Genomic DNA, 72,089 nt, shown 5'->3' with positions numbered 1-72,089 from the left:
ATACTATTTCTAAAATAAAAGGCTATCCAAATCATTTCAAACAGTCAGTGACTTCCCTTTCCCTACAGGACAAGGAAAGTCATCCCCATTAGACTGTAAGCTCAGCAACGAAACTGTCTTCACCTTCTTATAACCCCAATTGTCAGCAAAGAGACTGACACCCAAATATTTGATAAAAAATGCATTGGTTGGATCTGAGTATTGGTTAAAGTAAATGGATGGATCCTGAGATCTGACTATATATATTTTATTCAAAAACATTTTAATTTTTCTAGGATTGGAGCAATTAGGACATGACATATTTTGTCTAACTTATTTATTTATATGTCCCAAATATCCTGGGCACATTATTCTCACTTATTCTAGAGGAAAGGAAACATGACTACTTACAGAGTATAGAATCTAAGACAATAACATGTTTAAACATACAGCAACTGTTTACCATGGTATTACACTTGGGTTGATGGCCTAGTCTTTGAAAAATAAACAATGGCAAAAAAGCAGAATTTCTAATGTAATACCTTCTCAGTTTATAGTCCCTAAAATTCTGATAAATATTTCAGAAATAACTAAGGACATACATTTGTCTCTAAAGAGCTTAAAAGTAACTGTCATTCTTTTTTATCAAAGGAAAGTACTGAAACAGAGTGAGCGAGTGATATAAGCAAGGTCACAAACATAATCCTGAGGTGCAGATGATGGTGACATAAACAGAATCAGATAACGACTCACAGAACACAGTGAGGAAGGCCAGGAATACTAAGCAGGGAATATTGATGGGGGTATTAGACAGATAATTCTACAAACTAACATGCCTGTCCTAAACAATAAAATCCCTGACCACAGAAGGCAGAGACCAAATCAGGAATAAGAAAAGCAAAATCTGAAACCACATGTAAAGTAACTCTCCTCTTATTGAAGAATCCTATAGATGAAATCCTAAGATCATTCTCCCAACAGAATCTTTTCCAACAAACAATGCTCATCAGGAATGGGCACCTCTATTTTCTCAATCAATCAACATCACATAGGTCTAAAGTAGTTCATTTAGCACTCTCTGGCACTTGAACTCTTCCTCATTTTTGCTTCTGGATGCTGACCTACTTTTTCTGTTGAAGCTATGGCCTGGTAGTCAATATACATGTCCATTAACAGAAAGTTGCAAACTTAAAATGTTTTCTAAAGGGCGTGATCTCACACTACTTTTTCAGGTATTTGCACTTCTTTCTTTCCCTGTTCTGCCACTGTCAAGCTCATAAGGTACACTTCTTTCCCTACAATGGATTTAGGTTTCCAAAGTCTCCTTAGCCTCTGCTCCTTGAGGACCTAATCAGCTGCATCATCCTGGTATGGTTGAACTTACAGTCTTGACAGCCTTGGCCTGGGCAGAAGCTGCTCCTTCTCAGTCATCTCTGAAACTTCAAGGAAATCTACCTTTTTAAGGGCCTTAGGCTGAATTTATGAGAAAGGCAGAGCAGCATTAAAGATCACTGAGTTTTCAAAAGGAGTTCTCTCTAGCCTGGCCACTAAGAAAATTATCCTTTAAGTTATTTGTTGTAGAACTATACAGAACTAATAGAAAGAAGCAAGCTCTACAGATTGCAGCCAAAAAAAAAAAAAAAAAAAGATGGGGGGGGAGGGCAGAGATGTTTCGGTTTCAGCTCTACTAATTCTTCTTTTTGAAGGATGATGTGTGGGAAGAAACTGATGGATCCTTTCTTTTCTTCTAGCCTCTACCTGTTAGCAATGTCAATGGAAATATGTGTATCTATGGATGGAACTTGAGTGTTGAGTTGTCAGGAACAGAGAATATCATGTATTTCGTATCGTGACTAACAGCGAAATATTAGCAATAACATCCATGGTACTGTAACCTATCCCATGATGTGTAAATTCCATGATTGGAGCTAAGGGAATCTTATTCTTAAGGACTCTTAATTTTAGCACCTCTTATCTTCAGAAAGCAATCTCTGCCTATCTACTTTTGAACGTATTTCTGCACTCATTAACTGTTTGGTTCTTTCTGTTTTCCTAGATAGACATTGATCAACCAGCACAGCATTTGGTTTTAATTGTTGAGTCACCTGTGCATTCTAACAATCTATAAAATTCGCTGGTGTACCTCGAAGTTGGGGTCCATAACCTTTTAAAACTGTCAGATCAGCCCATCTTCAGACCCTCTTGTTCTGGCTTTGGAGCAAGAAGTATTCAGGAATTCAACAGGACCCAGATAAGGAGGCAGCCATCCATTTCACAGAACAGGCTGTGGCTAATACACTTCGGTTAGAGGAGGCTTACCATAAAGTTCTCTCCTACCCTACCTGAAATCCTCTTCAGATTGTCACACAGCTTCATAGTCTGCAAACTAGATTTATTTGGGTAACATTTGATTTTAAGATGCCAACGCTCCCACAAAGCATATTTGATCACTTTATTGCTAAACTCACAATGAGAACAGCCTTCACAAACTAAAAATGAATTTTGACCCGGGAAGAAGAGAGTAGACCTTGCAACAAGTAAGACCTCACTGTAGAGTGCTCATGAGATAGATATGGGCTTTAGACAGCCAGGAGTCAGCAACAGGATAATGAAAACAGGAGCTGAGGGGATACAAGAAAGACTGAACGCATTATGTGCCAGTATTAGCTCATTTAATCTCAAGTCAACACTATAAGGTGTTTTTTTATTATGTACCTTTTTTTCAAAAATGAAAAAAATGGGGCTCAGGAAGGCTGTCACTTTTCCAAACTTTCCTAGCGATAATGGTCCAGCTGGGATTTGGATTCAAGTGTGTCTGTCTGGCTCCAGAATCTGTCCCTTACCTGAAAGTTTGTACCACCTGGAAGAGGCCAGAATAGGATCAGGGGCCACTGAGCCTGAGCTCTCCCTCAAATTTTCCGCTATTGCCATGAGTAGCTAGACCCTAACTTCAGCTATATTCTCTTCAACTGCTTTCTGGAACTCCAGAGGACAGTGAACTTGGGAAAATGCCACTTATTCTTTCTACAATCTTACTCTGATAGAGCATAATTAGTTTAGCATAAGTAAAGTAACAAAATTTGGGGGATTATAGGATCTACTTTCTTTTGGTCCCTCATTAAGAGCATGGACCAGGGAATCAGACTGCTAAGTTGAAATCCCTGTTTTATCATTTACCAGTTGTGTGACTTTGGCTAAGCTCTTCAGGCTCTCTAGGCCTCAGTTTCCTCATCTGAAATATGCAGATGATAAAAATTTCTACCTCTTAGGGTAGAGGTGATGATTCAATGAGATAACATATGTAAGGCACATAGAGCAAGCAGTTAGTAAAGGTCAAGTATAGATTGCTTTGCTTAAAAACTGTTTTTTGTTCTTGGAGAATTTTCAGGCTCTAATAATTTAGAATTGTTCATCTTCATATATAAATATAGAACATATTTTTGTCAATTTCACAAAAGTATTTTGCCGGTTTATTTGATGTAATAATAAATAAACCAGAAGTCTAGACACAAAGGGAAATTATATCTTTTAGGAAAGATTTTTTTTTCTCAACAGTTGAGAATTAAATAGTATAAGCTGCAATATATTAATGTAGGTAATTCTTAAAATTTACAAATATTCTTAGGCTTATAGAGGCCTATGTTCTAAGAGACTAAGTATTTCAATTTGGCTCAGATTGTGCAAGTTCAGTGAATCTAGATGTTAAAGCGTGTTATATATATTAATCTTGATTGATCTACAAAGGTATTTCTGCAACTTACATCATTGTAAAATCAGTTCCATTCTTTAATATCATCATTCCATTATGCTTTAGTATGTAGTTTAATGCTTTTCTTCCAAGTGTAAAATATAAGCTAAGCAATAACATGCTTAAAGCAGCATTTTTTAAGTCTCCAATTTTGCAGTCAAGAATGTGTTCAACAATCCAGAGATGTACAATTCCCTAAGCAGGTGAAAAAATGTGATTGTGCAAGCTGAAATGACAGTTTTCCTACTATTTTCCATGCATGCTGTATGCATCTGTTCTATATCTGGAAATACGTTTTTACATCTTTTTTTGAAGAAAATTAAATAAGCATTTCTATGTTTTGTTTCCCAGTTATAAAATATGTACAAGAAAATACGGAAATGAAGGGCTAAAGAGATACATATTAGAGTAGAAAGCACTAAGATTTCAAGGCTGGGTATGACCCTAGACAATCTTTGTCATCTGTACAAGTGACTCTTCAGAAAGTGATAAAAATTACTGCCCATAACAGGCAAGGAGCAGAATCTCGCATGGTGTTTAAAGTGAATTAGTTCATTCATTTGTAGCTGGAAGATAAATTTTTGCAAGACTCTGAAGACTCCTTTCATATAAAGGCAGCAAGAAATTAAAAGACCGTTTAGTTGGCACTGTAAGTTTTGCCTAGAATTTACCTGGACTCTAATCGTCTTAAAGATGATACCCATTACAGGGCCTCTCACTTTTAAACTCTTTAGCAACACTGTTTTATACATATAGAAACAGAGCTGTAGAATGATGTTTGACAGTTGGGTTGACTATCTGTGTTTATTATAATAGTAGCTCATTTGTGATCTTTTGGAATTATAAGTTGTAAACACAACCGATTAAGAATGCCCCTGCTAAAACTACTCTAGTAAACACCTGAGAAAGGCAAACAGGCCGTATTCTTAGTGATATTCATTCAGAAGTATTCACTGTTTTCTTCTTGGCTTCCTCTTCTCCTTCCCTCCCCTCCATCCCTTCCTGCGCCATCCTGAGCAATTCAGTCCTAAAGGCACTTGATGAGGCAGAGCAAAGTAGGCATCTGTGCAGGGGAAAGGGTGGGCTGCTTGAAGTGACAGAGCCCAAGCCAAGTGATGAAGATGTTCACTAAGGGGTAGGATGGGGAGTCAGAAGCCAAAAGGGCTGAGGAGGGCATCCACGCTCTAGGGTGGCTTGGTGTAGGGTATCAGAGTGCAAACTGGGAGAGGAGAGGAAGAGAAGAGGGTGACCATTTGTTCTCAGGGGAATCAGGCACTGAGCAGAGGGTGCAGGGCATCTGCCAGGGGCCTGCCCAGCACAGGTGACAGAGCCTAGGTGATGGAAGGAAGGCAGCTGCACGAGGTGGGGGGTGGCCAGGCACGGGGAATCAGAGCCCAAGCAGGGTGGGGGGACAACCTGCCACAACAAGTCAGAGCCCAAGTGGAATGAGAAGGGTGTGTAAGCAGGAGAGAGGGATGGTGTAGCCATTAGAATTGTGTTATATACAGGGAAGTGATCACACAAATACGCTGGAAATAATGGCAGCCAAGTTTTTTCAGTGTAAGAGAAGAGTCACAAATACAAAATATGAGAGAATGAGAACCAGCCTGCAGAATTGAATTAAAATCGGTAGTATCAACGTGAGCTCACGGTTTTCAGTAGCTGTTAATTAGCTAGCTCGAGAGGTGAACAGAGACAGGGTAAAAATATAAATGCAAGTGTGTGTGCACTCGTGTATATCCAGGAGAGGGCCTGGGAACGGGGATACCCCAACGGCAGTGAGCACACCTAATGCGCTTCTAAATACTATTCTCCACTAGAAGGGAAGAAAAATCCATGGAGGAATAACTGATAACTGGGTTGGGACAGGGAAAGTAAAAATAAGTCTGGTAGGGCCAAGCCCGTGGCGTACTTGGTAGAGTGCTGCGCTGGCAGCGCGGCGACGCTCCCGCCGCGGGTTCGGATCCTATATAGGACTGACCAGTGCACTCACTGGCTGAGTGCCGGTCACGAAAAAACGACAAAAAAAATAAAAAATAAAAAAAAATAAGTCTGGAGCATCTCATCCAGAAAACAAGGAAGTGCTTAAAGAATAATAGTGACATGTTAAAAAGACACAGAAGCCACCGGAAAATATCGGGCTATTTTAGCATCAAAATAAATAATAATAGTAATGGATTATAAATGATTAAATAAAATAGACAACCATGAATACATAGAGACATAAATAAATAAATGGAAAAAATGGAAGTTTAATAATAAATGGGATATTTACATAGTTTCAAAGTACTTCTTTATGAAATACTTATTAATTACAAAGATGGGGTAAAGTAACTTCTGAAGGGAGAGGCCTGGCAGGCACCGCCTCAATCAGGTGAGCAAAGTGAGCAAAACTGTACTGCCCCACAGGTGTGCAGAGCACAGGGCCACTTGTATGACATTGCTGCCCAAGGTGCAAAACCAGAATCTGATTACCGTGAACCATCTAAGAATCCCAAGATGAGTGACATTCTGCAAAATAACTGGGCTGTAACCCTAAAAGCATCAAGCTCAGAAAAGGAAAAGAAAGGGAAAATAGAGAAACTATTCCAGACTGAGACTAAAGACGCATAACTAAAGAGACTAAAGAGAAATGCAGTATGGTTCTCAGCTGTGTCCTTGATCTCTAAAGGACATTATTGGCACAATTGGCAAAACTTGAACAGGGTCTGAGCATTAGATAGTTACGTATCTGTCTTCACTTCTTGATTTTGATAATTATATAGTGAGTATGCAGAATAATATTTTTGTTTGTAGGAAATACATACCAAAGTATTTGGGGGTGCATTGATCTATGGTGGTAATGAGGAGGACATAGTTTAATTCTCTCCATTATTAAGTCTTAAATTCCACTTTCCACTACATTACTCTTGCATATTGAATTTTCTTTATGTCCAGGGAAGTCCTTTTGCAGATTCATCCTAGAAAAAAATTATTTATAGACGAAATATTTTTCAGCATTTGTTTCTCATCAAGTTAATAGTATTCTTCCCCCATGGTTTCTTTCTTGAGGAAAGTCTGTTTCTTATGGGAAAAAAATAAAAATAATATAAAATAAATGTTAACTCCTTTTAAATTTAGACAAATGCTCTCTCTTTTGCCTTATTTCCTATGGCCATGATCAGACTTCTTTAAAATTACTGTCACGCTGACCACACAGAACAGCTCTATCAGTAGGGTTCTCTTAAGCCAAGAATTACCCCACAGCATCACTGCTGTACATTCAGTTGAATGTGACTGTGGAGGCTCTAGCTGAAAGCACCTGAGCTTGTGAAGTGGGCATGGTAGATTTGGAATCTGGCTCTGCTGTGTGTCATTGGGTAAAATGCCTAATAACCGTCAATTCCTATTTCCTCCTTTGGAAAAATGACCAAAGTGACATCCAGCCCAAAGGGTTGTAATGAGAATTAAATAAAAACCACAGGTACATAGAAAGTTCCCACTTAAAATAATTGTAATTACTATTATTATTTTCTCCCGACACCAAAAAAAAAAAGTTCTTATTTAAATATCCCTGCACTGGCCGGCCAGCTGCCAAATAAATAAACAAATAAATAGTTGCATTACTATTATTATTCTCTTCCCACTTTTTTCTAATAGACCTGCCTGATCCAAATAATCTTTGGCTCTCCTCCAACCACATATTTACGCATAGTCTATTACTGAAAAGTCTTATTTCTCAGGTTTCCTTATTTCTTTATACCCATAATGAAAAGCAATTTGGCGCATTATAATGACCCATCTGTGACAGGGGGATTCCTGCTCTTCTAGAAAAGCTGAGATGGGGAAAATGAGGGGCTTTGCTGGAGGCAGCTGGGAGAAGAGGCATGGCTGTATTTTGGCTTCTGGAAGATGACCTCAAGGAGCTGAAACGTGGACTGCTGGCTCTCACTTCCATGAAAATTTAACGCTGTGTTCACGTTATGTCATTGGAATAGATTCTCTTCAGCAATGGACTTATTTGTATACATTGAAAGTCAGTGACTTTAACAAGGTCTTGAGAAAGCATGAGGAGCAAATTCTAATGTGAACACTTCAAAAGAATTCAAGACAGATGGAATTCAGATTCCCTTTAACTTTTATGACCAGTACTCCTTGTCACTGCAGGCATACTAACACACTAGCCTTGCCTGTGTCCCAGCGGGTTTGGGCAAATCTCCCAATACAGAAAACAAGCAATTTTGCCATCAAGGAAGCAAATTTAGCCTATTGGTTAAAAGTGTGGGTATTGTTTTGACACAGGCCTAGATTCAAATCTCTTTTCTATCTCTTACTATCTGTATGATCAAGGAAGTTACCTGAGTCCTGACTTCTTCTTTACTAAAATAGGGATAATGATAACCAGTTCAGGTGGTTGATGTGAGGGTTAAAAGACAGTGTATTACTGTGCACACACTATCTGACGCATACTCATCACCGAATATATTGTAGTAGTTATTCCAGTTGCTCTTATAATTGTTGACAGGAGATAGTGTGATGAGTAGTGAATCAGCCACACCTAGCCAACTCTGAAACCCAGAATACCACTTTATGGTAATTTTCTACCAGATGGTATTGAAATATCAGGTAGATCAAAAGGTGTAATGAAATTTAATTCAGTGGAATTAACATATCCATAAATGTGCACATAGACTAGCACCTAAGTTCCTACATTACATATAACTATCGTTCTCAGCATTCAATATCACAAAGAAAAGAGCAGCTATTGTCTTTGCTTCTAAATTAGCAATGTAAAGAATGGCAATGACCAGAACCTTTTTTTTTTTTTTTTTTTGGAGATAGACTGGACATACTCTCAGGTTTTTAAATGCACAGACCTGATACAATTTCTTATGTACTGAGGCACTAATTGAGTCTGCAGACATCTTGTCTGGAAACTTTAATAGTTGATTGGCTTGGTGACCAGAAAACTGCAATTATTTTGCAAATCCTTAATCAGGCTTTCAGACAGTGTCCATCTACAACAGCAAATGGTTATCACACCAATCCCTAAAACCTGAATACAAGCCATAAACTGAAATGTGAGTCAATAACCTAAGACTAGCAGTGATGTGATCAACAGCCCTGATCCTGGGTAGATTTCTAGCCTAGATAGTCTGAGTCTGTTGCAAAAAAAAAAAAAAAAAAAAAAACCAGCAAGAAATCTGTCATTGGGGCATTCTAGGTCAAGTTCTGCTGAAAGGGTGATGATTAATGTGCATGTATCAGTCAAAGGAGGCAAGTGCTTTATTCTGGCATTGCTTCTGAAATACATGATGAAACTCAACAGAAAAATGGGAAAAATAGATGCAATCTAAAACAACTTTGAATTTCTTCCTGAAAGCAGGGACCAAATGATATTGATCGTCACATTTTAAGACAGAGAAAAATTTTTTTCGTGTTCTTTTCTTTTTTTTTCATTGTATCTGTCATGCATATATTGCATAATGATCTAATCAGAATAGTTAGCGTATCTATCACATAAACATTTATAATTTGTCTGTGGTTGTAACATTCAAGATCCTCTTTTCTGGCTATCTTGAGGTATACAACACAATATTATAAGCTATTGTCACCCTAGGGCACCAGAACTTACTCTCCTTATTTAACTGTAACTTTGGAACTTTGTACCAGTCTACCGATCTTGCCCTGGCCCTCTCCATCCCTTTCCCTGCCTGTGGTAACCACTATTCTACTCTCTATTTCTCTCTTTTTATTTTTCTTAATTGGCACATGATAATTATATATATTTATTTAGTACAATATGATGTTTAGATATATTCATACTATGTGCACTGATCATACCAGGGTGTGTTAGGAACATTCAACATCATCTTTACTAGCTATTCAAAGACACACAGTACTTTGTTGTTAATGTGGAAGCTAAAAAAGTAGATCTCATACAAGTAGAGAGTAGAATAATGGTGACTAGAGACTGATGAGGGGAAGGGGAAGGGAGACGGTGGGGACAGGGTGGTCAGTGGGTACAAATCACTAGAGAGCTAGGAAGATTGAGATCTAGTGTTCCATAGTAATACAGGGAGACTACAGTTAGAGAAATTTTTAACAGGATAAAGAGCAGTTACCATCTGGTTACTCTGGGCCATATCCAACCAAACCACCAGGCAATCCAGTAACCTTGCTAAAACCTATGTAGCTAAGTACAGGTGTCCTCTTTAGCACCATAGAAGTCAAAAACCTGGGGCTTGGAAATCATTAAAACTAGTGTCTTCTGAGTCGTCTGTAAAAGGTGGTACCAATATGGAACTTCAGTATTACCCAGCTATGGCAAGAGGGGGCAGAAACAACACTGACTTCTCTAGAAAAATCGACCTGATTTTGGAAATAACTCAACATACATCAAGATTAAACGGTGATGGACAGTCTAACTTACCGTGACGTATTTTATTCTATTTTTTACTAATCAATTTTTATATTATATTTTTAAATCATTTTTTACTATTCTATTTAATAAACGCTTATGTAGCATTTACTTTGCAAGGCATACTTTTAAGCACCTTACAAGTATTAGCTCACTTCTTCCTCAAAATAACCTCTTGAAATTGGTACTATTTTTAACCCCATTTTACAGATGAGGATATCGGCAGTGGTACGCCTACAGTTTCTAAAAGAGTTTCTAAAATCAGTAAAATAAAGATACTCAAGCAGACTCTCGATTTCTCTAAAAAGTACATTTTAAAACGTAAACAGGCAAACAGTATTCTTATCAGCATGAAACAGGCCCCATAATATGCAGATAAGAATATAGAATTCTTCCCTCCTCCAAAAAAAAAAAGCCCTTATAAAGCCATATCTTCATTATTTTAATGGCATGTATTTCAACTTAAATATAGGCAAGGTAGATTTAAATGCCAACTGGCTTTAATACTCATCACCCAGTTCTAGTGTTCTTGCTCTCTCACTCTCTCCCTGTCTGTTTTCTTCTTCCTATGCCTCACTTCTCTCTGACTCCCTCAAAGAAATAATTATCGGAGCAGTCCACTCTCACTGCTACACTGCAGGGGCTAATAAAGAGTTGGCGAAGAACAGTGCCCAATATGAAAGGATTTACTTCAAAGGCACAGCACATCAAAGTGACTTGCCAGGAAGCACTGAGATCTTGCTGAGCTGGGCTGGCCTGGCCCCCTTCTCTCTTCACTTCCTGGCTCAAACCACCACTCGGGGACTCGTCAGCCACTGAAGGTATTTCAGAGCTTGGGCGTCTGCCTCCATCTGCACCAGCTGGGGAGAGTGAAGTGATACATACATACCAGGTGTTACATCTTTTGTTTTGATTAGATAAATGCTCTCAATAGATATTATCACCTAATTCTCCTGGGGTTTCTTTCTCCTTGAAGTGTTTTACAGTGGTTTTCAAATTAGGTTGCATATCTGCAATGAGGATTTGTTCCAGTGTAGCCTTGTGTGTTGAGTGATGTAAGACTTAGGGATGACATCTGTGATGTCATCAAAGTGTATTATTGGAGCTGCAAGAGTACATGTTATAGGAAAGAAAACGAATGAACTGAAAACAACCTATCATGCCACAAAACCAAATAAAGACTTTATCTTCAAAATTGGGCAGTGTTGACAACACAACAAATATCCAGTTAGAAAATGAAAGATTCTGTCACACTGATTTTTTTAAATGTGTGGTTTTGTGTTGTCATATAAAAGAAGCATTTGAATGCTTTTCTTTGTCACTTTATATCCACGTCTTAGCTGCATTGTAACTACAACCTTAGAGTTACTTGAGTCTCTCTTCCTCCTTAATATCGGGGACTGTTATGCATTTCCCTTTGCACTTTCTCCACTTCCCAGCCCAAAGCCTTCCCAAAAAAGGGCCTGTGAATATTGCCTAGACAAATGATGGTGAATAGTATAGAGGAAGTATAAATGAAGCCCTTTGTGTGTAACTTTTCAAGGCTTAAAGTTGATCTGGAAGACACTGCTTTGGTATGCATTGTCTAATTCCAGCAGAAACTAACCCCAAAAGTCTATTATGTCAGGATTCAGAGAATTTTTGCTCTTTACTTTGTCTCTTATCTTCCTAAGAATTTGAACTTGAGTTATAGATGGTTAATAACAACAAAAGTCTATATTTCTTTCTATTCAGTCTACCAACTATGTGATTCCATAGTACAAGCAGGGTAATAGAAAAAAACCTGGGGACAAAATATCTTTTCCATCTCTTTAAAGATTGAAACATATGATTGATCCATGGCCAATGTCATGTTTAAGAAACATAGAAAAATTCAACAATAGAAGTACAGTGCTGTTATCATTTTACCTGCTGCTAAAACCTATACTTTTCTAAACCTCCTAGAGTTTTGGACTTACAGAGCTATCTGCAAAGAGATTTACCTTCTATGCCATTCAGAAACCATAATAAACCACTGCTATTGTCACCTGCAAAGGCCAGCAGCTAGTGCAGGCTGTTTCTTCTCCTTCTTGTCCTGTAGGAGATGCCTATGCTCCAGGGATGGTGTGGGACACAGGATGGTTAGAACTTGTGTGTTCTATAGGGTCAGCCACTTCAATCAACGGCAGGTTGTAGATGGCATTTCCCATCTGAGTGGAAGGAGAATGTTACTGTCAGTGAAACTACTCACCTGGTTGGACCCAATCAATTTTCTCTGAACACCAGGTTTGAACCCTAAAGAAAATCATGCTGTGTTTTGAGTAGAAAAATAGGTTTTTATGGATCATTCACCTCAAAAGTATAGCAGAAAATTATGGACCCCCTTATTCTCACCTTTTACTTGCAATATTTGAAAGCCCATTGTGTGCCTCTGTGTGTTTGTTGTTGTGATGTTGCTGTGTCTGACCCCCACCCCTCTGTGATTTTCTCACTGCTAGTCTACAAAAGGAAAAGTTCCCAGATAGTGAAAGTTTTAGAGAATAGAACATTAAAACAGTTTTCTTTCTATTGTATTCAAAGATGCTCAAGACTAGGTGAATAGATGTATTTACAAAATGTCTGCTGTACTCTTGGATATGTGTTAATAGTCACTTGACTCTGATAGCTGAAAGCACAGGTTCACAACATTTCTTACATGTTAGAAACACCTGGGGAGCTTTAAAAAAATATGAGGATACTTCAAAAAGCTAGCAGAAAATGGAATTAAAAGATAATATGTATCTTTCTGTGAACTTTTTGAAGACCCTTCATATTGATGATTGGTTCTCAACTCCAGCGTTTCTGATTTAATTAGTCTAGGGTACCACTAGCTTGGAGTTTAGCTGGAAGCTTATAAATCCAAGGCTGTTGGGTCTTTAGCCCAGAACTCCCTGTTTCACCTCCCCTGCTCTTAGAAACAACACAGAGACAGAGAACCATGTGGGCCAGGCACGTAGCGTCTGCTCCTAATGAATCAAGTGCATGGATTAGAATAATACACTGTTTCCTGTACTATGCCTGACAAAGAGAGGTCAATGAGATACTCTCTCAGAAGAAGCTGAAAGAGTTTAACATTTGGTTTCTAGGGTTAAATAGCCATCTCTTAGCTTATTGGATATTTCCTATGCAGATCCTCTTAGTCACAAACTGAGGGGTTCCTTCAACTTTAAACCAGACCCAACTTTTCTAAGCAGGCCTGAAGTTTGCATAGATGAAATAGGCTTTCATCTACATAGAACAATTTAAGGGAGACCCACCAAAATCAGTCTCTTCTGTAAATTGCTTCTTTACCTGAATTTAAAAATAAATGACATATATGTTGTGTAAGTATTTTTAGAATTGAAGAATGTACCAATTAAAATGAAAGCATTCCTGGTGGAGGAGAGAATAAGGAAAATGATCTTAAATCAGTTTTGGTAAGTAATTTTCAGCTCACATGATAATTCTAACTGATTAGTAGCAACTATTCAGAGTATTGCATTGAGAAGGTAACATATCATGACACAGTTAGACTAATTCTAAGAAGAAAAAATTGGTTTACATTAGCAAATCTATAAATATAATGTATCAGATCAAAGAATAAGCAAGTTATTATCATCTCACAATGTATAGAAACTATTTGATAAATTTAACACCCATTTAAGATTTTTTTAAAAATTCATAGAATAAAATGACTTTTATAAAAGCTTTCATAACGTGACAAAATATGTCTACCAAAAATTTACAGTAAATATAAATTTTAATGGTGAAATATTAGAGCATTCTGTTAAAATCACATCCTCCTAAAATCAGGAACCAGACAAGAATATCTATTGTTATTGCTTCTGTTTTCATTATATGGGAGATTCTAGACAATTAAAAAATACAAGAGGGCATAAAATGCAAAGGATTGGCAAAGAAGCAACAAAACTGTCTTTATTCATATATGATATGATTTTCACATAGAAGACCCAAAATAATCTGCCAAGAATTATTAGAACTAGTAAAAGTGTTTAGCAAAGTGCTTGGATGTGAGATTAACACATAAAAATTAATTACAGTTCTATATATCAGCAACAAAAAATATAATATGCAATAAGATACTATTTACAAAAGCTGTTTAAAGAAAACTTTAAGAAACCAAGGAATAAGTCAAATAAACAAAAAAAAGCACAAGACACTTTTTAACTTTATGAGAGATTTGCAAGAATATCTAAATATGTAGAATTACCATTTTCATGGAAGGTAGCAGAACTCAATATAAAAAAGGTGTCAATTCTTCACAAATTGGTTTACAGATTTAATTCAAAATTTGAAAAGCTTTTCAAGAAACCTGATAGCTGATTCTAAAATTTATATGGCAAAATTAATATCCAAGAATAGACAAGAAACTTCTAATAAAGAATACAATGTACAGGGGCAGCCCCCACCACCTGGAAGAAGGCAGGAGCATGCATGGGGTCCTGGCAAGAGCCATGGGCAGCATTCTCTGCCCAGCAGAAGGCAGGAGCATGTTGAAAACGCCAGCTCCACATGGGTAGTCCACCAGAGCCACTGCTGGTGCAGGGGTGGCTCGCTGCCACAGTACCAGCCAAGCCTCTGTGCAGGTGGCCCATCACTCAACTGCATTGACACAAGGAGAGTCACCAGTGGAGATGGAAAAAAAGAAGAGGAAGTCTTTCTCCTCAAAGCCCACATCAGAGTAATAGAAGAAGCAACTTCTCTACTGGATGACCAGACATCAATGTAGAGATACTAGAAAAATGAAAACCAGAGAGAATACGACACTAACAAAAGAATACAGTAATTCTCAAATACAGACCCTATAAATCAGGAAACCCTTTAATGATTGAAAAAGAATTCTAAGCAACGATCTTAGGGAAACTTACTGAGATACAAGAAAACTCAAGTCAGACAACATAATGAAATGAGAAAAAAATCCAGGCTATGAAGGAGGAAATTTACAAAGAGATTAATACCTTATAAAAGAATGTAGCAGAATTCATGGAATTGAAAGATTCATTCCACAAAATAAAAAACGCAACCGAGAGCCTAAGCAGCAGGCTACAGCAAACAGAAGAAAGAATTTCTGATCTCAAAGATAGTTTTTTCAAAATAACCCAGGTTGATAAAAAAATGAAAAAAAGAATTTTTAAAAAATGAAGAAAATCACTTTTTCTGCTATACCATTTTCTGCCATGTGAAACCCCTGCATTGCTGTAAAGCCACCACCAAAAAAGACTCACTGGATGTTTTCCCTGGACTTTGGGCATCCTAGCCTCTGAAACTGTAAGCAATAAATTTTATTTTCTTATAAATCATGCAGTTCCAGGTATTTTGTTATAAGCTACAGGAATAGACTAATACACCTCCTAATAAATTCTATTTGTGAAGCTAATTTATTAGATCAAAGAGAGGAGCTTGGTGTTGCCTGCTCTTGGAAAACTGACTGAATAGTGGGACTAAAAGTGAGGCAGAAGATTATTTGTGGATATTACAGCTGATGCCAGTAAGACCCACGTCTCCAATATCACAACCCTGACCGACAACCCTTGAAGAGAGAAACTAGAAAGATACCATTATCTTTAGTGAGTAGTTTCCCTCAATTTAGTCAGGAGCTCTCATTAGAGCCAAGCCCACTCAGTTCCTTGAAATTTCAAGATTCTGAAGGAGCTGAGGTCTGCAGTCCCCTCCACCCAGAAGCAGGCAAGAGAGCATGCCCAAGGTCCTAGGCAGGAGCCAAGCTCAGTACCCCCTGCCAAAAGCGAGCAAGAGAGCATACTGGAAACACCACTTTTGCAAATTGGCCCACTACTGCCACTGCCAAGCCATGGCTGCTGAAAAAGTGGCTCAATGCCATAGTACTAGTCATAGCCACTGTGCAGGTGGCCCATCAGACACTCAACTGAATTGACACAAGGAAAGTCACCAGCAGAGACCAGAAGAAGAGGATGTCTCTCTCCTAACAGCCCACTCCAGAGTAATAGAAGAAGCAACTGTTCCACCAGATGAACAGACATCAATGTAGAGATTCTACAAATATAAAAAGCCAAAAAAAAAAAACACAAACAAAAGAATACAATAATTTTCAAATACCAAACGCTGTAGAGCAGTAAAACTTAAAATGACTAAAAAGGAATTCCGAGCAACTATCTTAAGGAAACTCACTGAGATATGAAAAGAATCAGTCAGACAACATAATGAAATAAGAAAAAAAAATCCAGGATACAAAGGAGGAAATTTACAAAGAGATTAGTACCTTAAAAAAAAGAATGTAGCATAACTTGTGCAACTGAAAGTTTCACTCAACAAAATAAAAACACAACTGAGACCTTAACCAGCAGGCCAGAACAAGCAAAAGAAAGAATTTCTGATCTTGAAAATAGACTATTTGAAATAACCCATGTATATAAAAAAGAGGAAAAAAGATTTTTTTAAAAAATGAAGAAAATCTAAGAGAGCTAGCAGACAACCTTAAGTGCACAAGCATTTGAATCATGGGTGTTCCAGAAGGTGAGGAAAAAGGAAAAGGCATGGAAAACCTATTCAATGAAATAATAACAGAAAACTTCCCCGGTACAGGGAGAACACGGACCTTCAGATCCAGGAGACTCAAAGATCCCCAAACAGATTCAACCCAAAAAGATCCAAGGCATATTATAGTCAAACTGGCAAAGCTCAAAGACAAAGAGAGAATCTTAGAAGAAGCTGGACAAAAGCATCAAGTCACCTGTAAGGGAGCTCCTATCAGACTAACAACACACTTAACAGAAACTCTACAGGCCAGAAGAAAATGAAATGATATATTTAAAATGCTAAAAGAAAAGAACTGCCAGCCAAGAATACTGTATCCAGCAAAGCTCTCCTTCAGAAATGAGGGGAAAATAGTGTATTTTCCAGGCAAAGAAAAACTGCAGGAGTTCACCACACACAACCAACCCTAAAGAAATCCTCAAGGGAGTTCTGCATATGGAATCTGAAAAACTAATTACTATCACAATACAGAAGAAAAGAACAAAACCCATTGGTAGAGCAAAAATGCAAACAAGAAAGAGAAAGAAACTAAATCTTACAGCCACAAAAAGCCATAGCAATAATGTAATAATGCCCGTACTTTATTTACAATTTTAGTAATTTCAGTCGTCTCTCTTTTCTTGGTCAGTCTAGATAGAGGTTTCCAAATTTTGTTGATCTTTTTAAACAATCAACTTTGGTTTTATTAATTTTCTCTATTATTTTAAATGCCCTATTTCATATGTATCTATTTTAATCTTTGGTATTTCCTACTTATATGCACTTTTGGTTTAGTTTGCTCTACTTTTTCTATTTTCTTAAGGAAGAAGTTTACATTACTGATTTGAGATTTTTTTAATTTTTAATATAGGTATTTACAATATAAATTTTCTTCTAAGCACTGCATGAGCCCTGCATTCTATAAATTTTGATATGCTGTGCTTTGGTTTTTATCTCAAAGTACTCTCTAATTTCCTTGTGATTTTTCTTTTTACCCATCATTTATTTAGGAGAGTGTTGTTTAATTTCTACACATTTGTGAGTTTTCTAAATTTACTTCTGTTATTGTGGTCAGAGAACATATTTTCTTTAATTTCAGTCTCTAAAAAAAAAAAAAGAAACAAAAATTTAAACAAAACAAAAGTTCATGAAAAGATATCCATTATCTTCCAGCTCTATTTTTCCATGAACTTTTTGTAGTGTACTTGTGTTTATATTGTTTCATTGATTTTTTTTTTTTTTTTTTTAGCAATTCATGTTGCTAAACTTAGATATTTGATTCCTGTTCTGGATTTCTTTTTATTAAATGGACCTGTTGACTTGCTTGGAAATAATTTGCCTTTGAAAAGTTTATTCATCTTCCTCTGTTGAAATTAATTTGATATTTTCATGTTTTGGAGGACTTTAGAGAGCTATTTCAAATAATTGTGGGGATTACTAAATGAAATATGTAAATTTTAATGTTATACGTCTCCAATTTTTGTGAAAATTTGAAGTCCTACTTTCTACAGAGTATTTTTGCTATTCATCTGTTATTCAGTTTAAGTATTTGTTATTTGAACAAATAAATGTGAATATTCTTGTTTTTTTTAAAAAAGGAAGGAAATCTAACAGAGCTAGCAGACAACCTTAAGCACACAAACATTTGAATCATGGATGTTCAAGAATGGGCGGAGAGAGGAAATGGCATGGAAAACCTATTCGATGAAATAATAATGGAAAATTTCCCAGGTATATAGAGACATGGACCTTCAGATCCAGGAAGCACAAAGACACCCAAACAGATTGAAAAAAAAAAAAAATCCTCTCTGAGACAAATTATAGTTAAACTGGCAAAGCTCAAAGACAAATAGAGAACCTTAAAAGCAGCAAAAGAAAAGCATCAAGTCACATATAAAGGAACCCCTGTCAGACTAACAGCACAGATGTTTGTGTTATCTTGCTTTATAATTACACATGGTGCAGATGACTTTCCTATATCTGAGTCAAATAATACAAAATCACATTTTAAAAAATTTAAAGGTAAGGGGAAAAATTCTTTAAGAATAAGGTAAAGATCAAAATATGTACTTGTAATCTAAGTTTTCCAGTAACATCTCAGTAAAATAACTTTTAATGCAAACACATTTTTGAGTGGAAAGAATGCTAGTTTCACTGCCTAATAACACCTGGATGTGAATGCTGATCCTGGGAAGCCCAGGTGTGTGCTCGGTGATTTGGAACAAGTTATACAAGTTCCGTTTCCCCTTCTGTAAATAGGGAATAATTGCATCTACCTCACAAGCACATCGTTAAGATTGAATGACCAAGTGTACTTAAGAACAGCTAGCAGAGAACTGCTCAAGGGAAATACAATGTGTTCAGTCCCTGGTAGCTATAATTTCATTCATGGTCTTTTACAAATTAACTAATACTTTGAGTGTTTACCAGTCTCCAAGTTAGGGAAAACATCTTATTTTCATCACAAGGAAGGTATAAGAAGTGAAAGAAGGTGGAAACTACCATTTTTGAATATCTACTATTTGCTAAGCACTGTTCAGTACTAAGAATTTTACAGATATTAAAATATTTATTCATCAGGAAATACAATGAGAAAGGCATTATCAACTCCATTCTGCAGATGAGGAAATCAAGCTGAATTACCTTGCTCTAGATCTCTCAGCTGGTCCCTAACAGAACCAGGGTTAGAACCTATCTAACTGGGCTTCTCTTTTCCACATTCCCTTCAGTACTTCAGATCCATGCCAAGAACAACTGCAAAACCCTCTCTCCTGATTTAACATAAATTCTCTCCTGTGATGTTCCCCTGTAACTGCTATTTTAGTTTTAGGAGCCTGTATAGTTCACAGCCCACTTGCAGAGAACTGAAATTTGGTACCATCGAGATCCAATGAATTTTAATGATTTCTTAGAACAAGTTCCCCACTTCATTCACTTTGTAAAATTCCAGGGACTTTAGAGGTGGGAACTGAAAAACTCTAGCAGACTTTTACAGTAGGTAAACCTTTATGGTTTGTGTATACAGCATAAGAATAATATACAAACAGGGATATTACCCTGGGATAAACCTTTGATCTTATCACTAAAACACAGCAAAGACCTTTGAAGTCTAGTGAACATCTCACTGAGGAAGGGATACAGAAAGAAAGAAAAGAAGAGTAACAGGTAGGAAAATGCTGAAAAGAAAACTTCAAAGGGTCCTACTTAACAATACTGCCAATAGTGACTCTTACTCTGTCTGATATATCGTCATGACCTTCATGACACTATCAGAGCTCCATCCTGTGTTCTCATCTGCTTATATACTAGGCATTGACTTTCTAAATACATACACAGTTTAAATTTTCCATATTTTCTTTAGGTCTGTCAATTTACAAATTTTCCTCTCTGGGATGGCTGGTGGTCAGGTAACAAATTATAATGATGAAGAGTGTAAGCTCTGGAATCAGAACTCAACCCCTTTCCCAATTCTATTTCTTAGCAGGTAGATAAACTTTTCAAGTTACATAATTTCTCTGAGCCTCAGATTACTCTTCTATAAAATGGATTCTAATAATAACGTTTACTTTACTGGATTGTTATCAGAATTAAATGAAATAATGTAACAGCTGTGAAGGGCATAGTCCAGGACTCTGTAGACTGTAAACACCTTACATTTATCACCACCATTGACATCAGCATCAAACTGTGAGCTCGGAAATGCAGTGATGCTGACACATTTTATACAGAACAGAATTTTACCTGATGTTTGATGATATTAATGTTACAAGGTGATGGGGACACAATAGCCAACCAAATGAAGAAAATGCCTTAAGAGAATTTTTTTAAGTATACTTGGAAGATAGCTCACTGTAGTCCTTTGTACATAATAAGAGCTTTAGGCAAAGCCTGGCCTTTACATTTTCAGTTTCTGTATATTGCATCCTTTTCTTTTTCTTTTATTGACTCAACTTATAAAATAATGCATCCGACCACAGTGATGATTCCAAATTAACTCACAGAAAATAAAAATGGGGGAAGAGATAAGAAAAGGTGACACAACGGCACATTTATATTTTTACTTTGGTACTTTTTTCTCCCCCAAATATGATGTAACTGCATCTCCATGGGGGGAAATAATGTATTCTTGGCGAATTCAGGCTCAACAAGAGCATGAAAGAAAAAGAAACCTCTCATGTTAATTTATGGCAGTTTATTTTACATCCATATGGGAAAGTTCATTTGGCTTGAACTTTTTTTTCAGACCCTGATGAGGCCGCTATTGATTTAGTATTCTACTAGAATACAAACCCACAAAATTCATAGCATGGAAAAAGCTAATTATGGTAATAAGAATCAAGCATGCATAATTCTATCAGAAATAGTTAGTCACCACTCTTCTTGTATTGTGACGCTTTTTTTTTTTACAACTGTTCTGTTCATTAGGAGAAAATTACCTTTTAGTGTTAAGCAGACTATAAATGCACTGTTTATATTGAAAGTGGAAAAAAGCTAATGTTTTATTTTGTGTCAAAGTGATTATTGCTATCGGTGTCACCTTACTGTATTACTCCAAATGGGTTTGCAAATGAAAGCAAAACTTTGCACGTGCTGTCACTGTCTGAGCTTCCATTGAAGAAGAGCAACCGCCTTGCTGAGTTTTGAGTAGACATTCTGGTCCAGGATCAAGTAAGTTACCAAAAGTTACCTTACTGGCCCTTACTTTCTGCAAGGGACAGGTATTTTCAAACAAGGCTCAACTATTGGGACAAAATTTATTTTATTTTTTTATGTCTCCAGAGAACAAACAAGGAACCATAGTGTAAAATGTTTTGCACAAAAGTTCAAAGGAATATGAGGGCTTCGGGGGTAGGGCAAACAGCTGAAATCATCTATTCCAAACCTCTAGCAAGTGGAGGAATCTCCAGAGATAGATGCATTCAGCAAGATGTCCACTGCCTCAAAAATAAATAAATAAATGAATAAATAAACAATTCTACTCATGAATAATCTTAACTGTTAGTTCTTTGTTGGTCTGACCAACTCTGTCACTCTTATCTGTTGGAACAAGTTCTTCTGTCTAAACATAGGTTAGGACCAGGTAGACAAAGACTAATGATGCAAAAGCAATGGAAAAGTTGAACAAATTGAACAAATGCCACCAGGGAGGAAGGGAATATTTGTGTGTCATAAAAAAATGAAAATGAAAAAAATAAAAATATGAAAAATTGTATACATTTCTATTATAGAAGAAACACAAATTAATATAATAAGTTACCATTTTCATCTGTCAGGCTGAGAAATACTTTTGAAAAGTAAATGTTGGAGTGCTGGATAAAGAGTGGGGAGTTGGGAATAGAATGTCTCAACTCATTCAATGCCAGTGAATGGTAAAGTGTTACAAGTTTTGAAATGAGTATCAAAAGCTTTAAAAATATGTATGCCTTTTGACCTCAAAGTTCCATTTCTATGAAATTACTCTAAGGAAAAATTATATACAGGGATGTTCATTAAAGCATTATTTAAATATAAAATTATAAATCATATAAATATTAATAATATTTTCTGGGACCTTGTTTAATTCAAGGGAGTTCAAGCATTTCAGATTTGATTTTGTGTAATTCAGGGAAGTTCAAGGGATTCTCAGGGTCAAGTTTGGTTTATACTGGATGTCTGTCAGCTTCTCCTAAAATTGCTTTTGTATAATTAGCCAAAGCAAGTCCAGAAATTCACAGAAGTAGGAAATCTTGGATAGCTTTTTTGGACCATCCTTTTCTGAAGAGGAACATTCATGAAGTTCTCAATCTTTCAATAGCAGCAATCCTGAACTAGCCCTCCTTCTTACTCACCAGAGCCACCGTAATTTTAAGACTCTTCATGAAGATCTCCAAAATTAGCTTCCAGTAGAACAAATGATGAAGACATTTTGCATATCACTGTTGCCTAGGTGTTGAAATCCCCTCTAACATTTTAATGTGACCTGTCCTGCAATTTTAACAGGAAACTACCACTAAAGATAATTTTATTATTACTTTAAATTGCATTAAAATTCTTAATTTTTTATGTGTTTTACTTTTCCTTTATTCATAGCTTAACTTTTCTAAAAGTTATTTAAGGAAAAATTGTTTGTGATACTACATATGTGATTTCTTCCAATCTTCCAAGCAGAAAGTAGATGCCCAATGAATAAAATGTGGGCCCAAGATGTATGGGAATATAGAGTTGTATATGACTGCATTTAGGTTAACTTAATTGACAGTTCACAAATTCAAGAGAATTTTGATTAGTCATGGTCAATGCTAGTAATTATGATGGAAGTTATGTAATGATAAAACCTTTTACAGGAAACACGACTGATCTCAAACTCAAATGAGAAAAAAATTGCTTGCTAAGTACAAAGATCACAGTGTTCTTTCATCAAGTCACCTGTATGAATGAACATGCCCACATATTACTTTAGAAGCAATGTAAATAAAATAGACCTAAAAATCAATACAAGCAAAACTGAAGGGACTGGCAAAGTGTGCTTCTATAATAGTGACTAGATTTGTAATAACCTAGGGGAGAAAAAAATAGGCATTTCTTTATAGGAGGCAGGAAACAAATATGACATGAAAGCCAGAGGCTATGCTGAGCCAGTGAAATTGCCCATTATTTAAACTGCAGGTGGTGACACTCACATAAACTGGTGTAGAGAGATACAGCCAAAGCGAGTGGTATGAGTGGGTTTAGTGTGAAATCCACTATGGGATTCTGTACTTCAAGGCAGGGCAGAGGAATACTCTGCCTTAGGAACACACAGTACTGGAAATCCTAACCTTGGAAGAAGACAACTTAAAGGCTAAGTATACTGGATCCATAATTTCAACCCTGTTTACAAGATTAGCATCTTGGCAGAAAATTTAGGTAATTACAATTCCTAATATAGAAAGAGAAGAAAAAGATGGCAGGGAAAGGAAAAGAAAAAGAAGACAAGAAGACGATGAGGAAAGCAGATGCTGTGGAAGGAGAAGACAAAGAAGGAAAAAGGAAGAAGCAGGAAAAAGTGAAGAATATGGATGGGGTGATATCCAGGAGATGAGTAAGAGGTAAGAAAAAGTGTTGACAAAATGTTGGAAATATGTAAACAGAAATTTCCAAACAAGTCTTCCTGCTTCCAGACAAAACTGGAAACCAGAGATGTTGGTCTTCATCAAGCCTCCTCTAAGCCTGTATATCAGGAGTTATAAATATTTTTTGTAAAGAGCCTTATAGTAGATGTTCTTAGCTTTTGCAACTATTCAACTCTGCTGTGTAGCATGAAAGCAGCCATAGACGATGTGTATGTTCCAATAAAACTTTATTTACACAAATAGGCAGGAGGCCAGATTTGGCAAATCAGCTACAGTGTTCCAATCTCACTGTGTTGTATTGCTTTGTCTAATACTTCCCACTAACCATTATTCCTTCACTCAGTACACTATTGTCTTCCCCACTCAATGTCCCACTGACTTCATAATTTTTACAATTATGCTGTCTATCTTCAAAACTTACCTTTCTATTTCTTCTCACTTTGAAGTTAACCTTTCTGTATCCTTCGGGTAGCAACTAGCAACCATAATAAAATTTCCCTGCTTAGAAGTTTATGAGGGCATGGCAGCTTCCTCCTATCACATCCAGATGCATCCTGAATGAACTGTGCTCTTCTCCGATTCAGTAATTAAGTCATTCTTTCTCTAATCATTCAAGAAATGAGTATATATTATGTACTTCAATCTATAAATATAATTTTAATTTTTTATTTTAACATTTATTTGTACATATTTGTGGGGTGTATTATGTTGTTTTGATTCATGCATATACTGCAAAATGATTCACTTAGAGCAGATAGCATAGTCCACAGATTTTGCCTGTTTCTATGAGAACCATTTTTGTTTGTTTTTTCATTCCACATATGAGTGAGATCATGTGGTATTTGTCTGTTTGTGCCTGACTTACTTCACTTAACTTAATGTTTTCCAATTCCATCCATGTTGCTGCAAATGATAGGATATATATATATACATATATATATGTATATATATATATGTATATATATATTTAATCGCTGAGTATTATTCCATTATGTTTCTATCGCAGTGGGTTTTTTTTAATTATCTTCATCCATCTGTTGGAATGGAATGGACAAATGTAATTTCTAAAATATAGTTCTTGACCTGAGGTGACTAATCATGTGCAGTGATTAGTAACATGTTCACTCCCCTCCCATATCCCCTCCCCCATCAAGTCATTACAAAGCCATTAGTAAACTCAGTAGAGAGGAATCAATCTAGAAAGGGGAGATTAGAACTAGGAAAGACTAATAGAAAAGATATTTGAGGACCAAAGACTTGAGGAGCTAGCAGTATTTCTCCCCAGAGGAGTTTCATTTCTGGGTGGGCTATTAGGACATGTTGGGTAGTGGGCACCAAAGAAGCTCTGGCTCAACAAGAGAGAAGTAGAGAAAACCAACTTACCAGCCAAAACACTGTTGTTACTCTTTCTTCTTTGCTAAGGTCATATAATTTTGCAAAGAACTTCCAGATAAAAATGGCTCATGGCTGCCATTCCTTAATACAAGCAAATAAGATTAAAGAGTCTGCTTATAGCTATGGCAGGTAATACTATGTTAGATTAATCTTTCCAGCAGGATCAACTAGAAAATCTGAATAAAATATAAGAACATCTGTTTGAAGGCAGAAAATGGCTATCACGACAGCAAGGGCAGCCATGGAGGTACACACTTCGACATCCCTTCAAGAGACAACGACCTGTAAAGATTGCAGTTAGCTAACAGCCTCCAAATGCCACACTTCAGAATCTATTGAGACACTCATGCTGAGGCCACATACTCCCCTAGGCTGTCCCTGGCCAACGTGGAACTCTCTAACCAGCATACTTTACTCTGCAGCTCCTTATCAGTCTAGCTGAATCTATCTCAAAGCTGCAGTGGCCTGAGACTCTTCCTACCCACTCTCCTTCTTTCCTCCTATTTTCTCATAGGTATCAGATCTGTATCACAGTCTCTCTCTGCCTACTCAAGCTCTCTCTCCCCTCTTTTTTTCACAAGCCTTTCCTCAATGAATCTCTCGCTCTTCAAATTTTGTCTTGGAATCAGCTTCTACTGAGAGTAGTCAAAAAATATGTAATAAAACTTCACAGTAATATGAGGTTATTGGATTGGACTATTCACCATTCGGCTGGTGGAGGGCCTATCCTAAGCAGTGTGTGAGTCCCTGGCACAAGATAGTAAGTAGTCCAATTGCTCAAGAATTCACCTGTAGTGATCTGGAAAAAAAAGGTACCAGTGGTGAGCAATATCCTTGCCAGTGTGATGATTTGGGCATTTGAGAGATATTGGGAAATAAGATATATGAGGACAGTGGAGTTGTCTTCTTATTAGACAGTTGCACTGATACTCTGAAGAGAGATAATAAGAAACTCGGAGTGTTTAACAGTAAACCAACAGGGCTAAGTTTGAGGCCAGAGGGGGCCACATTTTGATAGTTTACAGTGAGCTATTATCTCCTAGAATAAAAGAGTAGAAACAGCTGAGAAGCAAACTCAGAATCTCGTATTCACGATTGAGGTACTCCAGAGATGTTTAAGTGCTCAGGCAAGGGAAGTCTGTTAAGCTAAAGTCAGGGCACTGTTGGGGAAAACGTGAGACCTGACAGATGGTATGAAGATATCTAGGGGGATGCCCCTGAGGAGGGTGGCTCTACAGACTCCCATGAATCCTTAGAGACTGCAGAGCTAGACAACCCCACTCTTTTAAGATCCAGCACTTCTCACCATGGAGAAAAAGCCTGCAGAGATGTCTCCCCTACAAGGCAAGAGGAAGTCCCTCAGAACCTTCCAGTGCCTCCTCTCCAGGTGGTCAGGATAACAACTACAGTTAAATCTCATCATAACTCAGGATGAGATCATGCTGGGCCTGATAAGAGAGAAGAGATTAAACTCTGAAGGAAGCTGGAGGTATTTGCTAGCATGTACTGGCAGGAGCCAAGGGAAGCCCTTGGATTGGACATTGAGGGTACTTGGGAGCCAGAACATAAGACTGGGTAAGCAAGAACTCATTACATTGTGGTCACTTTCTTGGGATACAGGATTTAACACACTGGCAAGGAGTTAACACCCTAACTCTAGGAGCTGAGGCATTTTCTCTACTAGAGTGGCTCTTATAAATCTGGAGAAAGAGGTGACACACAGTGAACTAAGTTGAAATTCCAGAGTTACTATGGCAGATAGTAGAGAAAGAAGTAAAGAGGCTGAGTAAATTGAGCCTGGTGGAATAAATGTATAATATGAGGTCAGAAGAGGATTGTGTTCCACAGAAGTACTCAAAGTACACACAATTCACCAAGACCAAAAGGAATGTGCTGTGAGAAAGACACCAGCATCGCTAAAAAGGTCCTTAGTGGCTCTTCTTGGGAGGTTTGTATATGTCCAGAAATGTAACCATTTTCTCCAGTTTCTCAAATTTGTTGGTGTATAGTTGTCCATAACAGTCTCTAATGATTCTTTGTATTTCTATGCTATCAGTTGTAATGTCTCCTTTTTCATTTTGATTTTTATTATTTATGTCTTCTCTCTTTTTTCAGTTAGCCTAGCTAACAGTTTCTCTATTTATTTATGTTCTCAAAAAAACCCAACTTTTGTTTTGTTGATCTTTTGTGCTTTTTTTTTTTTTTTTTGGTCTCTATTTTATTTAGTTCTTCTCTGATCTTAACTATTTCTTTCCATCTACTAATATTGGAGTAAGATTGTTCTTGTTTTTCAAGTTCTTTGAGGTGTAATGTTAGGTGGTTTATTTGGAGTCTTTCTATTCTTTTGATGTAAGCAGTTTATTACAATAAACTTCCTTCTTAGTACTGCTTTTGCAGTATACCATAAATTTTGGTATGATGTGTCTTTGTTTTCATTTGTTTCAAGAAATTTTTTTATTTCCTTTTTAATTTCTTCTTGGACCCATAGATAATTCAGTAGCATTTTGTTTAATTTCTGTGTATTTGTTTAGTTTCTACAGTTCCTCTTATTATTGATTTCTATTTTTAATCCATTGTGGTTTGAAAAGATATTTTAAATGATTTCAATTTTTCAAAATATGTTGAGACTTGATTTGTGACCTAACATGTGGTCTATCCTGGAGAATGTTCCATGTGCTGATGAGAATAACGTATAATTTGTAGCTGTTGGATGAAATAATCTGTAAATGTCTGCCAAATATGATTGATCTAAAGTATAGTTTAAATCCTATGTTCCTCTTTTGATTTGTTGCTTAGAGATCTGTCCAGTGCTGAGAGAGGGGCGTTCAGGTTCCCAACTATTATTGTATTCAGGTCTGTTTCTCCCTTTAGGTCTAATAAATGCTGAAAAATCATTTTAAAAATCAGCATCTATACATGATAAAAATTCTTATAAGATTAAAAATAGAAGGAAGCTTTCTTACTGTGATAAAGGATATGATATAATTCCTCCGAGATTAGAAATGAAACAAGAATCACATATACTTTATATTGCCTCTTTTCAACACTGTAAAAAAAAAAATCATAGCTGGTGAATTAATTCAGGAAAAATATAATAAAATATATAAGGATTGGAAAGGAAAAGAATAAAACTGCTATCTGCAAATGGTATTACTGTATACGTTCATATTCCAATGTTCTCAGATAAACTATTAGAACTAAAAAGTGAATTTAACATGGTCACTTTTATATCCACTGATAGAAGATCAATATAAAAATGTTTAAAAGTGTATAAAGACATAAAAGAAAAATAAAAATATTAATAATTAACAATTTGAAAATGAAATGTTAAAACTCAATCCATTTTCAATACCAATCAAAACATAAAATATCCAGGAGTAAATTTAACAAAAAACGTGCATGAGCTTGAGCTTGAGATAAAAATTTACAAAAACTTATTAAAGAAGTTTAAGACCTCAATTCATGAGGAAATATAGCAAGTTCATAAACAGAAGACTCAATATGGTAAATTCGGTATTCCTCAAATTGATCTATAGATACAGTGCAATCCTAATCAGAATCTCAGCAGTTTTGTTTTGGAAATTTACAAGGTAATTTTAAAATTTATACGGAAATACAAAAGATCAAATGTAGTCAAAGCAATCTTAAAAAAGAACTAAGTTTTAGACTTACTACATAATACACTTATAAAACTATGATAATTAAGAGAGTAAGATAAAAAAAGAAACCAAAGGAAGACAATAAGAAATTCAGATTCACACAAATACAAATCATCTGATTTGTAACAAAATCACACTACAGTGAACTGGAGAAATAATAGTCTTTATAATAGTAAAGTAAAATAGTGCTAGGTCATTTAGACATCTACACGGAAAAAAAAATCACTCTTGACTCAGCGCTTTTCACAAAGCTTTTAAAAGAAAACATACAGGAATATTTTAACGGCCTTGGGTAGTTAAAGATTTCTTAAACAGGGTGCAAAAAATAATAAAATAAGGGAATGATTGATATGTTAGACAGAATTAAAAAGAAAAGGTTAAAGATAATTCACAAAATGAAGGAGTGAACTTGCAATGAATTTATCCAGCAAAGGACTTGTACTCAGAAATCCTGAAACCCAATAAGAAAAAGATAAATAACACAATAGAGAAATGGGCAAGAGACCTACACAGGTGCATCAGAAGAGAGAAACTACAAAGGGCCAATAAACATATGAGAAGTGTTCAAGCTCATTAGTCATCAGTAAAATAAACATTAGCCATCATTCAATTATAATAATATACCACTACATACTCACCACAATAGCTAAAATTAAGAAAATTGACAATACTAGGTGTGGGCAAGGATGTAGAGTAATTAGAACTGCTTGTCAGAGTCTAAACACTTTGAAAAACTATCTGTCAATATTATTAAAATTGATCATAGATATACTCTATGTTCAGCAATTTCACTCTGGGTATAGTAACTGAAATAAATGCATTTCAAAAGAAATGCAATAACAAAAATTAGAAACAACTCAAATATCGTCAACAAGAGAATCCAAAATCAATTCTGGTAAATTCATCCAGTAAAATACTATAGAACAAACAAAATAAAAAACAAAAAAGGCTACTGCTAAAAATAACAACATGGATGAATCTCACAAATACATTATTGGGTTTTTAAAAGAAAAAAGCCAGAAATCAAAGACTGCACATTGTGTTTTCATATTTAATTTTAATGTTTACAAAAACATCAAAAACAGGCAAAACTTACTGAGTTCAAAATTATGAGAATGCTTGCAATTGGGCAGGTAGGGGGTTCTGTAAGGAAGAGATAAGATGGCTGCTTCTGGAGTGATGGTAATGTTCAATTTTTTTTTTTTAATCTTGTAGATGTTACATATTTACAGCATGAAATTCATCATGCCATGTACACTTCCAAGTTGTGCATTTTTCTGTGTGGATGCTACAGTAAAAATCGTAAAAAATTTTACTCTGGTAAACAAGAAATACCCTTTAGTTGCCCTTTAAAAATAGCAGCCAGTCATACCTGAGATTCTGATTTCAAGTTTTTGCCCAGACTCACATTAACCAACCTCCAAAATGACACTTTCTTAGTAAAGTGTAGCCACATTCCACAGGAGGCTAAGAAATGGTATTTGAATCAAACACTTTGCTTTGCAATGTAACCACCAGCTTGTATAAACATAACAAAATGCTTCCTACCATGTGAACTTTGGGAATGTTTCACCAAGCAAAATGGCTGCAGTTTTCTATAAATAGAAGAGTTTTTTCTGAATGAAATTTGGGTTTAATAAGATTTTTCAACATAAGCTGTACATATGAATGTGTACTTTCTCCTTTCCTTGCGTTTACAGCATGAAATAAGTTATAGACCAATTTTATGTAGCTATTTTATATGCAAATAAGAGATTATTTTTGCATGTTTTCAGTTTTATAGGAGACAGGCAAGAGAATTTCAAATAATGCAGTTTTCCACCCTAGTCATAGAACTGACTTTTCTATTTAGTTCATTCTGCTTTCTGTGGGCATCTTTATCTCTTGACAGCTGATGGAAAATATTTAAATATTAAAGGTTGAAGAAGTCAATACAATTTATAAATAATTTTATTATTTCAAAGTGAACCATGCTCATTTTGGCTTTTTTTGAGCATGAGTTGAAGTGGCCATTTGAACTTTTTCCTCCAGTCGAAAGCAAGAAGTGTCTTCCATATGGATAAATTGCCAGATGCCCGGCTCCCCACATGAGCAGATGTGAAAACACTTCTGTGGTGATTTGAAGTCAGGTCCATGGTGGAACCCACATCTGTCCTCACAGGATGGGGATGATAAATCATTTATTGACTGGCGTTAATGGCCACTAAAGGAGTTAAGAGGACTCAGATGAACTGACTACAGATCCTAGAACTGTAGCTTTGTTTTTGGCAAGATGGACAGATTTGGAAGGACCCATAGGCCTGACAGAGCTAATACAGAGAGCATGCTCTTGATCCTATGATACTCCAGCAGGGACAAAATCTGTCTTGGCTAGTGGCACACCGAAGGAGCCAACAACCATTAGGCAGAGGCTCAAGTAAGCAGGTGGGTTTTGTCCATTAATGGCCTACAGTGGACAAGGCAGAGATGGGGGTGCAGGAGAGAGCACAGGCAGACAGAGGGCAGAGGTTCAGGCAGGCCGTCTAGATGGATGTGGGATGGCAGCAGGAAGCAGGAATTAGAATTCAGCAAGACTCCTGTCCTGAGATGATTGAACAAAGGCAGTACCCAAAATCAAGAGCAAATGAAGTTCTAAACAGGACTTGTTCACCAAGATGGAGCAAAATCTGCTTAATAGAATGATGGTGAAAGGCCAGAGCAGAGCCACCAGCACTTCTTATTATGTGCTACTTACTCAAGGCTCTTCAAATCCCCCCTGAACAGTACCACATCTGATGGTGGGGAGATGGCCAGGAGGATTGCTAGAAGAGCCCAGCTATAAATTCTGGGGGATGCTGTAACAGGAAGCCAGACAGGATGTGTAGAGGGAGGGAGTACGGAGGGATTGGAAAAGAACATGTCTTGGGACTGGCTGATTGGCTCACTTGGTTAGAACATGGTGTGGCAACATTAGGGGCAAGGGTTTGGATCCCTGTACTGGCCAGCTGCCAACAACAACAACAACAATAACAAAAAACAGGCCTTGATTAGACTTGATGTCCTCATCTGGAAAATAGAAAACAATATCAACTCCTAGGGATGTTGAAAAGATTAAACGTCAGTGGCTAGCACATAGTTAGAACTCCAAGAATGTGAGTGAACCAGTGAATCTTTCAGCTACTCATGAAAATATTACAGTGGCCAAGGACATTCTCTAAACTTGGGAGATTTTCGACAGGTTATGAACACTATAGCAATAACAATTGCTAATGTTCATTGAGTACTTATTATGGGCCAGTCACTGTCTTAAATCTTTACACATATTATCCCATTCACTCCTCTCAACCCTAGGAGGTGTGTAATAGTATCAATTTCATTTTACACATATGGAAACCAAATAACAAAAAAAAGTTAAGTGATTTGCCCAAGGTTACACATTAGTTAGTGGCAGTATCAGGATGAACACAGGTTTAGAAGCCCATACTAATAGTTTAATTACACATAATGCCATACTTCCTCCATGGAAAGAAAAAAAAATAGAGAAAGCCACATAAGAGCAAGAATTGGCCCATTCAGTACCTAGTTAGAACGTCAGTGGTAGACCACAATGAGACACATAGATAAAGTAGTCAAACTGTGGCAGCACATTTTTTATATGTTTCTGGTAATCATTTCCCTAACTATGCTCCTGGCATAGAGCTCAACAAGCACAGCCATGGCAGGAGCAGGGATTTTATGGCCAAAGAGTTTTATTACCCAGTGTGAGCAATGGTAGTGTATGGCCAGCATTATTTCTGGGTCGTGGTCCTCCGTGGTGCACAGATAACAAGTGGTAGCTGCCTCATTTTCTCTCTGATCTGTAAATTCTAGGATGGCAGAATTTCACATATTAGAATGTCATATAATCCATCCACAGAAACTTTAAATATCAACTTATGCCCGCAGGGATCTGGAAGATTTGATGTGGTTTCCAAAGGCATCTACATGAAAAGATCTTTGATGATAATTCATCAAAAATAAGAGAAAAATGAAAGAAAAACAAGCAGCAGCAACACTCGTGATATATACATAGTATATATAATAGAATTTGATGTAATTCTTTTTAGTTTTACATAAGTAATAAATATTCATTTTAGATAAATTAGAACATTTTTAAATCACCTAAGATATTACCAGAGATGATTATAAGACTTTATTATTTAGCCTTCAAGACTGTTGTCCTAGTCATTTAACTTTAAGTAAAAATAAGAATATTTATCATATGGTACAGCCTACTAAGTAACTGCCTTTCTCATTTAGCAATATTGTTAATATCTTCTCATGTCCCATATGGAACTATATTTTTAATGACTGTTTTTATTTTGTTGTATGGATACCCACAACATATTTTATCAGTCCTCTATTGCTACATATCTAGGTTATTTCCAATTCTCCTTATTTATTTGTAAGAATGTGTATTACATTTAGCATATTAACATTTATCCTGTTATATAGAAATATTGCTATCCAGTTCCTAGTTAGCCTTTCAACTTTATTGTGGATGTGCATTCCGAAATTTGTTTTTGATTTTTACGAAGTAGAATTGATTGAATATTTTAATTGTGAAATCTGCCTTTGGTGCCATACTGAGAAAGCTTTTCAAGAACACCCCCCACGCCAGAATTATATAAATATTTGTGAACATTTTCCTCCAACTTTTGAAAGCTTCATTTTTTTTTTTGGATTTGATATGTTTTTGAAAGAGTATACTAATCTTGGCAAATCACATATCAAAATCTGCCAGATAGCATATTTTCTAAAAGAATACTGTGATGAATTTTCTTTGAAAGAGAAAAAGGCCCTTGTATAGTACAAAAACTCGAGATAGAACACATTGGAGTTTCTTCTGTAAAATGAAGGGTTTGGATTACATGTCTCTAGAGGTTGATACAATTGTATTACATAAAGACATAGAAATATTATCTCTGGTGTGAACTCCAGGCTGGATTACCTGTGGCTAGAAAGCATATCCATTCCTTCATCCAGTTATAAGGACTGGCTTCAAGTCATCCATTCTCTTTCCAGTGTGTTAGAAGTGCCCAGGTGTATTAGAAGACACTGCACCTGCCCCTCAGCTTATTCTAATTCTGAATTGACCATCTCCATGGCTTCATGTATTTCTTCAGAGGATACAAGCGATATTTTTATATCAGAGAGTACACTGGTCAAAAGAGAAAATAAATGCCATGGCTGCTATTCCTAATAATAATAATACTACATTTCCAAAAATCTCTGTAATTTTACTACAGAGATTTTTTAAATAGGAGCGATGAAATCTGACATGTAATGTGCAAATTGCAAAGCCTTAAGATTCTACATGTCTTTTCTTTGATTTCATTCTAGAACAATTTTTTGAGCTCCTACAATGCCTCCACAATTAAACATTAATAACTTTAAAATCTATGCATTATTCCATAGCCACCTTTAACATGTCAGTCAACGATATCACTAACTTTCCAGTTTAAGGTATTTTTCCCCTTGGAAGAATCTGTTCATTGCAGTAGTTAACAACCACTCGGTTAGCAAAGAGCCCTAAGACAAGAAAGGAGACAAGTTAATGGTGTAACAAATCAGTCGTTAAGCTAAATGGTCAGTTTGCACAGTAGAGTATTATTGCTTTATTGAACCCAACTTAAAGATTTACAGCAGTTACATTTTATTCCAGGTACGGGATGCACAAATGAAATACAGAGGGGTGCAGTTTTGTTTTATGCTGCTTTCATTAAGAACCCAATTGCATGGCAAAATCAGTTAGTATATATCTCGTTCCATGTGACAGCCAATTTTCCACTGAGATTGGAAACTCTTGGAGCTCTTTAATCCTTGATCTCACTTTGAGAGTACAGGGGGTGGGAGTTATAGCATGCTTTTAAATTGTTTAAAGTAAAGCATCAGTGGAAACAAGCACTTATCCCTGGCTTCTGAACGATGGAACTTCTCTGGATGGAAAGTGCATTGCCTTGACTCCAAATCTGCTTTGATGATGAACTCCATCTGGGACATATTTACTAGCCCAGCAAACTAAGTTACTTTTTTCCCCCCTAGTGAATTTCTTTTCAGAGAAAATATGTTGTATTATAATGATATCTGTCACCAAAATAAACTGTGACACAATCAATTTGGCCATCTACACGCCAAAGCTGATCTCACCATGATTCATTTAAGGAATATGATTTTTTGTGGGGTTTTTTGTTTGTTTCTTTGTTTTTGCATCTGTGCTATATGCTAAGCACTTTCAGGCCTTCATCTATATATATAGCAGGTAACAGTCCTCATGGGTTTAAGTGCTCCAAAGGAAGGAAAATATGCTCAAGAGAGTGGTTGGGTGGAAAGCAACTGCTAATATAAGGAGTGGAAACTGTTATTTGGAGGAATAGAAAATCAATCAATCAAGAACCCTGTAAGTAAAAGGAATGATAGATAAGTATTTCACTGAACATATCTAAAACACCCTTTCATACACTTTCAAAGTTTTGTCTGCTGATTTTTAGTTTCTCTTAGCAAACCTTTTTTTCAGTTCAGAACAGAAGAGCTTCAGCAAAAGATTAAAGCTTAGAGTTTTAGGATAATGTGTGCTTAAGACACCTGCTCAGTGCCCAGCACTCTGTACAGAATACTTTTTATAGCCCTAACAACAACTAGAAACATTACAATAGCTGGGGTTTGGAAATAATTGCTTGGTTCATATCTATAAAAAACTATTAAATCAATCCTACAGAGGATAATGCATTTTGTTATGTTTTATAGGCATAAGGATAGAAGCTATCCAGATTACAGACTAATTCCAAACCTCAGCTTAACATCATTTAATATATTTATGTTTTAAAACCACAAGTTGCAAAACCACAAACAAACTGAATTTCTTTAGTGGGACTAAAATACCACAAGATAAACTGTTAGACCTTGTTTGTGAGCGTATGTGTTAGTGTGTGCATGTGTGTGTGTGCATGTGTGAGTGCATGTGTGTGCATGTGAGTGTGTGTGTATTATGTGTAATGGCACCTGACAATCTTCAGTTTCCAGACTGGTTACTCACAAGATAGCAACAAAGAACAAAATAGTTTTAGAAAGCCTGTTTTCAAAAGTACACATAGTATTTGAAACATTGTAAAAATAAATTCTTTCAATATTGAATTATTTCATTTTCATATTATGGTTAACAAAGTAAACTTTTATTGGCCAACATAAAGACTATGTAAAATTTAATGAGATCATATGTAGTGTAGATTATATGGCATATTTGCATGAATGTAAATGACAGTGTTTAAAGATCTTTTTGTTCCTTGCTCCAGTGGCACTTTTCCCAAATACATTGACAATATTCCTATACTAATTATCCATTGATAAAAACAGGTACAACTAAACAAAACCCATTGTTCTTTGCCCTTATGGAACTCATTGAAAGTTAAATGAGAACTTTTGGCCATAAGGCCATAATTTTCCTGGCCTTGGCAGAGGAAGGGAGGTGGATCAGTCAGGGTCTTACACAGGTCGGGGGGTGGGGCTGGGGGTGGGGGGTGGCGATTAAGGGAGACCAACAAGGAGTCATGAAGAAACCTGCAGCCAGCAACAGCAGGAACAATTTCCACCAAGCTTGAAAGGGCAAGAAGAGTGCATTCGTTTTCTATTTCTGCTGGAAAAACTTGTCACAAATTTGGCTGCTTAAGACAGTAGAATGTTTTTCTCTACAGTTCTGGAGGTGAGAAGTCCAAAGTGAGTTTTATGGGGCTAAAACTAAGGTTTCTTCTGGGGTTCTCTTCCACTAGATGCATGTAAGGAAAATAGAAACAGTTTAATCAGGCTCCCTCACCTCCTATCAGGCAGGACATGATTCAGCACATTTCAGCATGTTCACTGTGAACAGCTTATGTAAGAGTAGTGTAACTGTGCATGTGTGCTTATGTAATCTTTGGCTTATTGCCACTCTTGTGTACTGAGAATATAAAAGCCAACGGCTCTGAACTGCTGGCTGGCAGAGCTCACGTCTGGAATAAAGTATGTCTATTGTGCTTAAAGCTGCCAGAATCTTTTTCCAACTACCTGACTCACGACCTGCACGGGATGGGGCAGAGGGATCTGTGATTCAGCCTGACAAGACACAGGAGAGAATCCACTTCCTGGCCTTTTCCAGCATCTAAAGCTGCATTCCTTGCATTCCTAGGCTCATGGTTCCTTCCTTCATCTTCAAAGCCAGCAGTGGAGCATTTTCTCTCTCTAACTCTGCTTACATCAAATTACTTTTTTCTCGTCTATGTGTAATCAAATGCCCCCCAGCTCCCATGTTTTAGGATAGGATACTCGTAATGACTTATAGGACGTACCTAGATAATTTAGGATAAACTCTTCATCGTAAAATCCTTAGCTTAATAACATTTGCAAAAACCTCGTGTCCATATAAGGTAATATTCATGGGTTTCAGGGATTAGAGTGTTGATATGGTTAGAGACCATTATTCAGCCTAGCACAGGGAGGCAGCTGGAGCTGTTACTGGAGCCCAGGGAGACCTGCAGCAGTAGGAAAAGGCTGTTGCACAGGAGACATGGTCTACGGTAATAGAACACAGCCACTACCAAGAGATAGCTAACCAAGAGTGAGTCTGGGAGATTAGTACCCCAGCATCTCTCTTCTTCTACCTGGGCCTCCCGTCAGTCAAACCCAATGGGAAACTAGAGAGCAAAGAAGGCCAGAAAATGCAGTCCATAAAGGTCAGCCTGCTAGAGCACAGAGGAGGGTAGAGAAGGCTAAAGAATAGATCTCAAAAATCAAATGGAGAATATCTGGCAAAGATGTGTACCAGAAGGCAGCTGACAATAGTTCTGAGTCCATGTGTAGGAATGAGGACACCAGCAAGAGGCTAGGGAGATATGGACCTGGTTTCTCGTGAGACTTAGGCAGTGGTGGTACTTTCAGTCTTTATCTAGACTCTGGTTGGAAGGGCCCCACTGTGGTTATGATTCTCTGTATAAGAAGTTTAACTATAATCAACTTGGAAAAAATAAAAATCAAGAGCTTTGGAACTCTACTGGTCTTTTGTTGCCTATAGGCCAAATCATTTCTGTTACATCTGTTTTGTTCTGGTGGAGTTTTAAATCATATTTCTTCACTCTTCTATCCTAAAAGTTTTTTATTAAGTTCTAATATAGAGTTCTAATATGGAGTTGAGGTAAGGCAGGCTGTGGGATTCCTACTACCTGTAACAAACTGCAATGATTATTATTTTCTTTCTTTTTTAAAATTTTATGCATTCTTGTTAAACATTTACGTTGTTTCAACTTTTTTTTAAATTGAAGCTTAATTGACTATACATATTTTGGGGGTACAGCATTGACTATCAGTATTTTCAAAATGTTAATGTTTAATTTATTACGTACCTTTTTATCATAGCATTTTTATTCTTTGGGCTTTGCTCAGGGAGTTGGTACCCTTACTCTGGGTCTTTATATTGTGGCCACTGAAATACAAACTACCAAGGTCAATTATCCTCAGAGCTCTTGGGAGCACAGACTGAATTCTATATGGAGATCTTAGCATACAGATGGCACTAATTTAGTCCTTGCTATAGACACATTGATTCCTGGCCTTAAAGTCAGTGGAACCAAGTTTTACTTTCTCTAAGTCCATCTCCCTCAAATTTAGATTAAGTATCTACAGAAAAAATAGGAGGCTGTAAATACTATGTTGACTTTTAGCATAACATTAATTCAAACCAAGGAGAGAGACACTGGGTCATACCCACAAAATTAAAACCAGGACATTCTTCCATTTCTTTGTAAACTGCAAACCACTAGTTTAAAAACCAGGCTAAAGTTCCAAAACCTTGGAAAGAGTCTTGCAGGGTTAAAGCCTGGTTGAATTCCATAGGTACTCAGTGAATTATTTCCTTACCTCCAAAGTATTTTTCCAGTCTCTAGGATGACCCCTTATGGTGGGATCTAGATTGAACTCACTCCTCTGAATTCAGGCTGCTTCATTGGGGCTTTTTAAGCCATGGTAGTCTGGTCCATATCTCCCTAGCCTCTTGCTGGTGTCCTCATTCCTACACATGGACTCAGAACTATTGTCAGCTGCCTTTTGGTACACATCTTTGCCAGATATTCTCCATTTGATTTTTGAGATCTATTCTTTAGCCTTCTCTACCCTCCTCTGTGCTCTAGCAGGCTGACCTTTATGGACTGCATTTTCTGGCCTTCTTTGCTCTCTAGTTTCCCATTGGGTTTGACTGACGGGAGGCCCAGGTAGAAGAAGAGAGATGCTGGGGTACTAATCTCCCAGACTCACTCTTGGTTAGCTATCTCTTGGTAGTGGCTGTGTTCTATTACCGTAGACCATGTCTCCTGTGCAACAGCCTTTTCCTACTGCTGCAGGTCTCCCTGGGCTCCAGTAACAGCTCCAGCTGCCTCCCTGTGCTAGGCTGAATAATGGTCTCTAACCATATCAACACTCTAATCCCTGAAACCCATGAATATTACCTTATATGGACACGAGGTTTTTGCAAATGTTATTAAGCTAAGGATTTTACGATGAAGAGTTTATCCTAAATTATCTAGGTACGTCCTATAAGTCATTACGAGTATCCTATCCTAAAACATGGGAGCTGGGGGGCATTTGATTACACATAGACGAGAAAAAAGTAATTTGATGTAAGCAGAGTTAGAGAGAGAAAATGCTCCACTGCTGGCTTTGAAGATGAAGGAAGGAACCATGAGCCTAGGAATGCAAGGAATGCAGCTTTAGATGCTGGAAAAGGCCAGGAAGTGGATTCTCTCCTGTGTCTTGTCAGGCTGAATCACAGATCCCTCTGCCCCATCCTGTGCAGGTCGTGAGTCAGGTAGTTGGAAAAAGATTCTGGCAGCTTTAAGCACAATAGACATACTTTATTCCAGACGTGAGCTCTGCCAGCCAGCAGTTCAGAGCCGTTGGCTTTTATATTCTCAGTACACAAGAGTGGCAATAAGCCAAAGATTACATAAGCACACATGCACAGTTACACTACTCTTATATAAGCTGTTCACAGTGAACATGCTGAAATGTGCTGAATCATGTCCTGCCTGATAGGAGGTGAGGGAGCCTGATTAAACTGTTTCTATTTTCCTTACATGCATCTAGTGGAAGAGAACCCCAGAAGACACCTTAGTTTTAGCCCCATAAAACTCACTTTGGACTTCTCACCTCCAGAACTGTAGAGAAAAATATTCTACTGTCTTAAGCAGCCAAATTTGTGACAAGTTTTTCCAGTAGAAATAGGAAACGAATGCACTCTTCTTGCCCTTTCAAGCCTGGTGGATATTGTTCCTGCTGTTGCTGGCTGCAGGTTTCTTCACGACTCCTTGTTGGTCTCCCTTAATAAGCTCCTGCTTGTATTGCCCACCACCCTCATGTTCAGATGGGAGGAACTAGAAGTTAATTACCAGTGGCTTTCGATCTTAGAGAAGATGAAGAACCAGTTGAATATTCAAAAACTGAAAATAAGAAAGCTGGAAGGAAGTGAAAAAATATTAAGCCAGAGATTTGGCAGGTGGAAGAAGATGTATCTGGGTAGCCTGAAACCACACCAAATGCAGACGGAACTACCCTATTTATAAAAGGAAAAGAAGCAAACCACATTTTTAACAACAAAAAGATTTTGTTGTTAAGTCCTTAGATGTTAGATTCCTAGATGCCTCATTCCATTATCCTCAATATTCCCAGTTTTATAACCAGAATATCTCAGCTCTTCTTCTAAATGCTGTAATGCCACTCCAAAGACAGGCAACTTTTGAGTCCCCCTTCACTCCTCCTTGAGACACCATGTGTTGATGACTTTTTGATCTAAGCCTGAACCTGAATTCAAAGACTTGAATGGCAATGTATTCCAAGATACTATCTTTGATCAAACATTTGCAATTGATGAAAAAGAGAAATCCTTAGATGAAGAAATGATCTTTATATACTTGTTTCTTGCCAATCTTGGGCTACTGGCTATCATTGGATTTAATCTCCTCCTAGAATCTGGAAAGCAAAAGAGACCCAGAAGGAAAGAAAAATGTATTCGTCAAACCAGAATTATGCTGACTTGAGTTGATTCTTTATAAAACTTTGGGTGAGATTAGTAAATCTTCCCCCAGAAGTTTTCCCAGAAAAATAGGCACAGAAGAGATCAAAGGAATCTGATAGACAAATAGTTCCTTGGACAATTTAGTCTTTACTTAAGGCCCCAGTATGATTTGGTTTAAGGAGAATCAGCACAGAGGAGCCATATCAGCATAGAAGGCAACTGCACCTGATGCACAGACTGAGCAATCAGAGTCAATGGTAATGATATTGCTGAAAATGCATCACACTAACTTCTCTGTAGTTGCAAATTTGCTTTTTTAAAACCACTGTAATCGATGTGTGTATCTGTAAAGTGTGTAAGCAGTTGGCTTCATCAGAATCATTGTTGTACTACTTGAAGCACACCTTTAGGATACTAAATACAGTGCCTGGTGTTTCTGCCTATTGACAATTTCTGATATCATCTCTCCCAAAACACAATATATATGTGCCCAACAGTAGATTTCATGCCTACAACTATGTGCAAGAAAACAATTTGCATCTTCCTCTGAATAGCTTCAAATCCATACTGAGGGCATGGACTAGCCTTTAGTTGTGGGGTCGTGGTTGCTTTACAATTAGTATTCTAAAGGTACAAATGGGTGGCTGCTTTTTAGCAGTAGAAATTGTTGTTGTCTTTTCTTGCTCTTTACTTTAACATGCCCATTGAGAAATCTTCCAAGGGTTCAACGAATTTGGGGATCTTTCTATCAAGAAAGTTCTGAGGAATGAAAATTTCTTCTGACTTTGGTATAAAAACCTGATCTTTATTTCATAACAAAAAGAAAGTGGTACCAAAAGAAGCACACTGGAGACAAACTTTTGGTTAAGTGGAAAACAATGACTTAGGTAAGAAACATTTATAAAAGGTTCACAATTAAACATCAATGAATGAACTTTAAGTTTCAGAAAATATTTGTTAGTTTTCATAAATTTCATATTATTCTAATACATAATATACATATTTAATATATTATTAAATATATAAATTATATATTATAGCATTTATTGCAGAAAATAAATAATCAGGTAATTTCCCTGGGGAGAAAAATGCCTCAGGGACACACACTCAAATCAAAAACTACTCTTTCCCTTCCCCCAACCTCCCACAAGTAGGACACCAGGACACTGACAGACAGGAACAAGTGCCTCCCCAAGAAGTCACCTTAAAGATTTTTGGCCCAAACATTTTGAGTTTATGTGCTTAACTTCACTTCCTCTACAGATTTCCATTCAAACAGCTAAAGTAAGAAAATAATCAGCAACCATCACTGGGAATTAAGCAAGAGTGCCATCCACATGCCAGAAGTTTTAAGGAATTTTCATAAGGTATAATGCAGATTAAACCAGACTGAGGCAAAGATTTACCAAACTACAACCACTAGAGATGATGAAAAATCCTGTGCAAGGAGTAGATGAAAGAATCTCCCAACGTAACTGATTCAGTCCTCTTCTCCATCCTTGCAACTCAGACAAAAGGGGAAGAGGGTTATAAGATCACAGAAGGAAGTAATAATTGTCATGCTAAAGCCTTAGGAAGTGGCCAAATTCCAGAATCCACACAGATTTAGCTGAAGCATTCCTGACTTCTACCTGGCATGAGCAAAAAAAAAAAAAACTGAGCAAGGAGTGAGCATTACTGTTCCTAAGAGGGGTGCGTGTGCCTGTCGACAAAGCCAGTTACCTTTGAGAGGGTGAGGAAGGACCCTCAGCCAGTGAGAACTACAGAGGAACTCTGCCTTCACAGGCAATCTCATTGTTCTGACAAAATACTAAGGGATTTAAATGTTTACCCAAAAATATCATCAGGCTAAATGTATGACAGCTTTCATCATTTTGGTTTATTCCTGAGTGGATTGTTTTTAAATTTCTTTGACAATTCCTATTTCATTTCCCTGTTCTTTCATATAAGACTTCTTATATGCATATTAGATGTATATACATCATGTCTCTTTTCTTTAATTTTCGTGTGTTATTTCTATGAATTTTGTGAAAATTTTTGAGTTTATCTTCTAATAAAGCAATTTGATTTTTATAGAATGCAATCTACCTTTCACTCTTGTTCTTTTAAATTATACAAACACAATAAGAAACCTTTCCTGTTCTTATATTGCTTCCTTTTTATGACATCAGCTATTGCTTTAGGAGAACAACATCCTCTTAAATCTCATTGAGAAAATAAAGTGTTAAATTTTTTATATCTGTATTCACAAATGATCATTTATCCAAATTTTATCAGACAGATCCCCATGTTTTAAAATATAAAATCTGCATTTTGCCTGTTGGTTTTCATATTCATCAGAAGGAGACTATAAATGAAAATGGAAAATGAGATAAACTGATTGTTACTTTTCATAATACAGATTCATTAGTCTGCTCTTTTGTTGGTATATAAAAATGAAAAGAAATAAACAAAATATGTACCTCAAAACTTGGAAAGATAGAATAAACTTAAGAAAACTGGAATGATGTTATTAATAAAGATGAAAATTGAGCTAAAGTAATTAGAAAACAGGAGTTCAGTAAAACCAATTAACCAAAGAGCCATTACTTTGAAGCAAACAAAGAATAAAATAGATACAATCTTGGTAAGGCTAAATGAGCAAAAGTGGTAAAACAGAAATATGTAAGCAGAATTATATTTGATTTTGTTTTTGAAATAAAATGATGTAAATTTTATGTCAGTATCTCTAAAAATAAAGAATCTTTTAGAAAACTATGAATCAGCAAAACTGACTAATCAAACAGGTAGTGATTCAGAATAGTCCAATAATCATGGAAAACATTTAAAATATTGTCAATGAAATACCATCTCCCACACCTCTATGCATCTAAGCTGGATATTTTAATTGTTTGATGACCTGACCATTCCTGCAGTATTTAAACTGTTCTGGAGCATAGAAAAACCAAACAAAATTTAAAAGATTGTTCCTGTATTTCTTTACTTGACTAACTAAACCTGCCACCGAGAACGTGCTACCAAAAACTGACAAACCAACCATGAAACAAAACTATAGAGAAAACCTATTTGTAAATACATATTGAATATTGCCAAATAAAATATAAACAAAATGATTCCAGCAGCAAAGTAGGTATATTGATTTATAAATAGTTTTATTGTTAGTTGAAAAAGTATACATTCTCTTTGTAAAACCCACACAACTCAGGAAAGGCAAAAATCACTTGAATTTCCATTACCAAGACATAACCACTATTAACATTTGGATAAACATTCCTCCATTTTCTCTCTAGATATACATGTACATATGGTTAAATATAAACAACTTCTGTGAAGAAAATTATAACGTATGTACATGATATATGTAATCTGAGAGTTTTACTCAACAATATGTCATGGACATTGATCCATGTCAATAAATATAGAGCTTACACCATCTGTAATGGTCACGTGTTATTCAATTGTATTTATGTCTATAATTTACTTAACTAGTTTAACTAATGTTTAGGTTATCTACAATTTTGTGTCATTAAAAATAGCTCTATGATATACTACCTGTTCATAAATCTCTTCCAACTTTGGGCTTACTTTCTAAAAGTAGGGTTGCTGCATTACACGACATACAAATTTTATATTTTTCTATTACCAGATGACCTTTCAGAAAAGTTATACCTATTTAGAGTTCTATCAACTATGCCTGAGAATACAATTGCCTTGCACCCTCACCAGCATAAGGTATTGCCAATTACTTAGTATTAGACAATGATTTGTGAGGAAAGGGCAGTTGTTCAGTAAGATTATCTATCATTTTTTATATTTATTTATTCAACAAATAACACTTTGAATGTCTGTAGGTGCCAGAAGCTGAGCTAGGCACTGAGGATTTAGTGTTCAAAAAGAGAGATGGGTCGTTGGCCCCAAAAAACATTTTTGAGAGAGCCGGGAAAGTCATTAGATTAACAAATAAATAAATGAACAAAATAATTACATGTTGAGACAAGTGGTCTATAGGAAATAAAAATATTTTGAGAGTAACAGGAGGAGGACCTACTTTGGATAGTAGAGTTAGAAATTGCAACTTTGAAGAGGTGATATTTAACCTAAGTTAAGAAATACTGGGTAAAATGTGCTCTTGGCAGAGGGAACAGTACAGCAAAGATTGCCAGGCAAGAAAGACATTGGTGTGTTCAACAAAAGAAAGAAAGGAGGTCAGTGTAGCTAGAGCACAACAGAATGAAAAGAGGCCTGAGAGGGAATCAGACCTTGTTCAGCCTTGAAGACCACAATAAGGATTTTGAATTATCTTATAAGTTCTATGGAAAGACATTGAAGAACTGTTTTCTATACAATTATGAAACCTGATACAACTATATTTATCCTCTAAAAGCTCTGTCGACCCTGTGAATATTGAGTTCAGTAGCAATGCTACTCACTGAAATGGGGATGCCTGGGTGAGAACAGGTTTAAGGAAGAGGAATACCAAGGGGTCTAAGGGAGAAATGCTTGCTATTGTTTGGATGCAGTTTGTTCCCACCAAAACTCATGTTGAAATTTAATTGCCAATGTAATAGTGTTGGGAGTTGGGGCCATTAAGAGGTGATTAGCTCATTAAAATGGATTAAGGTCTTCCCCATGAGACTGTGTTAGTTCTTGAGGGAATGGAGTAGTTCCCACCAGAGTTGGTTTTTACACCGTGAGGTTGCCTCTCATGTTTTGACCATTCCACACACAAACAGTCCCCCTTCCCTTTCTCTGCCATATTATGATGAAGCATGAGGCCTTCACCAGATGCATCTACCTGATCTTGTACCTCCCAGCCTCTAGAATTGGGAGCTAAATAAACCACTTTCCTTGATAAATTGCCCAGTCTTAGGTATTCCGTTATTGCAACAGAAGACAGACCAAGACAATGCTTATGCAACATCTAAGTGGAGATACATTAGCAACTGGATAATGTCAAGTACAAAGCTCAGATAAAACAATTGATATAAAGGAGAGCACTTCAAAAAGTTCACAAAAAAATAGAATTAAAAGATCATATGACTCTTTCCATGAACTTTTCAAGTACCCTCCTACTGGTTAATCCCCAGTATATAGAACGTTTTTAAATCATGGGATTGGATAGGACTATCTAGAGTATATATTGAGAAGAGATTTATTTTAATGTTTTCTAAATTTCAAAAAAAAAAAAAAAGAGGCACAGTAATTTGAAAGTATGGTCAAAGATAAAGGAGCAGGTAATAGACTAAAAAAAGTTTTAATTAAAAACATTTAAAGGTACGTAATATAAACAGCATTACAAGGGATCAGTACTCATTAGCAAATATCCAGTGCTACTTTTCACACTACAAAAGCACAAATCATGTGAATGCATCATTCGTCTTTTAGATTTTACTACATTAAACTTTGAATGAATTGGTACTGAGTCTTCTAAGAGAATGAGGAGGCTGCCCCAGCCCCGTGTTATAGGCTGAGCAACCCAGATAGGGAAGACAGTGTGGAGCAGAAGAGAGTAGGACTGTTCCTGGAATGTGCCAGTGATCCCAACTGTCCTGCCATTTTCTTCTACCCCAGGAGCAGCGCACACACGTTCCACCTAACTACCCTGGCACCATATATTATTGTTATTATATGTGAGAAGAAATCCATGCTTCCCACTGTGGAACTGGGAACCTTCCTTCCCCGGGAAGGAGATAATGTGATGGATGGGCATCACAGCACAGCATCTGGCTTTTATATTCTTATAGATTCTTACAGAAGGAACCAGCGACTGGTAAACAACAATCTTCACTGACATGGCCCCTTCTGCATTAGAAAAGTTAGCATTAATTGGTATTATTTTTCTCATTGGAATATAACCAGGAAAGGAGGACTCCAGCAGGATTCCTGATAAGAAACATTAGTTTGTATTTTAAAAAGATGTAACTAAAGAGGACGGTAGCTGTACAAGCAACTCCAGACATTGTAATACAGCGAATTACAACATTCCAGCCAAAACAACATTTAGATAATGATCAATTCCTATTACACTGGGTCAAATACAAGCCCCAAAGAATGGAAGATAAATTTATCTTTCTGGGGCCTGCATAAATCCCTTAGTTGAGGGAGGGGGAGGGGATGTGAAATATCACTAAAAAAATCAATATGTTTATTGATTAATCAAGCTACTGTGATTTATTGGGCACTCATTCATTTGTTTGTTACAGTCACTTCATGCATTGCCTCTGGCTGTGATAAATGGTCTGGCCTCCTCTTTGGGAAAGAGGGGGGTTTTTCAGCAGTCCTTCTAGAAGTGTGGGCCCCAGTTGCCTGCATATTTGCTTCCATGGCAAGTTAAAGTCTACAAACTGCTGCAAACTATGGCCTTGAAAATATCAGATTCACCCAATGTGAGGAGCCTCAACAGCAGTGCACACAAACATCAACTCTGGATTCTTCCAGAATGGAAACAGAAAGCCAGAGCAGGAGCATGCTTGATAACCAGGACATAATCATACTTACCAACATGGTGAGCAGTTACTGTCTAAAATAGCCTGGTATTTCCTATATTATATATTATACATGTTCTCATTAGGATACCAATAGCTTAATTTCTATAGCTGTTTTGTTTTTAAAATATTACATAACTTTATTTTTGTCTCCCAGGACCCTTTAAACTGTATTCAGTGGAGATAATCCTCCTTTGCCTCTGGATGAAAACCTTGTTGCCAAGCATTATTGCTGATTTCCTGGGTAACAGGTAAACTCTGGTTACTTTAAGCGAATGCAGCAGCAAATGCGGTAATAAAAATGTCCAGTCCAAAGTATCAAAATGCGAGAGTTAACTTAGTATTTTATCTTCTCTCCTTCCTGCAAGGGAAAGGATCATGGCACTTCTCTGCAATTTCACCTGAGGGACCGCCACCCCTGCCGACTTCAAGCTGCTGTTTCACTCCTGGCCAGGGACAAGCAGGAGGGAATGAGGATAGGCCAGTTCCTCCTTGGTTGGGTAGTGTCTCACACTCTGGGCCTGCCAGGTGGTGAAAGCTGCATCCCCAGATGGTACGCAGCAATTGATGAAGGTGACTTTCTCCAGCGATGCTCACATAGGCTTCAGAGTTTTCATACTAGATCCCACTGCCCTCAGGCCAAATAAATATTTATCCCAAGAGGCCTCTCCTCAACACACTTTCTAGGGATGTTCCCTCACCCCTCCAGGTGGCCCTGCTGAACAGATGACTCCATGCCTGATCTGTATCCCATGTGGGAAGACCCACAGAAAACACTCAGGCCTTCCTTCCCTTATAAATGCTGGGAGTACAAGCCAATTCCAGCACAACATTTGCAGCAACCAACCATACTAGTTTGCCCAAGACTGTCCTGGTTTTACTACTGAAAGTCCCACATTGTGGGCAACAACTCATTCCTGGGCAAACCACTTTCTTGGCTGCACCTCCTCCTCTCACTTGCAATTGCCACAATCTACTCATAGATTGTGTCACAAACACAAGGTTTGCCTTTCAAAGCTTGGAGAGGAAACTCTTGACGTCCCTCTCATTTGGCTTAGGAATAGAAGGCAGCATCTCCCAATCTTCACCCAAAGGGGCACATCTCACACACGTCCAAAGAGAGGCCACCATAAGCTTAGGGAGCTTCTTGATTTATCACATGACTCTACTAGGTAAATTGATGTGTTGAAAGTATCTTCCTGGGAACTTGTTCATTCCTAGTTAAGTGCAGTTAAGTAGAAAGTTTTCATCTTCTTTTATTTCTGTGACACAGATACAGTCTTCTGCATTCAGTAAGATGCAAGCAACATACACTTCCCTGCCTCACTCTTGATCCCTTCCTGGAAAAGCCTACTGGTATCTAGAGTGGCACTTCCTACTTTCCAGTTATCTATCAATGGAAATGCACAAGTCTTGAGGATCAATTGTGGATCACTAAGTCTCGCTCCAAAGAGCCTCCTCACACAACACAGAAATACTCAGCAGACCTCATGGGGTCATCACCGTGCCACACTAACTAGAAGGACAGGGGCTGGTGACTGGACTTGTGCTGAGATGAAACATGGGCCCAGAACACAACAGGGAGAGAGACTACTTATGCATAACAATTTGGTGCCACCATCCAGAGTTTTATAAATAATTTCTCCTCCATAGATTAAGAACTCCCAGCCCTTCCCATTTCATATCATTACTCAGTTGTGTTGAAGTTAAAAAAAAAAAAAAAAAAAAAGAAAGAAAACAAAAGCCTCTTTCAGCCACTCTTTTTCCAGTGCAGCTGATAAAATAGCTCTGTTATTATTGTAGTGACATTTGGGTTTCTGGAACTAACTTTCAAGATCCCTTAAACTGCTACCCTTAGTCAAAGACAGAACTATTTCTTGCAGCCATTTTCTTCCTAGAGATGTGAGATTCTTTGCCATTCATGCCCAGATTTACACTAGAGTCTCAATTTGAAACTTCCCTGCAGCGACCCAAATCCCCAAACTGCAGCATTCCAGACATCCATCCCCCTATGAAATTCTTTGACTTCTATTCTGGGCTCATAGCCAAATTCCCACATTTCATGACTTTGTCCCTTCAACCTTAAACATCTGTTCCTGCTTTAGGATTTTTTTTCTAATGAGCTGATTGCTCAAATCCTGTCAATCAGAAGCAACTCTTCCTGATTCTTCCCAAGCTCTGTTTGCCTCTGCAAAGAAAAACCTCTGACTTGTTTTCCAACTACCTACTTCAGCATCATTATCAAGGGCTCCCTCTGGCATCTCCAAGACTATCACCCCCTCCCTCAGGAAGTCACTACTCCAGACATCTCATTTAGGTGCACAGCTCCTCCCAGGCAGCACTAACAGAGAAAACAAAATATTAGCAATTAAAATACACCTCAATTCTTCAGGTTGCAGCCAGATAAGGATAATCTCAATTTCACCTGTGAGTTTATGAGGGGAGAAATATGCAAAAGAGATGGTGCCAGAGTTCATATGCCTAGTGGAGAGTATGATGAGTCATCTTCCTCCAGTCACCAACCAGTCCCTCTTATCCACGCTTTCACTTTCCAAAATTTCACTATATTTTGAGAGAGAAACCACATTCACTTAACTATTATTACAGTATATTATTATAGTTGTTGTATCTTATTAATAGTTATTGTTGTTAATCTCTTACTGTGCCTAATTTGTAAATTTAACTTTATCATATGTATGTATGTATAGAAAAAACACAGTATACATAGGGTTCGGTACTATCTGTGGTTTCAAGCATCCACTGGGGTTCTTGGAATGTATCCCCTGCAGGTCAGGGAGGACTACCATACTCACTTTGCTCTATAGCAACCTGAAACTCTAGTAATTTGAAGTTACATTTGGATGGGTATGGTTCTTTTTAGACTAACTTTCCACTTATTTAATTTTTTAAAATATATTCTAGTAAAAGTCACAAGGGAAGATTAGGCTGCAACTACTCTGCATTTTCTTAATAAGGGTTTTTTCTTGAACATTTCATTGCACCTCTGGAAAATTTCATCTCGTAGTACTTTGTTTCCACAAGTCCAGAAAGGCAAAAATTAACACTTAAAGGTAGCAGCAACTCTGCCCACATGACAGAAATGGAAATACACCAAGCCCATGCTCACTGCCAGTCACTTCACCTACAGACAGGATTAACATGCTCTCAGAAACTGAACATGTTTCAAGAGAGGGAAATATACTTCGTTACTCCTTTGAATGTCTTTTCCCATCTTTTCCCATTTTTCTTTCATGAGAACTGGGGAAAAATTATCTCTGAGGTATGTGCATGTTTGTTAATTTGAGGTCCTGTCTTATACTGAAAAGTGGCAGGAGCAGCCAGTGTTAATTTGAATCGGTCTTCTGAAGACATATTTTCTCCCTGCTTTTGGCTTTAGAAAGGCACTACTTTCCTTTAGTGGATGGATTATGTGTTAAATGACCTATAGCAGATCGTTTAATAACATCAGCTTCACCTGAAGAATTCTGCATGGATTGAAAAAGTCATCCTAGAGGCATCTGTTCTCCTGTTTCCTTTAGGTCTGCTCTAGCCAAGAGCTAACAGTTTCCTGAAAACTCCAAAGTCATTCCTCAGCCATTCAAAAAGTCACCTTGATTGGAATGAACACTGTTTAAAGAAAAAAACACAATACTTCTCCCTTAGAAGAAATCTGTGATTTACATTTTTTTCTAGATTGGATTCTCCCTTTCATGTCTACATGCTCTGAAAATGGTCCTCCCATTACCCTTCTCGCTCCCCAAATATGTGCCCTAAAGAACCTCCACCCAAAGGTACTTCCAAACCGTGGCATGGAATTGCTTAAACCATGAAAGACATACATGGTTTAAGGGCATAAATCAGTGAGGATGTATGACTTGGAGAACTTCCTCTGGCACTCACAAATATGCACCCATTAAGATGGTTGAATTTATTTTTACTATTAACCCTAATAATTATCTGTATTAATTGTTTTGTGAAATTAAGAAAAATAAGTTGTGTTTAGCAGTTATCTCATGATTTGGTAGCAAAATCTCTTTTAAACATTCAGTTTAACTCCACTTTCATTATTCTAGGAGCCACAGAACAAGCAGCCTAGAATCAGTGCATGTCTGACCACAATCATTAGGTTGGCAGAATCAACTTTCACCTCAATATTAATCAAATGGGAAATGACATTGTGTGTAACATGTCATCCTAAACCAAGAGGGAGTCTTTCTTTGCATTGGATATAATCCATCCATCGGACAGCCTCAAGTCTCCATCAGCAAAGATCAAGATGGACAATCTCTGAAGAAATCTTATCCCCAACCCTTGCAGCCTGGCCGCCATTAACTTCCTGGAGTCATCAAGGCAGTCATATCACGCCAGTCCCCAAGAGAAGCCCAGGATACCCTGGCCATCCCTTATCCTCAAGACTATTCACCATTTGGCTCTTTTCTACCCTGTAGTTGCCTCAAACTTCCCACATCTTCTCCCCATTTTCTGAGAATTGAAGCAACTTGAAGAGAACGCCACAAGCTCCCACCATCACATCTACACCCCCTCCTGGATTTGGGCCTGGATGCTCTGCCCTCTCTCCTATTCTTGTGCTCTTTCCTTCCTCCTAAAGTAGGCCAACCCCTCGACAACTTATGTGCTCGGTCTGTTTCTTATTTATCCACAGTCCTCTAGCAATTCCCCTCTTTCTCTTGCATCATCAGCTTATCACACCGTTTCTTTCCACTAACACACAAACTACCACAAATTATGTTGAGTGACATAAACCAGGCACAGAGGGAAAAATGCTGCATATCCTCACTCATAAGTGGGAACCAAGAGAGAAAGGAAGGAAGGAAAGACTGCAATGGTGTGTAGGACTTGCAGAGGGAGAGAGCAGACCTGGGGGGGGAGCAGGGATTATTTGGGTGGGGGACACAGGGAATAATCACAATGTGTGGTAATGGGCATGCTGATAGTATTGATCTGGCCATCACATGGTGGGCGCAACTGTTGATGGTCAGCTTTGTACCCCATGAATATGCATAATCAATAACAAAAAATAGAAAACCTTCTCATGGTCCCACATTAGTCTCCAACCACTCCCCATTTCTGTCCTCCCTTTGTAGCAGATCTCCTCCAGTTAGTTGTCAAGCTCATTGTCCCCAGTTCTTCTCCTGTTTGCCCTTAAATCTGCTGTAATCATGCCTTTGCTCCTACAACTTCACAAAATTGCACTCATTAACGTCACCTATGTGTTCTATCACATTTTCCAAAGCTTTGAGGATCATCCTTGCTACTTGTGTGACTTGAGGAACACTGAAGGAATCCATTGCTCATCTTGATAAATTGAAAATTACCTCTTTTAAACCTCCCCTCTTTCTATAATGCAAGATATTTCTATAATCACAATTTACTGCACAGATTGCACAGATTAGCAGATATATAGGTCAATGATTACCATTCTGAAAAACAGAAAAATGAATTTATTCCATTCAGTGCCTGTTGGTGCAAATGTATGATGAAAGGATTGGTGGGGCACAAGGGTCAGCCTACAGGTTGGCATGTAAACTGCTTTCTGCCATATGGGGCAGTCTTCAAAAAGGCAACATTAATTTGTTTGAACAGATTTGTGTCATTGTCTCTCTTAGGAAAAGGGGCCAGAAAAAAAAAATACCACTTCTGTTCAAAAATATTCCCCTCCCCTAGCCAGGCTTATAATTAACTAAACTCCTAACCATTTATCTTTAAGGGTCAAAACATTGCTATCCAAAAAGGTATCTGTTACCCAGCAAACGCACTGACGGAATACTTAAGGTGAATAATAAGCATTTGCTACCTGTTAACACATTATCACAGAGTGGGGTCCAGAGGAAGGAAAAACAGTTTGGGAGATGGGAGAACCAAATGAAATGCAGCCACTGTGTGGTTGTTGGGGGGGAGGTAGGGTGGGGGCAGATTGTCACTTGGAGAGAGGGTGTGGCTGGCCATCGTATTCGAGGGGTGACACCATGAAGGAATGAGAAGGAGAAATGTTGAAAGAAGTGATAGAAGACTACCCAAGGCCCTCGGCTTTCTTCATACATTTGCCCAAGAATAATTCTGCTGTTAAGATGTTTGACCTTCCATTTTTGCCTCTCAAGGCTGTTCTATGTTTATGCTCCAAGAAGATTAAGTTCTGATAGAAGCTACATCTCTCAGAAACTTTGTAATGCCTTTTTTGAAGAAAATAAAGTGACAGTAAAGCAGGTTGTGTTTGTAGACTCAGACTGGCTTCCAATCATTCTTTTCTCTCTGTTTTGACATTGGTCAGTACAGGGATCGAACCCAGAAACTTGATGTTATCACACCATGCTCTAACCAAGTGAGTGAACCAGCCAGCCCCTTTTTTCCCATTTAAACGATTCTTCTGTAAGTTTTGAATGTGTGCTTCCCCCTCTCTTTTGGTCTTTGAGTCTAGCTTGCATTTATTTTTCTCAAATATCTTTTTTTCACATTCTGATGAAAATTCTCCACCTTCACCTTATTCTTCCAATAATTTTTCATTTATTTGTATATTTTTTTCTTTTTTCCAAATTACCTGTACTGGGTAAGCAAGTGATTTTTATAAATCCAGTGTATTCTCAAATTGCTGGCATGTTGACTATTCTCATTTCAGATGGTAATAGTGGTGATTCCTAAAAAATTGGGTGAAGGTATTGCAGCCACCCCTGGAACCAGGACAGAGATTATCCCTAAAGGATTGCAGTTCCACCCCAAACCCCAGTTGAAGAGTTAGAGCTGGGATCTTAGAATATTAAAGCCAAACGGAAATTTAGAAGTTGCTGTCACAGACCAACCACCTCATTATGCAGACAAGGAGATGGATGCCCAGAGAGATGGAGAAACTTTTCTAGAGTTTTAAAGCTAAACTCTTGCAAAAGTTGTTACCAGGGAATTTTCTTAGGTCAGAGACCTCAGAAGCAGTGTCTGAGACAAGAATTCATGTACAACTAATAGAGTAAAGAAATATTTCCAGGAGAAGCTGCTGAGGTCAGTAACTAAGGTCTGGCTGGCAAAGGGGGAAGAAGAATCACATTTCCCAGGCCTTTCTAGCTCTCTGGATATGTTCAGGCAAACCTGCTCCAGGAGCCCACAGGCAGTCTGCAGAAGGCAGTCTGAAGATGGAGGCCAGGAGAAGCAAGACCTCACAGGAGCTGGGGAAAGGTGTGCACAGAAGGAAAAGGGAGCCACAGGGCTGTGAGCAGAGCATCAACAGTACCTGCTCTAGAAATTCTGTCTCTAACTCCCTGAGAGTCATCCTATAGCAATGGGATGGGAGAAGGATATTTTTCCTCTTTGCGCCTTCATAGGACTTTTGCAATTACCTTATAGTATTTTACTTTTAAAATAGCATATGCAAATTTCACCTTGATCATATTACTTTCTTAGTGGCTCTTTCTTGGTTAGAGATTCAAGTCTCTACTACTTAGCCTGACATTCAAGGCCTTCGAAAATATTATCCTAAATTCCATTTAAAGCCTCCCTTTCTCACTCAGAAAAAAGACTATATTTGAGGCACATGGTCAGCCATCCCTCTTACATATGACACTTCTCTACCTCCATTCTTTTCTCATGCCAACCAGCCTCCCAGCATTGCCCGATCAGCAAATCTTCATCAATGTAAATCACTGTTTCAGAATCTCACTCAGACTATATGTTTTGCATGATCCTTTCTGACTACACTTGCTGGAAGTAACATCTCCTTCCCTGGAGTTCTCATCACCAGTTTTGTCTGAACTATGCATTTGGCAACATTATTCTGTGAAATCTTTTCTATTGTGTTCTTTAACTATTTTTTTAATTAATATTTTTATTTTATTTTATTTTGTCAATATACAATATGGTTGATTATTGTGGCCAATTACTGAAACCTCCCTCTCGCCTCCCTCCCCCGCCCCAACAATGTCCTTTCTGTTTGCTTGTCGTATCAATTTCAAGGAGTTGTAATTGTTGTGTCTTCTTCCCTCCCCCCACCCCAGTTTTTCTGTGTACTTATTTATTTATTTTTAGCTCCCACAAATAAGTGAGAACATGTGCTATTTCTCTTTCTATGCCTGACTTGTTTCACTTAATATAATTCTCTCGAGGTCCATCCATGTTGTTGCAAATGGCAGTATTTCATTCTTTTTTATAGCTGAGTAGTATTCCATTGTGTAGATATACCACAATTTCCATATCCACTCATCCGATGAGGGACATTTGGGCTGGTTCCAATTCTTAGCTATTGTAAAGAGTGCTGCGATGAACACTGCGGAACAGGTATACCTTCGAATTTATGATTTCCATGCCTCTGAGTATATTCCCAGCAGTGGGATAGCTGGGTCATATGGTAGATCTATCTGCAATTGTTTGCGGAAACTCCATACCATTATCCATAGAGACTGCACCATTTTGCAGTCCCACCAGCAATGTATGAGAGTTCCTTTTTCTCCGCAACCTCACCAGCATTTATCGTTCACAGTCTTTTGGATATTAGCCATCCTAACGGGTGAGATGGTATCTCAGTGTAGTTTTGATTTGCATTTCCCAAATGCTGAGTGATGTTGAGCATTTTTTCATATGTCTGTTGGCCATTCATATATCTTCCTTTGAGAAATGCCTATTTAGCTCTTTTGCCTATTTTTTAATTTGGTTGCTTGGTTTTTTCTTGTAAAGTTGTTTCAGTTCCTTGTATATTCTGGATATTAATCCTTTGTCAGATGTATATTTTGCAAATATTTTCTCCCACTCTGTTGGTTGTCTTTTAACTCTGTTAATTGTTTTTTTGGCTGTGTAGAAGCTTTTTAGTTTGATATAATCCTATTTGTTTATTTTTCCTTTGGTTGCCCATGCTTTTGGGGTCGCATTCATGAAGTCTGTGTCCAGTCCCACTTCCTGAAGTGTTTCTCCTATGTTTTCTTTAAGAAGTTTTATTGTTTAAGGGTGTATATTTAATTCTTTTTTTTTTTTTTTTTGTCTTTTTGTGACCGGCCACACCGCGCTCAGCCAGTGAGCGCACCAGCCACCCTTATATAGGATCCGAACCCGCAGCAGGAGCACTGCTGCGCTCCCAGCGCCGCACTCTCCCGAGTGCGCCACAGGGTCGGCCCTATATTTAATTCTTTAATCCATTTGAGTTGACTTTAGTATATGGTGAAAGGCATGGGTCTAGTTTCATTCTCCTGCATATGGATATCCAGTTATCCCAGCACCATTTGCTGAAGAGGCAGTCTCTTACCCAGTGCATAGGCTTGGTGCCTTTGTCAAAGATCAGATTGCTGTAGATGTGTGGGTTGATTTCTGGATTCTCAATTCTATTGCATTGATCACTGTGTCTGTTTTTATACCAGTACCACACTGTTTTGGTTATTATAGCTTTGTAGTATAGTTTAAAGTCAGGTAGTGTTATGCCTCCAGCTTTATTTTTTTTTGCTCAGAATTGCTTTGGCTATGTGTGGTCTTTTGTTATTCCATATAAATGTCTGGAGAGTTTTTTCTATTTCTGAGAAAAATGTCATTGGAATTTTGATGGGGATTGCATTGAATTTGTATATCACTTTGGGTAGTATGGACATTTTCACTATGTTGATTCTTCCAATCCAAGAGCATGGGATATCTTTCCATCTTCTTGTATCCTCTCTAATTTCTCTCAGCATGGTTTGTAGTTCTCATTATAGAGATTTTTCACCTCCTTGGTTAACTCAATTCCTAAATATTTTATTTTTTTGGTGGCTATTGTAAATGGGCAGGCTTTCTTGATTTCTCGTTCTGCATGTTCACTATTGGAGAAAAGAAATGCTACTGATTTTTGTGTGTTGATTTTATATCCTGCTACTGTGCTGAAATCATTTGTCACCTCCAAGAGTTTTTTTGTAGAGGTTTTAGACTGTTCAATATATAGGATCATGTCATCTGCAAACAGGGACAGTTTGACTTCATCTTTTCCAATAAGGATGCCCTTTATTTCCTTCTTTTCTCTGATTGCTCTTGCTAGTACTTCCAACACTATGTTGAATAGGAGTGGTGAGAGTGGGCATCCTTGTCTAGTTCCTGTTCTTAAAGGAAAAGCTTTCAGCTTTTCCCCATTCAGGATGATATTGGCAGTGGGTTTATCATATATGGCTTTAATTATGCTGAGATAATTTCCATCAATACTTAACTTATAGAGGGTCTTTGTCACGAATGAATGTTGAATTTTTTAAAAAAGACAATTTATCATATATACATGTGGGATACAACATTGATTTTCAGTAGTTGTGTAAAATGTGTGATGGTCAGATCAGTATAGTTAACTTATTCATCATTACAACACACAATTATTCTTTGTGTACAATAACTCTATTTTTTAGAGTAGTTTTATGTTTACAGAAAAATTAACCAGAAAGTACAAGAGAGTTCCAATATATTCCCTCTCTTCCCTGCCCTCAGTTTCTCTTATGCCTAACATCTTGTATTAGTGTGGTACATTTGTTACAACTGATAAACCAATTCTGATACATGACTATTAACTAAAGCTCATAGCTTACACTAAATTTCACTCTTTGTGCTGTCCCATTCTATGGGTTTTGACAAATGCATAATGTAATGTATTCACCATTACATTTTCATACAGAATGTAATAGTTCCTTCCAATATTTTAATAATAAATTCTGAGTGCAGTGAAATAAAAATTCTCATGCACTACAGTAGTAATGCAAATATGTATTCATATATATGTACATATATATAAAATCTGGAAAACAATTTAGCAATAGGTACCAGAGCCTCAAAAATAATTCTGTCCTTTGGTACCATTGACTTCTAGGAATCTATCCCAGTGAAATGATGTGGTCTCCAATTTATGACCAGGAATGTTGGCAATGGAAGAAAATAGGTAGCTTTATTTGTAAGTGTGGAAAATTAGAAAATAACTAGTGCCCAACAAAAAAGGAAAAGTTAAGTGAGTTATATCACCTTATACAATATGTTATTATATAGAGCTTTGTAGTGACACTAGAAAATGTTCATGTTAAATGAAAAACAGTAGGACACAAAACTACATATAAAATATGAGGCTAACTTTTTAACTATTCACAAACTACATGTAACCGAAAGAAAGGACTAGAAGAAGACACATAGAAGGGTTAGTTCTCTGTATCTCTGACAAGGAGGAGTAGGATGATTAAATCTAATCTTCACCTTCTTTTCAGTGCTCTATATATTTCCAAATATTCTACAGTGAGACCACATTTTCTTTAAACCATTAAAAATAAACCAAAAGTTACCATTTAAAAATGAAGGTAATCTTTTAATAAATTAAACTCGTTTTTTTCTCCTAGTCCCTAGTTTGAAAATCCTTAAATATTTCTTAATGGATTGCAATTGGGACTTAACATGCCCCTGATTTCTGGAAGCTGTATTTTTAACATGTGATGGGGGAGGAGGGAATGGAAGCTTGTCAAAAATACCGCATTAAGTTCACAGCTGTGAAATTTCCCAGTTGTCAAGGTTCCTCCCAGCCCACTCAAGGTGTGGTTCTCCTCAAATAGCAGAGATTTTAGTCAGAAAACCCAATGGACATGTTTGTTTCCACATCTATTTAACCAGTCTAAATTTTTTCAAAATTTGGGAATTTTGGAGAAAGAAAAAAATGATAGGATTTCTCCACTGGTAAGATAATATTTTCCTCTTATAACAAAACTCTCATGAAAATATGCATCTACCAGATGTCACATTTTGTTAAAGGATCTTCTTAAGAAAAAAAGATTTAGAAAATGGTGCATATTAATCTTTCCATCTTCAGGGACAATTTCACAAGAATTGGGGAGAACCAGGATGGTCCAGTGAGAACCAAGAACAAAAGTAAATAACGAGCATTACTTTGTGTAAGAAGCATGTCAGCACTAGAAACCACACAGCCACTTCCTTCTTCCTCGCAAGTTTCCACACTTGTCATGTGTTCACAGTGCCACCCCTGTATATCCTTGCCACTACCCCAAGGAGTAACCCCACAAACCCCCCTCCTCAATTCCTATCTCCTCACAGCTGATCAGGCAAATAGTCTCCAGCTGGCTACCTGCAGCCTTCCAAGTGCCTGCTGTAGTGTGGTCTGCCTACCCAGGAATTCACAGGAAAACCTTTGTCTTCAGCCATATCTTCGTTTATATCCAAGGTCTTGATTAAGTCTTTTCCGGACCATTTCTAGGTTTTTGGCCTCCTTTTGTTATTTACACGCCAATTAATTCACACAGCTAAAAGCAAGACAAGAGCCTCAAATTAAATGTCATCATCCCATTAGTTTCATTTTATTTTATTTTGTTAAACTGCTTTTAAGAACTGTCTGTGTTTTATATTCCAGAGATTCCTGGCTTCGGCCGAGGCAAAGTTCCAATAAACACATGGACTTGGTTACCAGCCTGGGAACAAGATGGAGATATTTGCTCTCAACTTTAGCCCTGGCTTTCGTTCTGCCCTGGAGTCTGTTCATACAGAGTCTGGAGAATTTGTGTAGTTTGGCTGACAATTTTGCCTTTCATAAAAAGCTGAGATGATTGTTTCCATGTATAGTATTACAACTGTAAGGACAAAACGCAGTTTTCTAAAACTTCATTTTTCTCATTTTCTAACGTACTCTTGAATTAAACCACCATAGTTTATCAATCAGAATTTCTCTGCCTACTTAAGTACAATTGTAACTCTATATTGTGACACTAACAGAACCTAAAACCATGGTATAGTCTCATTGGAACAAAAGAAGCTTTCCTCATTGTGTGAATTTTACCTCAATAATAAGCCTCTGTGCACCAAATTGATTAGATTTCTTGTAAAAGAATAGCTGCCGTTGCAAATCCAAAATAATAGATGGTTGACATGTGACACTAATAGTAGCCAATAAAATAGCTACAGGAAAATTTTCCCAACTGCTTTGTAAATTGATTATCTATAATGCCTTATGATAAATTGACCCATAATGTCATCTGATGGCTATTTATTTAGGCAGAAATTCGGCCTGGGGAATTTGAGAAACAAAATCCCAGCACTGTAACGATGGTGGTAATTCATTTCACAGTCTTCTAGAATGGCAGATACTATGGTTTAGTAAGTTTTGTCTTTGCCCATATGCCCTAAAACAGACTTTTACTAACATTAGTTTGGTCAAGAGACAAAACTATTCTGAGTAGCAATTTGATAGGTCTCTAGAAGCACCTCAAACTGAAGTTGTCCCCACCCCCACCACCAAATAATCAGCTTCCTGACTTCCCTATTTCATCAACAGAATTAGCATTAGCCCAGACTTCCAGGGTCAAAATGAGTTGTCTTCAAGTTCTCCTTTTCAGTTAGTTTGCAATTCAATTACCACCAAAACCAGTTCATTCTTTCCTCAGATTATCTCTTTCATGCATCCTTTTCTTTGCACCCCCACAGCCCAAAGACAATCTTGCTCATTATTCCTCATTCTCAGCACTGTAGTCCTCCTTCATGTGGCCTCTCTATCTCTAGCTTTCCTCTCCCTCTGCCTTAAAGTCCTACATAAATCTTCTGTAAGTTCTGTAAGTTTGAGGGGTCACTCACCTGTTCGTATTGCTTCAATCGGTCTCTGTGGCCAAGAACAGCAATTTTCCAGTTATTTCCACTCTGACATATGTATGTGGCATACAAGCTGGAGCACTAGTAAGATGTGTGTCTGGCTCCAACACTCTGCTCTTTATATACTCTCTTCTCCCTGTGCCTCCAACCAGAATTGTGCATTCCTGTTTTATTTTACTCACATGGAACCCAACACCCATTGCTGTATGCTGACAATATTTATGTTTGCATTGTAGTAGATTTAGAAGACAACCTTCAGAGATTCCCACTTTCTTATATTCATGACCTTGTGTCATCCCTTTCCCTTGAGTGTGGGCTAGACCTAGTGACTTGTATCTAAGGAATAGAATACAGCAAGCACAATGGGATGTCATTTCATGATTTGGTTATAAAAGACTGTGACTTCCATCTTACATAGCGGACTCTCTATTGCCTTCCCACCTTTGTATACTTTGATGAAGTTAACACACCATGTTGAAGAGGCCCACATGGCAAGGAACTGAGAGCAGCCTGAGACTAAATACCAGCAAGGAACTGAAGCCTTCAATCCAACAGCCCTTTGAGAAACTGAACTCTGCCAACACTCATGTGAGTGAGCTTGGAAGTAAATCCTTGCTAATCAAGCCTTCAGATGAGACCACAGCTTTGGCCAATACCTTGATTTTAGCCTGTGAGAGACCCTGAAGCACAGGACTCAGCTAAAACATGCCTGGATTCTTGACCCACAGAAACTGTGAGTTAACTGTTTTTCAGCTGCTAAATTTTGGGGTAATTTGTGGCACCGAAATAAGTAAAATACACATATGTTACCTCACCTGCTTATCTAGCCTCCCAAAGGCAGAAACTCTGAATGGTAAAATTAAGTATAAGCATAATGGACAATGTAAATGCTAACACACAGCAAATGTTAATTAGCGAGTGATTAAATAAATGACTTTACTGAACCAATTTTCCTAATTGTTACAGAGATTAAATATCATCTAACTTTCTCTAAGTGAATGAATTGCATACAAAGTTTATACACACGAAGTTGAATATCAGACTATATGTTTTGATTTTTGCCTATTTCTTCACTCATTTACAGTTTGTTTTTAATAGAAACATGTTCATGTCATCCTAGCTTCTACTTACCTAAAGGAATGCATAATTCACAGACTGATAAATAATAACAAACTGGGATTTGTTTTTGAATGATGATATCAAACAAATATAAGTTTTTCCATAATAAAAATGTGCTTAAATTATAAAAGGAATAGGAATGTCATCTATGTCACTTAGGATGCTTTGAGCTGCAAATAACAGAAAAATGGAACTCATGTAATTCACAGAGAAGATGTACTTCTTTTATATATTAGTAAGTCTGTTGGCTTCAGGATTGAAAATTGAAGTAGGTCATTAAGGACCCAATATTTTCCCATATTCCAACTCTGCTCTTCCCAGACTAGCTCCTTCATGGTTGCAAGATGGTTGCCACTATTCCAGTGATCACATCCAAACACAGGAAAACAAGTGGAAGAAAAGTATCTCTTCATTTTTTTTAACAGAACAGAAATCTTTCTCAGCAGCACCCAACAGACTTCCCTTTGCATTTCAATGGCCAAAATTGGGTCATGTTACCTGATAAATTAAACTCTGATAAGGGGACTAGGATAACTATGACTGCTGGGGAGGGCTGGATCCCTGAATAAAATTGGGATTTTACCAATTCATCGTCAGCAAAGATGAAGGGGAATGTCTATTTACATCCACAAAAGATAACATAAAGTAGTCCATAATTACACAAAAATGTGCTTATGATGATTCAGCAGAAAGAGCAGCTATTGTCACCTGGAATGATTTGGTACTATGAGAAAAGCTTACAAATCAGAATAAAAACCACTATCCATCTACCAAAGTTGTCTACTTTTCTTTTTTTTTTTTTTTTTTTTTTTTTTGTCCTTTCTTGTGACCTCGCTCAGCCAGTGAGCGAACCGGCCATCCCTATATAGGATCCGAACCCGCGGCGGGAGCGCTCCTGCGCTCCTGCGCTCCCAGCACCGCACTCTCCCGAGTGAGCCACCGGGGTCGGCCCTACTTTACAATAATCTTACTAAACCTTGCAACTGTAATGGTATCATTGGTTCTTTTTATCAGCCATTCAGTTCTTATTTATAAGAAAATATTATGGTCTTAAAATTAATTTTTTAAAAACATTACATGCATGGATTTACAAAAATTTACAAAGTTTTAATCAGTTTCAAAACATTTTTTTCCTAGAAAGCCTCGGTGACAGAAGAATTACTTTCCCTTTGATTTGGTATGCTCTTAATTGCCCAGGGTTGTAGTGGTTAAAACAAAAGAATAAAATAGGCCCCCAGAGATCTATGTTGCAGCTGAAAGGCTCTGGGAGAGGAAGTACAGTCTGAAATCAGATAAGTAGCCGAGTTCATTAACTTGTCTAGTTGCCACCGTTAGAAGTAGATGATCATGGTTGTCAAGGACGTGGGATTTGGAATAAGACCTAGATTTGAATCTCAGCCACACATCTTATTTAGGATGCATGGTTTAATCTCTGTGAGACAAAATTTCTCCATCTTTCAAATGGGGATCACCCAACTTACCTCATGGCGTTATTATGAAAGTTAAATGAAATAATGTCTGCGAAACACTTAACACAGCAGTGAACACTCAGTCACTGTTAGCTGTCATAACTGTACAAGCTGTTCTAGGAAACATTTCCCAACCACATCCCATAAACTGGTCTCCTCCAACTGTCTCCGGGATTGTGCTGTAGGATGAGGTTGAGCTAAGCTCCTCCCATGTGGAGGTGTGGGACTGCTGCAAACGTTCCAGGAGAAGCATCGCCCCACCTCACACTGAACTCCAGCAGGCCACATCCCTCTCCTGCAGGCCAGGATGCAGAGGCAGGAAGAAATCCAGACTCCCTGTTAAACACACATTGTTATTAAACAGATTGCTCACATGTTTGCCTCTTCATCCCTCTCCAGAGATCTCAGACCTCTTTTTTCCTTACTGACTGACAGCCTGCACATTGAGGTTCACCCTTCCATATGAGGCTCTTTATTTTCCAAAGGCTTCCATTCACTGGCCTCGGATGCAAGAAATGCAAATGTGCATTTGCCCATCCCTGTCCTCCTTCTGAGTCTGGCATAGCGGAAAACATCTATATACTTCATTCTGTGATTTCTTGAGCTAAGTCAGTAGTATCCGTTGAACACTGAATAAGGCAAAGAGACAAAAGATTTGAAAAGCATTTACTTCTTTAGTGATTATTCAGATTTACAATTGGGTTTTTGTAAGTGATAGATGTGCCCTGGTGAATCACCTTCACTGCACTTTAAAGGAATCTAAATCTATTCATGGCCCCTTCTTGATTGCAAATTCAACCAGTTAAATTGTTTATACCCATCACAGTCATGGGGTTCCGATCTTAGAAACCTACCTAAGTAGAAGGCTATAAAGCTTCAGGTTATGTTCGTGACATAATCTCCGGACTGGATACAAGGGGACAACATTTTCTAGTATGCTTTTCCCATTAGTGTTCTACTCCTCAATTTTTTTGTTCCAACAACCATTTGTTTTAATTATCTACTAATAAAGCAATATTAGTATATTTGGGTGTGAAAGATTCATTGCCATCCATTTTCTACAGTGAAAAGTAATTTCAATTGTAAATACAGAAGGTAAAATCAGCATTTTGGGATTCTATTACTTCAATAATTATCTTCTTTGCCCTGTCATAGTGGATTAAAAGACTTAAGCTTTTTTAGGCATCATGCACTGAATTAGTAAAGTTACACATTTTAAAAGAATCAAAATTAAAATATTAATTATCATATGAAAATTCTTTGAGAACCTTTTGATGAAGAGTATAATGAACAATTGAAAGTGAGTGGTATGAGTGGGATGTGAGGTTAACATGGAAATACACACCAATACTAGTTATCCTAACTACATAAGTAAGACTGTACAACAAGATTTTTTGAAAACATGACAAGTATGGTAAGAGATCGAATTAAACCCAGATTATTGGCATCCTGTACACACATGGTATCATTCAAATATGAATAAAACAGATATTTAAGATAGGTTGATGCAGACTTTGAATAATTGCCCTGCTGGAAGCCAAACCAAGCTTCTAAGGGCAAAGGCATGATTTTCCCTGGTGGGAAAAATCCTTCTGTCACTCTTCCTGGGAAGGGGTCCATCATAGAATGGGAAATAAGAACCCAATGGGGCTTGGATTGGAATAAGGGAATTCTGTCTCCCTTTCTTTGGGTCTGGGAGTCAGTATGGTTTTGAATGCCAAGGTCTGAAGACACCTGGAGCACTCCTGGTAGGAGAGGCAAATAAAGGTGGAATGCTGGCTTCCACCACACAGATCCAGGCAGGGGGTGGCCAGAGAGGGGGGTCTAAATCTGTGTGATTGTCATAAAATATTCTCTGCCTAGATTTTCACTTCCCATGTCTTCACAACTTCGGGATTAGGTGGGAGGGGGGTGGGGGGCGGTGGTTTAAGTAAAGTTACAGCCTGACCTGTACTGCCCACAGGCAGAAGAAGGGTTGACCTTACATTTTGGATGGAGCTTTCTAAAAGGAGGACAGTGCTCTCTCCCCAGCACACACGCACACATAGCCAGAGTGATTGTAGCAGCAGAAATCCCCCTCAGAGAAGCAGCAGCAGAAATGAGGAAGGAAGAAATGTAAGTTAGAGCCAAGTGACGCTAGGCACCCACTGGTGAACTTATATGAGGGCATCCAGTTTAACTGCTATTTTTGACTATGTGATTCCATTTAGTCAAGCTACAATTTAAACTTTCTTTTCCTATTAAAACTGACCAATTGTTCATTTGAACTTATTATATTAATTGGTCGATTTATGTTTCATGTAGATTCAGGCTATGAAAATCAAGAATTACAAGGGAGAGAACTCCTTAACCTTCTTAATGGTCTTCATACTTTTCAAGTCTCTCTCTCCAGGGAGAGATTTTTTCCTCCCTGAGCTTTTAACTCTTTCCACTACCATACCTTTATCATTACTTGAGACAAATTTAAAGAAAATCGGTGAAATGACTATCTTTGAATTCCAGATAAGTCAATGACAAAGAGAGTTCCAAACCTGTATCCAAGAAAACAGTCCTGGTTTGAATCAACTGAAAGGTTAGTATTTCACTCAAATATTTCACATTTATTACCCTATTTTCCCTCTCAACGTAAAATGAATTTGAGATACCAAAATAAAGATATTCAACTTGCTATATTGCCATTTTACCATATCAAACCCCTATTATGGAAATAGTAGTGCTTCCTGTAATTTAAAACTAAGCATAGTTTATTTTCATAAAATAAAATATATATTTCAGTTTGTTTATAAACTTAACTTAAATTAGTTAAAACTTATTACCAACACAGAGAGCTAGAAGGATGCAATTAAATATCTTACTTGGAATGGTTCTACATATTGCATATATGCTTTATTTCTTGTATCTCCTAGCCTATAAAGGCTAAATAAAAATGAATGAGCAAACATTGAAAACAATGTAAACCAAAGATTTTGGTGACAGACTTTACTAATTCTCTGAAAGTACTTAGAGTACTAAGAATGTAGCTTAGTCCTCAAAACATAATTATTTTAACACACACACACATAAAATACAGGTTGCAAAATAAAACCAAGTCAACCATTGAAATTTTGATGGGATTAGAAGGAGCAATCCCATTCTGTATGTCAAAAAGCAAATAGAGTCAATTGTTTAGATATTTGATACAAATAAGAGAAATGCCAACTAAGAAGTCATCCACCTTTAAATTGTTCCCTTCTTTCAGGTGTGTATTTTGCCACTTTAATTATTTTATGTTTCCTGTCTAGAAGCAGCAGCTATCAAATGGAAGCCAAGTCTTTATGTTTTATATAGGATCAATTGCATTCCCAGTGCTTAATAAACAATTCCTTAGGAATAATTTGCCAATGAAGGGCATCTGCAGGCTAGAATTCTTCATTGCATTGTAAAGCTTGAAGCAGAGTTCAAATCATTCTAAATCTTAGTGTGGCAGTGTCTGTGTTCTAATAAAGTTTCATTTTCTTAAATCTTAACCTCAGAAGTTAATTCCTTCTTGCTATCCCAGACAATAGTCAGAGTAGACTAAATCGTATAGTACACAAATTGGGCATAAATGCTTTGACATTTCAGAAAGTAAAGGAGAGTTCCTAAGGTATAACTCAAGACTTTCCTTCTTGCATGCCATATGTCTGTAACCAGCTTAAATCTTAAAAAGAAATTTTGTTTTGGTGTTAATGATCCCTTACTATGTGTTATATTTGTTGTAAAGTTTATCCCCTTCTATTCTGTGTTTGGAACAACTTGAAATGTTTGTAATGGATTTCATCACTCAACAAATAATTTTGAGAGCCAGGGATTGTAGTAAAAGCTGAAAAGACACACCAGACCAGACCCTTGTTCCCATGGAGCTCATATTCTACAGATAGAAAGACAGACAGTAAACATGTAAATAAATAAAGAAGCTAATTTCAGGAGTTGGTATGTGCTATGTAGAAAAGAAAAAGAAAAACAAACACACAAACAAAATAAAGTGCAGTGCAGAGGAGGTTTGGGGGAAATGACTTATGCTGGACTGAAGAGCTATGACCTGAATAATGAAGGAGTTGGCCTGCCAAAGACCAAGAGGGCAAGCAGCCCACACAGGGGAGAGCTGATGCAAAAACCTGAAGATAGGAATATGGTGGTGGAGAAAAGATGGAAGGAAAGCCATTGTAGGATGCCTGGAAGGGCAGACGTGGGGGGGAGGAAACTAGAGGAAGAGATTGAAAAAGTCCACAGTTTTCATAATTTTTGTCAGTTCACAGTGCCACTGAAATCACAATTCCATCAGCATTGTTGTACTGGCGTGGCACCATTCACTGAATGCAGCTGGTTACTCTTAGGAACTAAATTGTGTCCCCCCAAAATTCATATGTTGAAGCTCTAACCCTCGGTGTGACTGTTCATAGATAGGGCCTTTAAGGAAATAGCTAAGGTTAAATGAGGTCATGTGGGTAGGCCATAATCCAACAGGACTGGTGTCCTTCTAAGAAGAGAAAAAGAGAGCAGATATCTCTCTACCCATGCACACAGAGAAAAGGTGATGTAAGGACACAGCAATAGTCATCTGTGTGCAAGCCAGAAAAAGAGGCCTCACCAGCCCTTTTGGTACCTTGGTCTTGGACTTCCAGCGTCCAGAATGGTGAGAAATTGTCTATGTTTTAAGCCACCCAGCCTTTGGTATTTTGTTATGGCAGCCTGAGCAGACTAATACAGTTAGTTACTATGTCACAAACAGATTTTACAAAATAAGGATAATTTTTTCCCCACATTTATGTCAAATCACACTTGATTCACTTAGAAACAAAAAAGTTTAGTGGCAAAAGAGATCTTAGAGATCATCTTCTCAAATCCAGTCATTTTATGATAAGGAAAGTTAAGATTTAAAATGAAAAGACTAAAAGGGCAGGTCACATTATTTTCCTTCATGTCACTACCAAAGATCCATGATCCATTTGCGCTGCTGGTTTGTTACCAGCTTTCTTCTGACCTCTGATGTCGCCTTTCTCCATGACAACCAGACAAATAATGAAGCCTGTGAAAAACTAAATGGTTCAATCACCTCTACGATAAAAAAAAAAAACAGCCAACCTAAATTTAAAAGAGTATGAACAGACTAAAAATATTTGCATTAAATACAATATATTAAAGTTCTCTTTAATACAGAGAAAATACAAATATATAAAACAAATGACAAGACTTCAATTATTAAAGGAGAAAAAAGGATCGCAGATATTTCAAATACAAACAGAAAAAAATATATATGGGAAAATACTCTCCGGGATGAATAAATGAAAATTATAACAATTTCAAGGAATTATTTTATGCTGATAGCAACAACAATTTAGGGCTCCTGGTGTGATTTGAGTTAAGAATGATTTTGGTGGGGCCGAGCCCGTGGCGCACTCAGTAGAGTGCTGCGCTGGGAGCGCGGCGACGCTCCCGCCGCGGGTTGGGATCCTACATAGGAATGACCGGTGCACTCACTGGCTGAGTGCCGGTCACGAAAAAGACAAAAAAAAAAAAAAAAAAAGAATGATTTTGGTGAAAATGACCTAAAACAACCCCTTTGTGGAAAACAAGATTCCAACATGTAGGAGAAGCCCTAAGAACATTCATACCACTTGAATCAGATTACTATTCCTGATAAGTTCAAGAAAAGAAATACAATAAGAGCATACAGAACTTCATTGTAGAATTATCTGTTAAAATATAAATCTGCCTATATCCTTAATGTTACAGGAATAGTTAAGGAAATAATTATACATCAAAATATTACATGGTCTGTAAAGATAATAACTTTAAGAAAATTATTAAGAAACTGGGAAACAATATAGCATAGTGGTTGAGAACACAAATATCAAAATCAGATGAGTGAGGTCAAATATTGAATTCTGTCCCTGCCACACACAAAATAGGTGAAATAAATTTTCTCAACTGTAAAATGGGAACAACGGGTTAACAGTGAATATTACTTGAACACTCGCTGTGTACAAATAATATCTGAAACTTATTACAGTGGCCCTTATTATTCACAGATTCTGTATTTGCAATCCTACTTGATAGAATTTACTTGTAAGCCCAAAATCAATTCTCCTGATATTTTCAAGGCCATTTGTGGACATGCACAGAGCAGCAAAAATGTGAGGTGTCCAATGTCAGTTCCCAGCTCGGATGAAATTACAAGGTTCTACAGAGGATGGAAATTCTCAGGGCAGTGCAGGGTAGAACGAGAGCTCCAGATCTGGGGCTGTGGGCTGGTATTTGAATCCCAGCAGCGACACTTGTTAGTGGAGTTCTGAACTTCATTTTCTCTTTTGTAAAATAAAGAGAATAGAACCTATTAGGATGAGTTGATTTTAAGATGTAAGATTATAATCTATATGAGGGGTGTGTGTGTGTGTGTGTGTGTATGTGTGGTGTGTGTTTACGTACATATTTCCCCTAACAGCAATGGTTCAATATTCATTAATTTGGTGTTCCAGGCAACTTTATAGAATATAACTACTGTAAAAAATAAGAATCGACTGTATGGCATTGACTCATTTAATCCTCACACAAATCCTCTGAAACAACCTGAGATAAAAACTGGTGGGAACTGCTACCTCCCCAAGGGCTGGGCATGCAGGAAAGAAGGGGTGCAGTTACTGGAACCTGCTCAGCCTTGGAGGAAAGCACTTGTAGTTGGCACTCAGAAGGGGCTGCCACACAGTGGCTGCTGCCTCTGTGGGTACGTGAGGATGGTTTGCAGAACGGCAAAAGAAGCTGGAGACCAGGGTCTTTGTATTTATTTATTTAATTTTATTTCTTATTGAAACCTAATTGATTGTATATATCTGTGGGGTACAGCATTGAATACCAATACCTGTGTGCAACATGTGATCTTCAGTTTAGAATAACTAATATATTCAACATTACAAAACATAATCATGCTTTGTGACACAACCAATTTCTCACTAACCCCCCATCCCCTCCCTTTTGTTCTACGTCTGGTGGCCTCAATTCCATTCTCTCCTTCTGAAAGTTCAACTAATTACTGTGATTGTTGTTTCTTTCTTTCTCTTTTATTTATTTATTTTTTTAGCTCCCACTTATGAGTGAGGACACACGGTATTTCTCTTTCTATGTCTGGCTTATTTCACTTAACATAATTTTCTCTAAGTTCATCCAAGTTGCTGTGAATGGTAGAATTTTGTTCTTTTTTATGGAAGAGTAGTATTCCATTGTGTAAATATACCACATTTCCCTTATCCAGTTGTCTGCCAATGGACATTTAGGTTGGTTCCAACTCTTAGCTATTGTAAATAGAGCTGCAATGAACATGGGAGTGCAGGTGTCCCTTTGACATGATGATTTCCATTCCTTTGGGTTTATACCCAGCAGTGGGATTGCTGGATCGTATGGCAGTTCTACCTGTAGTTATTTGAGGAACCTCCATATCATTTTCCATAGTGGCAGCACCAGTTTACTATCACACCAACAGGGCAGGAGGGTTCCCCTTTCTCCTCATCTTCTCCAGCATTTGTTATTCTCTGTCTTTTTGGTAATGGCCAGTCTACCTGCGGTGAGATGACATCTCAGTGTGGTTTTGATTTGCATTTCCCTGATGCTGAATGATGTTGAGCATTTTTTCATGTGTCTGTTGGTCATTTGTATATCTTCCTTTGAGAAATGCCTATTCAGCTCCTTGCCTGTCTTTTAATCAGGTTATTTGTTTTTTTACTGTTAAGCTGTTTGAGTTCCTTGTATATTCTGGATATTAATCTCTTGTCAGATTTACAGTTTGCAAATATTTTCTCCCATTCTGTAGGTTGTCTTTTCACTCTGTTAGTTCTTTAGTTTGCTGTGCAGAAGCCTTTTAGTTTGACATAATCCCATTTGTTTATTTTTTCACTTATTGCCTGTGCTTTTGGGGTCATATTCATAAAGTCTATGCCCAGTCCAACTTTCTGAAGTATTTCCCCTATGTTTTCTTTTAGGAGTTTTATAGTTTCAGGTCTTATATTTAAGTCTTTAAACAATTTTGAGTTGACTTGGGTATATGGTGAGAGGTATGGGTCTAGTTTTATTTGTTTACATATGGATGTCCAGTTTTTCCAGTACCATTTATTAAAGAGGCAGGATTTTCCCCAATGTAAGCTCTTGGTGCCTTTGTCAAAAATCAGTTGGCTGTAAATAAGTGAGTTGATTTCTGGGTTCTCTATTCTATTCCATTGGTCTGTGTGTCTGTTTTTATGCCAGTACAATGCTGTTTTGGTTACTATAGCTTTGTAGTATAATTTGAAATCATTATTATGCCTCTCACTTTATTTTTTTTTCCCCCCTCAGGATTGCTTTGGCTATTTGTGGTCTTTTGTTGTTCCATATGAATGTTAGGATTGTTTTTCCTATTTATGTGAAGAATGTCATTTGTATTTTGATGAGGATTGCATTGACTCTGGAAATCACTTTGGGTAGTATGGGCATTTTCACAATGTGTATTCTCTAATCCAAGAACATGAATTGTCTTTCGATCTCTTTGTGTCCTCTTTAATTTCTTTCAGCAGTAATTTGTAGTTCTCATTGTAGAGATCTTTTACCTCCTTGGTCAAATTTATTCTTAGGTTT

General features: G+C 37.4%; 1 pseudogene; it reads left to right on the top strand.

Moving 5' to 3' along the window:
- The first annotated feature begins 23,598 nt into the window (after positions 1-23,598).
- LOC134381613 (translocon-associated protein subunit alpha-like) lies at positions 23,599-40,861 on the top strand (annotated as a pseudogene).
- The last annotated feature ends 31,228 nt before the right edge of the window (positions 40,862-72,089 follow it).

This window comes from Cynocephalus volans, chromosome 7 (genome assembly GCF_027409185.1).
Source record: "Cynocephalus volans isolate mCynVol1 chromosome 7, mCynVol1.pri, whole genome shotgun sequence".
Classification (NCBI taxonomy): Eukaryota; Metazoa; Chordata; class Mammalia; order Dermoptera; family Cynocephalidae; genus Cynocephalus; species Cynocephalus volans.
The sequence above is the reverse complement of the archived record's forward strand: the minus strand, read 5'-3'. Positions and strand labels throughout refer to the sequence as shown.